The sequence below is a fragment of the Poeciliopsis prolifica genome, unplaced genomic scaffold, assembly GCF_027474105.1.
Source record: "Poeciliopsis prolifica strain line A6 unplaced genomic scaffold, Auburn_PproV2 SCAFFOLD264, whole genome shotgun sequence".
NCBI classification, from domain to species: domain Eukaryota; kingdom Metazoa; phylum Chordata; class Actinopteri; order Cyprinodontiformes; family Poeciliidae; genus Poeciliopsis; species Poeciliopsis prolifica.
Genome location: NW_026562639.1, coordinates 17,519 through 85,469, shown reverse-complemented (window position 1 = coordinate 85,469; position 67,951 = coordinate 17,519). Strand labels below are relative to the sequence as shown.

The 67,951-nt window shown below is 38.4% G+C and overlaps 1 protein-coding gene across 1 annotated transcript; it reads left to right on the top strand.

The window, feature by feature from the left end:
- Nucleotides 1-7,440: 7,440 nt before the first annotated feature.
- On the top strand, nt 7,441-49,998 carry LOC129357617 (neural cell adhesion molecule 2-like). The gene is given in 17 exon segments (XM_055026710.1): nt 7,441-7,631; nt 11,847-12,016; nt 17,822-17,967; nt 23,174-23,324; nt 25,715-25,739; nt 25,741-25,897; nt 26,085-26,181; nt 26,402-26,548; nt 26,551-26,574; nt 28,206-28,296; nt 28,298-28,323; nt 28,841-28,962; nt 30,761-30,910; nt 30,912-30,926; nt 36,774-36,783; nt 43,332-43,539; nt 47,919-49,998. Coding segments are annotated over 17 exon segments (1,845 nt in total). The 3' UTR covers nt 48,034-49,998.
- Nucleotides 49,999-67,951: the final 17,953 nt, after the last annotated feature.

The following is a 67,951-nucleotide window of genomic DNA, read 5'->3' as shown; positions in this document are numbered from 1 at the left end:
TCTTTTAATAAATTACAAAAATTACTGCTAGATATTAAAAGTTCCAGTTGTTGTGGATAAATGGACAAATATATTTACTCAACGGACATGTTAAGAACTTTGTACCGTTAAAATAAGCAAAAATTTGAAAGGGTTCAGCAAATAACTCCTTATTAATAAGTGAAATAATCTGCCAGATTAGCTTGTGCTTTTTCCATCAATATTAAGACATTTTTGTCTTAAAATACAGGAACTGACCAAAACTACTTGGTAACATTTTGCATTATTGCAGTGTTTGTAAAAAGTCTGTTCACCAAAAAGTTCAGATTAAAACTATAAATTTCTGCTGGTAACTTTCCAGATTTGGCTCTGCAGCCGCGGCTGTGCTGACAGGAATCAGTGTCCAGCCAAGACGCCTTTAAAGTGGCGGTCACACCTCAGCAGAGGTGAAGCCCAAAGAAACTCTGCTGCAACATCAGTTACCTTCTCCACCTTTCTTCCTCCTCCGTCCTCCGGCCAAAAAAGAAAAGAGAAACAGCATTCATGTCCCGTTTTTCTCCATCGGTTTGTGCCTGCCTGGCCTGGGCTGCATCCCCCGGCGCTGCAGCAGAGAACAATAAACAGTTTGCAGCTGATTGATAAAACATCAAGTCTGCTGCGCTCATTGACAAACTTGGGCCTCCCAGCGATCTCTTCTGTCTCTTTCTACTTGTGCTGTTTGACCGTTTCTCGCCTTTAAAGTTGATGAAGTTCCCAGGTGCAGAGATTTAAGGATAATTTAGCAACAGAAAAAACTTATTTTTACCTTTTTCTCTGAATACCCTATTTTTTTATGTCTTTCAACAATGAGGAAGTTCAGAATACATCATAAAAACGTGTAGAAAAACCATCAATATCATTTTAAATCGAAGACGTGTGTGATGTTGTAAGTAATTAATTTATCAAATACTTAAAAGGCAACAGCAACAATTAAAATCACATAATTTGTAGATATTTCAATTATTCTGCTTTGATACTTTTTAATGTGGCTTTCATGTTTAACAAAGTCTAAATATTCAGTATTAAAATCTACTTCCTGGTTTTAATGCAGCAGCGTTCTGATTACTTTTTTAAGATGATAAAATAAGACTTTATTGATCCTGAAAGAGGTGAAACTGTTTGTCCCAGCATAGCACACAATAAAAATGTAAAATAAGTGAATAATAAAGAAAGTTATAGTAAACTTACAACAATAAATTTGAGTAATTTTAATAATTGTAGGCGTTAAAGATAAACATGGATGAATTTCTCTGGCTCGTCCTCTAATCCTGGAAACGTTCTTCAGGTGATAGAAGGCCGACTTTGCAACTGTCTTTATGTGGCTCTGACGGTTCCAGCCGTCATAGCTGTGTGGTTATTCTAGATTGTTCCTCTTTAAGTCCAAAGATCATCTCTAAATGAAAGTGTGTTGCAAGGAAAGTGTTCTCTGATTAGCCATGTTTCTCTTTTGATGCAGCTTGTCTGCTTGCGCTGTGGCTCCTTTGACCAGTCATGCAGAACATCTGAGCGCAGAATTAGCTTACTGTATGCTCCCCCCGACATAAAGCCATAAATATTAATGAACCACTTCAGAAAAGTGTGTGTTTTTTCCAGCAAACATGCAGCGAATGAAACTCCTCTGACCCTGCGGAGCTGCTGGCCTCCAGTGGATCATCAAAGCGGGCCGCAGATGAGAGCGATGGCATATTGACTAAAAACGGGCCACCCACTGAATGGCTAATCAACCTGAGGGCAAAACAGCCCGGTGTTGAGAAGAATGCTGAACATGTCAGGGATTTATCTGAAATACGCCTCATGGAGGTGGAGAATGAAGAGTCTGATTTGGTGGAAAGTTGACATAAGAAGGTAATTTTGAAGTGTAATCCTGTTCTGAGTTCAGTTCAGACCTTTTTATGGACTCTAATGAAACAAGACGTGGCTCTGGTTTCCCCTCAGGCAGACAGGTTCTGTAACTCTGACACCAACTTTTATCAAACTCACTGTGACATTTTTATGAAACACAAAAACTGAACAAGTGGAAACAAAAAATATGATTTAGCTTTAAACATTTTTAAAACGTGTTTAGCGAAATAATCTACCAATGAAACTTGTACTTTTTCAACAATATTAAGATTTTATTGACTCATTTTTCTTGCTGTGAAGAATTTAGTTTTCTTTTATTTCCAGTCTGCTAAGATTTTGCACTAGAAACTGAACCAAAAATATTTGGTGATATTACCTCAAAATTAGGTTTTCATGCATTTGTTGTCGTTTTAACCAGATTATCCTATTTCCATTTCAAGAGGAAACATTTAACTTTAGGAAACTTTTTATTTTGTACAAACAAAAGCAGATTATAATTAATATTCTGAAATGTTTTGTTTGTTCTCAATAAAAACTGTAGACATTGGATTCGCAAACATGTTAAGCCTCTTCCAAGCCATCGATTATTTTAGTGGTAATATTTTCAGTCAAAACAGAAAAAGCTTTCCAATTTCCATGCAGCTTTCCTCCACATGTTCACCTGATTGTTGGCTCACTCACTCGCAAACCAGAGCCTGCAATTTTCCTTTCTTCTGCTGTCAGGGGAAACCACCGCTTGTGTCCTTCAATATTTCTTCTCTTACTTCTTCTTGACGAAAATCACAATACTTATTTATATCAATGAAATCTGGCTTGGTTCCAGCTCTAGTCCAGAAAGCAAAACCTTCAGCGGTTTTTCAGAAGATTTCACGACTTCTAGCCGATTAGCATGAAAAGGAAAAAATTCTGGAGCTTTTGAAATCAGTCCAAGCGATCTGTGACTTTTAAAGTAAGATTACAGTGTTTGTTCAAGTTTGTGGGAACGACTTTAAGCCTCATATTATCTCCACCAATCATATGAAGTTTGAAGGATATGACTAATACATGAAGAAATCGTGAAGCTTGCCAGATTCCTTTTGGATGCGTCCAGCCTGTTGCCGATTTGCTCTTTTGAAGTCTCTCTGCTTGGCAGCGTCTCATTAACGCGGCTGCTTCCGCCTGAGGACGACACTGGAGAACAGCTGCTGTTGAAATCAATGGTTTTGATCAGAGATTAGCTCATTTTCAACCTGGTGAAGCTTCATTCTGCTCTAATGTTTGGGTTCTTCCTGCTTTCTTACTATGAGATGGCTTCAGAATCAAAAAAAGAGATTATTTGATTTAAAAGCTGAATAGATCATTTTAAAAACATAAGAAAAGGGAATGGGTTCTTCACATTAGACTTGTCCTTTCAGAGTAAAAGGAAGCTACAGACTGCAGCTTTTACTTTGAAAGGATAACCTTGATTATTATGGGATGTTTATGACTCAATCTTGAGTAATATTTCTGGATTTTCTTCCCTCTGAATCAAAAACAAACTTATATAAACTTATATGAATTATACCAAAATCTACACCTACCTTTATATTTTGGTCCGTCTGATGATGTACTTATTTAATCACTTCCTGCTGGAAACATCAAAATAAAAGCACTTTGTTTTTTGTTTATTCTGAAACAATAATTTATTGATTTTGTTGTAACTTACACCCTGAATTTAAACATATTTACCATTTATAATTGAGAATAAAAGCTTTAAATGTGATTTAATATTGTGTCCTAATCATATGTAAATAATCAAGACTTTTAATCTCACTAAATATTTAGAGATTACTTGATTATTTCAATTTGTAAGTTACACAGAGTCACTCAAATTAGGAAAATTTAACAAATCTTTGCAGCTGTCAAACATTTTGGTGGAGGATTGATTATTGTTTTTCAGTCACATTATTAGTAATTATTTGAATTCTAATCAAAGTGCAAAGTTTTATTAGATTTTGTGGTTGTCGTTTAACTAAACTTTTAAAAACACTCAATCACTTCAGGTTAGACGGTTATAAAATACAGAACAAAATTAAATTTCCAGTGCAATTACATCCTATTTACCCTAATGTGTTGTAATGGGTTGCTGCGTACCGAGATGCATTATTTGGATAATAACAGCCGATTGCAGGCTTTGCATTGTGCCGAGTCCCTCACACTGTAATCAGATTTCATTATGCAGATTGTGTAGGAGGAGCTGCGGTTCGGGTTGACAGATATTCCCGTCCTGAAGCTGCAGGCTGAGCTTCACTCTCGGCTTTCAGAGGAAAGTTGTTGCTTCTGCCTTCTAGGAACAACGTTGGAGGAGGAGTTTGGTGACTTTTAGCTTTTGAGAAAATTAATAATAGGAAGAAATGTGTGTCTTTGTTTCTCAGGTTTGCTTGAAAACACATTAAAGCAACAATTTTGTCTTTTTTAATTACTTTTAGGCACATTGAGTTCTTTTAATTTAAGTCAACAACCTCACCTTTTAGAGTTGCCTCTGAAAAATAGATTAATTGTGGTCTAAATTATAACTGTTTGTTACTTCTATTGAACCTAATGATTCTTTTTATTTTATGATATTTTGTTGCTGAAATGTGTCGTGGTAATCAATTTGACTTTATGACGTTTTTGTTTGAATGCCAAAGTGGATTTTAATATTCCTTAAACGCGAGAAATAATTGAATTCTTTAAAAATTATGTGACTTTTTTGTTGTTGCTGGTGTTGGAGCCTTTTTAGTATTTGACAAATTATTTGCAAAATAATTCTAAATATATACAAATGGTCGAAAATCTTTTTTTTTTCTTTTTGTTGTGTTTAAGAGGAAAGGGCAGCTCTAAAAACCAGAAAATTAGCATTTATATGAGAATTTTGAATAAAGTCAACCAGATTATTCTCCTTTTTAATCCAGAAACTTCTCTGACGTTCTCTATTTAGTTTTTTTTTTTTTTGGTGCTAAATATGAAGCAATCGTAGCCATGACAGTTGCTTGCTCTGATGAAAAACTTGTGTTTTTGGTTGAATTGCTTCTTCCAGCTGTAGTTGTTCCAGCGTCGGCCATTTTTCTGCACATCATAATCATCCCCCTCCCAGCCGAGGCAAACTGGGGAGAGTAAACATGCAGAGCGCCACTGAGCTGCTCCAAACACACTTAATCACTTCTTGAGATTGGGAAGGTGTCAGCAGTGGGAGCAGAGGCGCAGCGTAAATATGTGCTGGAGAAATGGGTTGATTTGCTTCATTTACATTCAAGCGCCATGAAGTTGTCGTTCCGTTGTCAGCGCGACGGGGAATAAAGATGAGAGCGAGGTTGCTTTCGCCTTGGTCTCCTTCTGTTGGTTGATAAAATGACAGGCAGCAGTTGACTGGGTGACGGGACTCGCTGCGTGTTGCTGACAGCCCTCACCCAGCGCCGCTGATAAAGTCATCAGGGTCTCTGCTGTAACAATGCAGAGGCCCTGAGAGACACGCTGTATTTACAGTACGTGGCTCATGTAATAGGAATGTCGTTTGTACTCCCATAACATACACGGCACCGAAAGATAATTATTTCCTGCATATGTAGACACAGTGTGACGTCACGTCCCCTGCTTTCTGCTAGAGGGCAAAAAGATGCTTGCTAACAATGACTGGCATTGGTTTTAGCTGTTAAGTTATCAATAAAACACGTCATTTAAAAAAAAAAAGGAAGGCAGTGTTTGTAGTGCTATTCAACACTGCAATGACTAAACAACAAGTTTTAATTAAGAAAAAAAACACACCGCATAAGACGGACGGAAATAATTCAGTTATGCTAGCTTGACTATGACAACCGTAACATGTAGATGTGATGTGGAATTTAGTGTTTCGGTTTAGTTATAAATAAAAAAAGGCGACCTAAACACACCAACACAGTGGAGTTAGATCTGTTAGATTAGCTAATAGCATCAGTAGCTAATGTATCACTGATCTGCTAGATTAGCTAATAGCATTGGTAGCTAATGTATCACTGTTCTGTTAGATTAACTGATAGCATCAGTAGCTAATGTATTACTGATTTGTTGGATTAGCTAATAGCATCGGTAGCTAATGTATCACTGGTCTGTTAGATTAGCTAATAGCATCGGTAGCTAATGTATCACTGTTCTGTTAGATTAGCTAATAGCATCAGTAGCTAATGTATCACTGATCTGTTAGATTAGCTAATAGCATTGGTAGCTAATGTATCAATGTTCTGTTAGATTAACTAATAGCATCAGTAGCTAATGTATCACTGATCTGTTAGATTAGCTAATAGCATCGGTAGCTAATGTATCACTGATCTGTTGGATTAGCTAATAGCATCTTTAGCTAATGTATCACTGATCTGTTGGATTAGCTAATAGCATCTTTAGCTAATGTATCACTGATCTGTTGGATTAGCTAATAGCATCTTTAGCTAATGTATCACTGATCTGTTAGATTAGCTAATAGCATCAGTAGCTAATCTAACACAGCGATCACTTAATAATAATCTCAAAAATAAACATCAAGCCTCAAAAGATGAAACTATAATGGACTGAATGTTTTGTTCTTTGTGTGTTTTTTTTCCTTTGGTGTTAAATCCTGAGACATATTGTGGCGTTGTTGTAAGTTGCTATGGCAGTGACTTTGTTTGTAGCATAGCCGACACAAACAGCGAGAAAAACGAGGTTTTGAATTGTTCTTCAATAGTTTTTCTGTTATTTTCCCCCTGCACTGAATTAATAACTCCTACATCTGCAGGTTTAATTTAGTTAATGGGGTTGACTTTCAAGAAGTAATTATTAATGCCATCAATCTGGGAAGGATTAATAGGGCAATTAATCCTTCCCAATTTTCCCTGATAAAATGATGATAAAGTCATCATTTTACATTAAGAGAGATTATTAACAAGAGGAAAACTTTGAAGATTTCAAATGTATGCTTTCAAATTTACTGTACTTTCGATGTTGAGTCTCTTTTTCAAACTCAGTTTAACTTTCTCGATAGTCTAATTAAAAACACCTCTGGATTATTCTGTTTATTCCACTACAGTTCAAATAAACCATGTAGTTCCTGAGATGTAAGGAATTCCTCAAGGCTCTGTCTTTGGTCACAATAACCTTTAGTATTTATTCTGCCAATTGAGCCATTCTTTAGCAGAGAAATGTTCTTTCCATCTCTTTCTGAAGTTTCAAGATACAAATCACTCTCCCAAAGGTAAAAGTGAATTATTTTCTCTCTGTGCACCTTGGAAAGAAAACAGTGTTCCTGCTGCACGTGCTTCAAACCCCTAATGTGTATAGAGCCACAGAAATCAGCCTGACATGATCAGAGCTCAGGCCTTATGAGTCAGACAGGAAGCAAGGACTCTCCGTTTTCCTGATTCGTTTCCGTTTGAGTGGTTCAGCCAAGCAGAAACATCATCATTGTTTCACGTCCCGGTGTGTTTTCACCAAAGCTGGGTCAAAATGTCAACTGAAATCCCCGTGGGAATTACAAACATCCGTCGTGTTTCCAGGAAGTCCCAACAAATCGCTCACGATGCCAGCTTATTGTCTTATTGCTGTTATGTATTCAGAAGGTGTTTACACGTCTTCATGGAAACGGACATTTCTTTAGTTTCGTCCGTCACCTCGGCAGAAAGTGACTCCTTGTTTGTGTTTGTTTCAGTTCCTCCGTCGTTATCGGTCTTCCAGCAGTCCTTCAACGCCACAGCCGACTACCAGGAATCAGTCACCTTCACCTGCATCACTTCTGGATCTCCTGATCCTCTGGTCACATGGCACAGGTAATCCTCTTGATACATCAAAATCCATTCATTACCTTCAAAATACGCATTTTTGTGGTATTATAATTGTCTTAAGTTATCGCGATAATATTTTTCTTTTAAGAGAATTTTTAAGTAATGGTAAGAAACGATTCTGAACTTTAAATTCTAGTGAATATTTAGCGCTAAAACTGGAAGACATTTTAAATATCCAACATAAATAAACTAAACAACAAATAAGACGAATTATGAAGTTTCTGTAAACAAAATTGCCCTTCACAATAAAGCGAGTTGAGACCAAAACACCAGAATGAAAATTTTTATCATTCAGTTTTTAGTAGAAAAGAGAAAAATGCTAAATTATGGAAATGGAAATAATTGACTTTGTTTTATTTATTGCTTGTGGGTCATACATGATCCTTTATTTATATTTGTCTTCTTTATTTTTCATTTTCTGCTTGCAAAGGTTGAAATTAAATAAAATTTACCAACTAAATGTCAGTCAATACTTTTCATAGTCAGTAGTTTCATAAAACAACTGATAAATTAAAGATAATCCAATTCACCTTTCAATCAATCAAGTTTATTCATATTGAACATTTGATGTGTTGTTACACATCAAAATGTCAATTAATGTTTCATGTATGATGTTTGAAAAGCAACTCTAAACTTGCCTAAATTGAAAACAAACTCAGTGTTTCGGCTGTTTTGCAGTTTTCTTTAAGTGTTGTAGATTTCAGCGTCTCAGATGAGTCACTGAACAGAGCAAGTTTCAAAGTTTGTGAACGGAAAGCGTTCAGTTTCTGCTTTCACGCTTGTCTTTTACTCACACACTCCAGATTCACTTCTTGTATTTTCAGTTGCAGACAACAAAGATATCATGTCGCAGTTCCAATTAGGGATTCTGCAATCCGCCCTCACACATCACCTCCAACAGCTGCAGAAAAAGATCAAATGTCAAACAGCAGCGGCGCGAGAATTTGCACCAGACGTAGTTGACACTATCCACTCTTCTCTCCAACATCCAGCAATTAGCCTGCTCCCACTCAGCAGGCAATTGTGACAAGCTCTTTGCACCTGAGCATCTGTTGATGGCACTTTATGGGGATTCAATTGTAGGTCGTACTGTTTCCGTCTTTTTCTGCCTTTCGTCTAAACGGAGCACAGAGGCGGTGTTTTCTACCACTATTTTCATCGCTGCGAACTGTAAAGATGTCACAAATGGTTGTAACTGTGACTCGCTCCGCTGCGCCGCTGTTTCTCTGTGACTTGTTTCACACTCTGTACTGAATTGAACACAAATCCATGGAACTCAGGAAGAAAAATGAAACGTTCTTTAGAAACTCACGAAGACGTGTCAAACCTTTCATTGAACAAATTCACCTCTTTCCACATTAGCACCGACGCTTGTAATAATTTAAAAAGTAAAACGTCTCTTGTCAAAAGGACAACATTTAATCTTCTCTGGTAAAAATTGAGCGTCAATAATGTGACCTTTAACTATTTCTGTTCAGGATTCAGGTTTAAGAGTCAAACAAAAACACATTTCTTTATTTATTTACATTTATTTTAGTCCTCTGATACATCAATTAATCTTTCAAAATAATCCACTCCATTTAACAATTACGTAAGTCCATTTTTACAACCAGAACTATTTTCCTAACGCTGAGTTTTTTTCTCCATTTTTAATAAAATCTTGTGTCAGTGACTGTACTTCCGGGAGTATTCACTTTTAACTTTTTTCTAACTTTTAATATCTGTACAAACCTTTATTAACAGTTCATAGGTCTCAGAAAAGGTCAAAGACAACAACAAAAACAGAAATAGTGCAAGAATTCATATACTTGTCATTTTGACAACAGGACAAAAAGATTGTGGAGAAGATTAAATTTGCTTTTAAATGACTATAATTGCAAAGCGATGTTGTTTAACCAACTTAAAAGTAGCTGAGTTAGAAAAACAAAGCTGAATTTCTCCAGTTTGACAGAAAAATCGATGGTCAAAAAACACAAAAAGTTTGAATCTCTGGGTGAGACGCAGCCTGTCGACTCGGCACATCAACTCAAACTCACTTTTTCTTTAAATTCAGGGTTTGGATCAGTAAGATGTAGGTTTAGATTATCAGAGTAACGGGATAGTTGGTTATTTCAGAAAAATACATCCTGATTATCTTCTGTTTTATCCCCTCTCCTGCGTTTCTAACAAAAGGTGAGCGACTGACTAGAAAGTGGCATATTTTTTATATAAAACTGCTGTTTTCCATAATTTTCATAAATTTCCAGAAAACATATTCAAGAAACAGTAGCACAACTTCAACACATTTCTACTCAACTCAAGGGAAATAGTAGTAAATTACTGAAGTCAGAGTAAAGAAAGGATTTGGTTCTTCAATATTTAAAATTACATCATAAGATGGTCCAAATATAAAGTTGAGTTGGTATTTTAAAATGATAATTTTTGTAGTTTTTTAACCAAAAATTAAAAAAATCAGACAAAAGAAAAATAATAAAAAATTTATGACATGTTCACAAAAACAGCAGGTTTGTGTCTGGTGACTTTAGGTTATATAGCAGATAATTGATCTTTTGGTTTTATATTCTAGTCATAAAATCTGACTTGTTCACTTCTACTGAAGAAAAAACAATATTTGTGCTCGGTCCTGTGGATGTAATCACTCTGCGGCTCGTTTGACTGCCGCTAATCCAGGTACGACACATTCTGCTACGCATTAGCGTTCCAATAATCACATAAAAGCCATTTCAGTGGTAGATAATCAACAGGCCCACTGACTGGAACAGTGGAGTTGTGTTTCCAGCCAGGAGGTCGCTCACACACCTCACCAGCAGACAAAGAAAACGTCTTTGACGCCAACAATAAATCACAACCCAATTTAGTTTTTGCTTCTGATCTCAGGCCTTCCAGCGTATTCCAGCCTCACAGCTGCATTTCCTGTCAGAGTGAGGCCTCACCTCGTCCGCTGTGCATCTTCGGTAATAGACTACCTGTCAGCAGTCAGTCAGTGTAATGACATCCACTGCTGTGGCGCGTCCAGCGCTAACATGACGCCTCTCTTCATTTCCTCTCCACCTCGTAAAGTTATGATTACTTTGCTTTGGTGTTTCTCCGCCGACTTTAAATGAGGCTTTTCCTACAAGATGAGGGGGCTGGTTGTGTGTAGAGATGAACAGCTCTGTAAATATAGATTCAGCAACACAAGTTGTTGGCTTGTCCAGATGGAAATTCATATTTGTTTCAATGCATAGAGCTAGGCTAAAAAAATTAAGATTGCCCTCCTTTAACTTTTAAAAATCTAATGGTAGAAGGTTTTTATGCAGTTATTAAAATTTGAGCTTGAATCCTGCTATTTAAGAAACAACGATATAAAAAGTAACAGGGAGGGGAGAAAGGAAAGAAGCTCCTCCGAAAGCGACATTATCAGCCGTTTGTTCAATAAAAACTGAACACAAAATGTTCAGCAAAGACGTCGGAGCTACATCTGTGATTGCAGATGTTTTTCACCACGTAGTATTTTGGTCTCTAAATTTCATCTCTGTGCTACAGAGAGGCTTCTAGAGATATGTTGATGTGTTGAACTTGGAAGCGTTGGACGTGTTTTGTGTTTTTGACGTGTTTGGTGTGATTAAAAGTAAAAACAACAAATTGTGAATAAAACCGAAAAGGTCATAGCATCAGTTTGGCAGTGAGTCAGATATTTAAAACAGAAAAGAAATCAATTATTATCGACTGAGATGCAACACTTTTTATTGCAAAATCAAATAGTTTGTAGACATTTCGATTTTGATGCTTCAATGTCCAAAAGTTTTTTAGATCATTCACTCAGTGCCTCATTTGATGTTGTTTTGTCTAAATGTGCTGCAGAAATTTGACATTTTCCCCCCAATAAAATCCGACTCTTACCCCTGTGGATTACACGGCTGGTTAAACAGCCACAAATAAACAAGCGGGGGAGGCAGAAAACCTGCTTCTCACCATTGTGCTTCTGCTTGGAAGCCTTAATATAGACATGGATCAATTTAGCTGCTTGTTTTTTTCCCCCCTGATTAATTTTCCAACAGAGTCCAATGTGAAAAAGCATTAAGTCAGCACAGCTTTCAGTGCATCAGGAGCGATTTTAGCAAGTGCTGCAGTCCAGAGGTGATTGTCGACACATTTGAGAGGATATTTTTACTTTATGAAGTGTAGAAGGTCTGAAGGTGTTAGTTTCTGTTTGTGCAGGAAGGGGCAGCAGCTGGAGCCTTCAGAGAAGTACATTTTCAGCCAGCTGGAGGGCGGACGCAGCATGCTGACCATCCGAAACATCCGGCAGGCCGACGGAGGAACCTTCTCCTGCAAGGCCTCCAACAAGGCCGGCTTCCAGGAGAGAGAGCTTCTGCTCAAAGTGTTCGGTAAGAAAGTTAGAAACCAGTCAAAATCTTTGTCTTCAACATATTTATCACCAATTGAACTGAGATTTTATTAACCAGAAGAGTTGATTGGTTATCCAGAGTGTTAATGAAATAACAAGAACTGGTGTAAACCTTATATTTGTTGAATCTACATTAAGTGATTTAAAAAAGTATAGGAGTTTAAATCACAAACGGCTGCATTATTTATTAATCAACCTCACAGAATAGAGTAATTCTTCTTTTTCCTTTCTGCTGCATCTCCAGCAAATCCAGATGTAATAGCATTATCCATTACAGTGAGGAGTGTTTTATGTCCATCCATAAAGTTTTATGGTGAGGACGCTCACAATCTTCTTTTATCCTAAAACAGTTTTTCAAAACCGTCAGTCCAAACATGGCCGCCAGCCCACTCCACCACCAGCAGCTGCTGGAGAAAAATATCATTTATCGCTTCATATTTCGCTCAAATAAAAAAAAAATTCAATTCCTAATGTTATGAACCTGCTGGCTATTTGCTCTGATATTCCTCTCGTGGAAATATGTGGAGAAACGCTTGTTCGTCAAAATGCGCATTTAATGGGGAAAGCTAAGCAGCAGGGAGGAGCTCTCCTTTTGACTGCACTGTAGGGAAATGCTGCTGCAAGTTAGTTTTATTACTCCTGACAGCAAAGGCAGAGAGAAAACGGGTCATTTACTGTGAATTAGACGAGATATTTGCAGGTGATTGCGCCTTTTGTTGGCCATCAGAAAACCTGACACACCCTACACAGTTAAATTAGTTTTTGAGTTCTCCTCATTCTCATTCCATGTGTCGACGTTAGCGCTGCCGTCTGGGCCCAGAGTTTCTTCTGAAGCAGCCCTTGAGCTGTAAAGAGAGCGTTCTGTCAGTCTTCAGGGATTATTCCAGCTCGTCTTGCTTTCAGGCTCCAGAGTGAGTGTCTGTAAGAAACAAATCCACACAGTGAGGGAACATCGACATGCACAACACCTCTGGGTTAGAAACGCCAGCAGCGTGGCTTCAGGGACGTCTCAGCTCCCACCTCAACTTGGCCCATGCTGAAAATATTATGCATAAAAAAAAATTACATTAGCAACTTGTTAACTTTTTCTTCAGGCTGAGAAAATCACCTGCAGGTTTCGATTGTTTGACTGGGAATGTGATTTATTTCACAACCAACTGAAATAAGACAAGACTTTGTGTTTGATTTTTATTTTGCTAAAGCTACAGTTGTTGTTTTTCTCAACACCAACAGTCAGCCTAAAACTCAACATTTTACATGCTAACATATTAGCATGCTATCATGCGCAAAACATGTTACAAGATGAAGGAATGATTTTTTAATTTAGACTCAAAAGATTTGACTTCATTTTTCTGTTAGTGATGCACTTCTCTTCACACAGGTAGCTGTGATTCTTATATTTATGTCCACTGGACTCAATTAGGAGTAAAATACAGAAAGGAAGATGCACTACGGTTGAGTTTCAGGATGAATTACAAAGGATCTGAATATTAAATGCACCGCTAGGATTTATTTTCTTCCTCCAGCAGCAATCAGGAGAAATTCATCATAGCGGCTTGGGAGATTTATCTCTGCAGACAAAATCTGAGTGTTCTGCCACTTTTTCTCTTACGGTTTCGCCAGTGACGCGTGAAATACAATATCTGGTTTTCACATCACGACATTGTTCTCGCTTCTTTTTTTTCCTAATGAGTGGAAACATGACACACAATCCAAGGATCCGCATAAGAAAAAGAGCAAGGAAAGTAAACAGCATCGGTTTTCAGCGGTTTTAAATAAACCGAAAAATGTAGATGATGTAGCAGAACAGGCCCAGCGGTGGCTTTTATCATTAAAGCCTGGTAGCTATTAGCAGTGGATCCAGGAGGGAGAATCTGTGCTGACATTTGTTTTATGGATCTGCTCGGCTAAAACAACAAATAACACATTAGGCCAATCCGATGCAGCGAGTTGAACATTTTTGCTTCCTGACGCCTGTCTGTGGGTGGGATAAGAGCTTTATGTAACATCAAAACTTCCAACAGAGACGGCAAAAATAAAACTCATCTGAAAATAGGAGCTTTTTCCAGCTTTAATTGTGCAATTTTAAACACTCAAACTGTGTGTTTATGTTGCTTTCTTGTGACTTACATCACACATATGATAATGAAATGCTTGGCGTCTAACTGATATAATAAACTGTAATGATAGTGATAAAGAGAGTCGTGATCGAACGACGTTTTCAACACTTTTTTCTGCTTCATGTCAGAAGATGGAAGCAAAAACATGCAATGAAAGGAGAGCAGTTTGTTAATCGATCAAATTTAATGGCCGACTTCAACTGTTTCTGCTTTTTTTTCCATTTAATGCATTTTATGTTTCAGTAACAACCAGAGATTCAGACACACTGGCCTTTAAAAGGTTAAAATCTATTAAATACTGAAGATAAATGTTTTTGATTAAAGTAGAAAGAAAAATTTATATTTTTATCAAACAAAATTGAAATTATTTCAGTCAAGCTGAAGATTTTAGACTGTAGTGTTTATTTATTTTATTTGCATTGATGAATCTGAACAACACCTTCAGGATTTATCTAATCAGTCAAGTTCAATAATAAAACACTTTTGTTTTATTATAAAAAATTATTTATCTTAAAACAAAATCAAGTGAGATTTAAAAACATGAACGAATCTCTAGAAGAAAAAATTTTCTGTGGAAAAATTATGCATAAAAACAAAGAAAGTGAAGTTGGATAAGTTGAAGAGACGGAGACGAAAGATGTTGAAAAAATGGGAAAACGTCAGTTTAATGTCAAAAAACATAATTAAAATGCAAAATTACTAAGAAAGGCTGCTTAAATAGGGTGTAGTAACCTAAACTCTCCACATGAGGGCGATGCAGCAAAACAGAGGAACAAAAAGTGCAAAAACAAACAAAACAAATTCATATTTAGCACAAACAATTATCTACTAATGTCAAAAAAGTTTCGCCTTCATTCTTTGTAAAAGATCTAAAATGTCTTCCACAGATGCAGAAACTATTCATTCTGGTGTCTTTTGTTTGTTTAACTTTGTAATTTCCTGGTTTTTGTCATGGAAACACCTTAAACCAACTTGATTTGTTTGACTTTGTAACCAAAATTCTTTTCTATAATCCAGCAGAAACAACCAAAACTTTGAAGGTCGTTTAATTCTCGACCCTTCTCATCAAAATGCATCTCAGCTCTCCCTCATTTAGACCTGAAATATTGCAGATAATTCTTTATTAATAACTTTCCCAGCAGAGGGATCTTGATGAATGGGACGTTTTCAGTGTAATGTTTTCACAATGAGGGAAATCTGAGGCTGAAAATGAAGCGCTCCCTCTCTACATCGGCCATTCAGACCTTTCACTGTGTGTGTTTTGTGTGTTTCTCAGAGCTGTGAAAGTTTTAAAAGCTTTTAGAAAGTGTAATAGATGTGGCCAATCATCCTGAGTGCTCCACCCGTCTCCCTCTTAGCAGAAATCATCCCAGCAGCCATTTGGTCTCATTATGAACCTTAAACTGAGTCGGTCAATTGTTTAAGGTAATTTTGACTTGTTTTCTCCGTGATCTTTTGTCGTTGGATAAAAATAGCTCTAAATCAGGCTTGTGCTGTTATTTGAAAACGGATACTTGATGTTGAATGAGCTCCAAATTATTCTGATTTGGCTTTAAAGAGTGAAATTAAGGAAAATGTCCCAGTTGCCAAGCAGATCTAAAAAAATATGAATACTATGAAAAGTTCATAGAAATATATTTGCAGCCTTTAATTCTTCATGAAATATGATATTACACTTCTGAAAAGCATTGTAAATGACTAGGATTGTTGTAAACAAGTGTTTTTGTAATCGAGCATTCTATCAATTATTCTTGTGAGTAATCGGATAAAAAAATTATAAAATAAAATATTGGTAAATCTAACTTAACAGACAACAGCTCTATCATCATAATGTCCTCCACCAGCCATTTGTTGTGATGCAGATGGTGGTGCGTTTGTTTTCCGGTTCGTCTGTAAAGCTACACTTAATCATCTGCAGCGCAGACACCCGCCGCGCACTTCACCACTGTTCACTATGAACAGCAGGCAGCAGCTCCACACTTAAAAATTGGAAGTTATGCTGCTAACACTTAGCTTTCGTCACTGCACAACAGAAATAATCACAAAAAGGTGTGCTAAATAATAAAACATCATTTAATGAAGGATAAACATTCCACAAGAAATTTGATTAACTGAGAATTGAATTGTCCCAGGAATCTTTACAGCCCTATCAAAGATTAGCATTTACAATATAGTTCAAATGTTTCCAAAATTTCAGCGTTTTTAGGGACATATGGCTTCAGTTCTAGGAGAATTTTTGTTTTGTTTCTGTAAACTCAAACTTTTCCATCATTTCCATCCATTGAGAAATGCATCTTTTTGTTTTTGGAGAAGAAACTTTTTCTTTTGTTGGAAATAGAAACACTTCTCCACTGCCAGATGGCAGCAGCGTAAAAACGTAGTTTCTGTGCAGCTGTTTTAATCCTGCTGCAGGTTTTCTGTGTTTTCTCCTGCCAGTTTGAGATGTTTCTCTGTCGCTCAGTTTTCTAATTAAAAGTGTCCAACTTGGCTCTGGAGTTCACCTGTAAAACCATTGAGGGTTCAAACGCTAGATATGGCTGCATCTTTTCTAACTTACTTCCTTCAGTAACATTAGCAACATTAGCAACTCCTCCTCTAATTCTGTCTGGATTCTTCCTTTTTGAAGAATTTGAATTTTATTCCAATTCAGTAACAAACTTAGTTTTTAGGCATAATTCATGGAGGTTTTATAAATACAAATGTTTCATCTTTGCATGGCATTAAAGCCAATATTACATTATTTTAATTGCAATTATTTCTTAATAATTAAGTCCAAGTCATTCCACTTCCAGGTGATTTAATAAGAACTGATGGATCAATACTTTCTTCCTCCACCGTCTCAGGCTGGTATTTACCCACAAACCTGTTTCCGTCCATTGATCTGTTTACTGAAGGTGCTGAGAGGTAAAATAATACAGGTGTGTGTTGATGTGTGTTGATGTGTGTGTGTGTGTGTGTGTGACCCTCGTGTTTTGACAAGCTCTCCAAATCCCAGTGGTAGCTAGCATGCTAACAGGTGAAATCTCTGCCTCCTCGCGCCGCTAAAAGCCTTCAACTCACTGTTTCCTGTTCACTTCCTCGTTTCCTTTCGGATTTGATTCCACGCTACGTCTTCGCCGTCTGCTGAGGATTTACATGGAGAGAGTAATCCATGATTCATGTAGCGTGTGCTGCGCCCTTGACATGCATCAGGGCTTGCTTAGTGCACCTTATCAGGTGGAAGCGAGGAGGGACCGGCCCTCAGTGGCTTTGCAGCACTTATCTGCTTTTAGTGCATCAAAAGCAAATCACACGGTGTTGGAGAGGAGTCTTCCCAGACAAAAATCTATATTTATTCAAAGAAACGCAGAGGTTTGTGCCTCAAAACTTCACCAAAGTCGCTTTTCTGTTGCTGTTGAATCAATGCAAAAAGGGACAAGAGGCCAACCTACCCCACTACATCAAAGCTGTGAGGTGTGACTGCGGTGAACAAATGATCTTGGCCCATATCGTCAGAGCAAAGTCATGCATCAGCTCCGTGTCTAAACCCCACGGTATCGCCTTCGTCTACTCTACTTTACGAGTTGCAGCACATACTTGACAGTTTCACTCCTGCTTCCTCTGTCCTTCCTCTCTGCTCTTTCTTCTCTAATTTATTTCTCTCGTCCTCCGCGGCCGGCCCGCAGTCCAGCCCCACATCACCCAGCTGAAGAACGTGACAGCCGTGGAGGGCAGCGCCGCCATGATCTCCTGCGTGGCCGAGGGCGAGCCTCTGCCTGACATCTCCTGGAGGAGAGCCAGCGACGGGCAGACCTTCGTGGACGGAGACAAGGTAGACGCTGCCAGAAAGTCCATCTGGCTTCCTGTGTGTGTGTGTGTGTGTGTGTGTGTGTGTGTGTGTGTGTGTGTGTGTGTGTGTGTGTGTGTGTGTGTGTGTGTGTGTGTGTGCCGTTTGCTGCGTCACACACCAAGCGGTCGACTTTAAGTTGTGTAAAACAAATGGGGCGTAACTTAGAAGGGGTGAGGAGGAAGTTGGCCAATTTTCCACACTAGAAAAATTTTACGATCTTGCAATTTTTTAATTCAAATGTACCAAAACAAATATTCTACGTTGATGCTATTACATGGTTTCAGTTAACATTTTAAAAACTACAACCTTGTAAGTATAACTAAACATTAAATCCACCAAGCAAAGTGGGCGGAGCCAAGAGACACTAAGGGGCGTGGCCACTGAGGGGGGGTAAAATGGTGCAAACTTTCCAGACACTTCTATTGAATTTATCAAAAAAACAACTAATGGCAAGTTAGAAACTATTTCTTTTGCTTGGTTGGAGACTTTGAGTGCAAAAATGCTTTCTTTTTTACACAAAATAATGCAGAACTCAAGAAATTAACAGAAAATTTTAAAATTCACACAAACATGGAGAGAACTGTAAAAAACTATTTATCAGGTGTTTGTATCCATTTGCACTGATTCCTTCCTGATCGGTTTTATGGTTGGACATGATTTCAGAAAGTTTGATCTGATTTAACTTCATAAAATGTTAGATTTCTGGTCTCAGCTGTGCATTTATGTGGGTTTACGTTTGGTTGGAAAGTTGATTTTTTAATCCCATCTCCATGTTTTAGGTCATTTTGTGGCTTGCAGAGGTTATTCTGGGGTCAAACGGGTATAATTTAAGGAGCAGCAGACACGAATAGACGGCTGTCTTTCCATGCGTTTATAAATGTTAAAAGGCTCAAAGACATAACTTATGCGCGTTCACCCTGCGCTCATACCTGGCTGAGTTTATGGTCTCACAGGAAATCAGCTCGCACTTTTTATTTTGTTTCGCTCCAGGCTAAAAGAAGCACCAAGGACCTTGAAGTTCTCAAGGTAAATGCTTCGGGTTTCACTTTGTTTGGTGTTTTTCTTTCACCTAACAAGGCTTTGTGTGATGCACCCTCAAAAAGTCTGGCTCTGGATTTGACTCAAGTATTTATTTTTCACCAACGTACTGTCAGTGTTGGCATCGGACTGAGGTTTCCACAGAAGAACAATAAGAACCAAACAAAGGAGCCAGACGATCTTTTGCTGGGAAAAAGGTCACGGCGGAGATAAATGAACGTGTGCGTTGGCTCGAATCGCTCGGCTTGATAAATCACAGCCGAAAATGAGAGTAAGTGCTTCTCTCCCCCACTGCAAATGCAATTATGGAAATGCGCGGAGCAAACCAACACACCTAAACATGCGCAAAGACAAACATGAGTGGAGCGGCGCCCGGGCGTGATGGATGGCAGCAGTCATTTGGGTTTAAGGCAGAATGCTCCTCTCTCAATTTGCTCTCCAATCTGCATATCCAGGCTGCTCTCGCTCCTCCTGCTGAGGCGTCTTGCACCGAGAGGCTTAGTTTTACTCTCTACATAATGTTGCTTGCTTCGTCTCTTTCTTTCCCTGCTAACACCATGACCCTCGGAAAGAGAGCATAATGGGAGGCAGTTTGTAGGATTTAATTAGGTGCTGAAGGAGGATTTGAGTTGGTGTATTGTTTCATTACTTGGTGTTGTGAGGTAAAGCTTTTATTTATTCCTAACATCCCAGTATAAGGAGCTTCTGACGGCGATTAAAACTGAGTTTTGATGGACGTTTCTGCGAAGACTTGGGAGCTTTTCTGGGAATCACTGAGTCACTTTGTCCATAAATAATACGCCATAAATAGACAGTTATGCTGAAAAAGAGAGCGAGTGACTCAGACGCAGCCAGCAAGATGCTTTTTTTAAAATGCCACTGATTACCTTTAAGACTGTGAGTGAAATGTCCTGGTAGCATAGTTCGTTCTTTCACAATAAAACGTCCACATTCAGAGGTTTCTATGACTCTACTTGGCTAAAACGACGATGGCTTAAAGAGAAACGGGAAAGAAATATTAGCTTGGAAAAATGTAACTGAACATATTAATGATTACTCTGCAAAACTTTCCATTGAAAGCAAAAAAATTGACAGTAATAAATAAATGTTTGTTTTGTTTTGCTGCTGTTTTACATTTTCAATTCTCTTTCAATGGTTTCGTTTCTTTTTCTGCTGTGTTTGGCGCCACCTTTTGGATTGGAGGTCAGAAAGCAAGCAACAAAACTGGGATAAAACAAACTCCTCCAATGGACATATATGGTTGATGTAATTAATATTAGCTTAGATTAAATTAGGTTATTTTTTTAAAGCATCACGTTACTCATGAATCGTTTTAGAAAAATAGTAGAACAATTTTTTTAAGTTTCTTTCTATGAATGCTAGTCTAACAATGACTTGGTTTAGCTGTTAAGTTGTCAAAATGATGCGTTAAATCATAAATCTATGCATAATATATAAAGAAAAAGGGACACAGAGCTTTGCTACTAATTCAGTATTATGACAACTAGATACAAGGTCAGGAAATAGTTTTAGTTAAGAGGAAAAAACCGTGAGAGAGAGGGAAGTAGCTCAGTTATGCTAGCTTGACTTTGAAAACCTCAAACATGTAGACGTGTTTCAGTTCACTCACACATCAGCTCTGGCAGGTCATCAGTAGAGCAGGTGTTCAAATTAGCTAATCAACCACCCCATTGTTAGCTTAGCTGATAGCAGCGGTGGCTAAGCTACTACCGCTATCACTCATTAAATAAACATCAGGAGCTGTAACGGACCGAATGTTCTGTTCTTTGTGTGGAAAATGTTTGTGTGTATTTTGCCCTCTAGCATTGTGACATAAACGATAACATAGAGAGAGTTCATGGAACGATCCACTACAGTTTCATTAATGTTTTAACTAGTTCAATAAATAATACTTTTTTATTTTATATTTTTCTGAGGAACATTTTAGTTCTCGTCTATTTTTGGAGAATTGTTTTATTAAACGATCATCTTGTTGGCTTCTTTCTGGGTGCAGCTTCCTCCTTTTCTCTACAAGTAGTTGAACAAAATTGAGTGAAACTTTTGCTCCTTTATTATCTTCATCATAATAAAAGCGTAGCCTTGGAGGAGCAGTCGCAGATGCTACTGTTTGTTCTTCGATTTCCAGATAATTGAAATGTTTAGCCACCGACTGGCTTTGTTTCACTTTGAACCCGTCTCTCTGGCCTCCATTTCCTTGAAGCAGAAAAGCCATTATTAAATGTCATTTTGTTGCCTCGGTGAGGTCGAGGTGGCACAGGACTCATAAAAACCAGACGGACGCCGCAGACCTGATGCTCAGCCCCGCCACAGAGCGGCAGAGTCACACCGGCCTCACTGACATTTACCACTGACATTTTTAATAACTAAACCTAAAATAACACAGTAAAAGTCTACAAAGTCTATTTAAGAGTTTGTGTGCTTCATGCAAACGCGGACAGATATTGGTGCTTCCTGTTCCTGTTGCTACATGTGGCTCTCTGTTCACGTTTGGCCAGGTGACTGAGCTGCATATCAAGCAGGCCGAGCTTCAGGGCGCGGGTTTGTCTCCACACACAGGCCCTGTCAGTAGCCGAGTAATTTCCTGACTCAGAAGATTTCCTCTTCCTCTTTCTTTCTCTCTCTCTGCTGCCTCATCCTCAGCATCCTCATTCAGCGCCACTCGCCAGGCAAACAAGCGAAGTCGCAAAGCGACCAGAGCCGAGCCTTTAAGCGGCGCTCCACCTCGTTAGCTGAGAGCTTTGTGACGACAAAACGAAAGCCGTTCCAAACAGGATCAGGCCGGAGTCTGGAGCAGGAGAGGAGCGTTTGGGTCGGGGGCGACAGGGGCATCACAAAGAGACAACTGTGTGTTGATTTATGGGGATTCAGAGGGAGAGCGTGTGCAGGAATACAGCGGCCTCAATATGCAAATGTACACAAGGATGGGAATACAGATGGAGGCAAACAGTAACTGTGAAAGCTGCTGGCAGAGAGGAGAAATGTTTAAAAACTACAATTACAGACCAGATTTAGATAATCTGTGCAACATTTCTAGAAGACAAGAACCTCACTTTGAATTGGAGCTCAACAATATCACAAATAAAATAGAAATATGTGCAAAAGCATCCACACTGTACATATTCAAGTAACAACAGATAAATAGTTTTTGTTGCTTTTTTATAGATCCCTATAATAAAATCTTAACACCAATATTGTCTATTACTTATATTTTGCAATATTTGTCATTGTGTTCGATATTATCTGTTGAAGTAAAGTTAAAAAAAGAGAGAAAAAAAATCAAAACTTTATTTAAGTTTGAATACATTTTAAATATAAATACATTTTAAGTTTATTTTGCGTAAAAGAAGCAACAGTAGCATTTTATCTTACATTGAGTGCAGATAAAAAAGACACACACAGCTTTGGTTTGAGAAACTTAAAAGTAAAAAATATTAAGGTCTCTTTGTTTACCTAATACTCAGTCAGGCTGACAGCAACAGGTGAGGGAGGGGAAACCCTGCAAATTCACAATCTGATGTTGTTTATTTTGTAAAAAGGAAATAAACCCATTGATGTTTGTTAACAGACAAGTTTTCTAAAGCTTTTTAATCAGATGGGATAAGAGACAGGAAGACAATCATTTCTCTCTGATTAAAATTGAACCTACAAAATAAAAGCTCAGTGGGGGGTAGAGTTTGTTTTGGTTTCTGATTTGAGTCTTTAATCAATTTTCTCACCACACTATCCTTTATGTTGAACTTCCTGATGAATAAATGTACTTTTATCTGTTTCGTTTAACAGTTTCCATTATATGCCTCCTGGGGTCATGAGGTCATCTGATGGAAAGCGTCTAGCCTGGATGCTTCAGGGTGTTTTGGTCTCATTAGGAGGAACGGCCGCACTGATAGCCTTGTCTGCTGTAATTGACCCGTTGCTTCAAATTGTTGCCATCTGTCTTCATACGATGTAATGACCTTGTAACGTATCGGCGGTTTATTGGATTAGCCTCAACACGGTGTGACACCAGACTGCAGCCTGCGAAGGGGAAACACTGGGCTCATTCTCAGGGCTGGAAAATGAATATTCTTAGCTTTTCTCAGTACTTCCTGTCGCTTGGTGTATTCATAGGAGCTGTGTGTTTGTTTTCCAGAGTCGGGACGGGCGGTTCGAGGTCCGCGGCCGTCACGGTAAATCCGTGCTGACCATCAGCGGGGTGCGGCTCAGCGACCTCGGCCGCTTCGACTGCGAGGCTCAGAGCCGGATAGGAGGCCATCAGAAGAGCATGTTTCTGGACATTGAGTGTAAGTTCAATTCCAATTAACTGGAAACTTTAAGATTTTTAATGAGCTAGCTTCCTGTCTTAGCTAGCTGTGCTACAATGCTAACGCTAATGTTTACATAACAGTATTTTTTAGTATTTTGTAAAACTCTGTAGTAAAATGTATTATAAATAAGAAGTTTTGTTGTTGCCTTGAAGCTTTGATTAATTTTTTTGTATTTTTTACAAATTTGTTAAAATTATCAATATCTACTTTTTCTCTGAACTGCTGTTGCTATCGAAAGAAAGGCACCAATCCCAAACAAAAACAACCAATCAGAGCCAGGAGGCGGGGCACAGCGCTGTTAGTCACTCTTGTGTACGCGCTACTAAACATGCAAACAATGGAGAAACAGCATAGCGTAACAGGAAAATCAATTATGTCATGGGGTGCTATGCTAATTAACCTCAGCATTCATGGTGAACTATCAAAGAGAAAGCTGAGGACATGAGGATGATTGACAACACTAAGACCCGCCTCCAGCCTCTGATTGGTTGCTTTAATTAGAACTGGGAGAAGACAGAAGAGCTTGAATTATTGTCATCACATCCTGATAGTTTAACAAATATGTAAAATAAATATTTTTATCTATAAGTTTATACCGCAACTTAATATCTCTGCCACCACCAGGTGGAGCTGTGGCGCTGGCAGATCTCCTTTTCCATGATAAAACTATATTTTTATGAATTTCTCAGCCGTTTCATGTTTACAGAAAGACTTTTCTAGAAACTTCTTGCGGTTCTAGATTTAAAATTATTCATGCAGACAGATATTGGTGCATTTTGTCTTAAAAGAAATAAAAATTTGCTCCACCTCATTTTTAAATTTTGTCAAATTCACTGAGACTGATTTGTGTTTAAGTCTAGACTTTGTCTAGACCAAAACAAACCACTATTTAGTATGCTTTATTCTCTAACCTTCCCACACTCAATCGTCTGTATTTGATTTTTATTTAGATATAAGATTTTTTTCCAGACTTGAATTGTGTGAAATCTTTCATTATTTCCCAATAAAACAAACTGGCGTCAAATATTTACACTGTCAAGGTTATTGCAGAGGTGAAAAGTTGACAGTTTCCTGTGGAAACCAGCTGGTTGTCTTGTTAAAAAAGAGGAAATGATTACCAGCAGCTCCTCCCTGCAGTCGAGTGATAATTAATGAAAAGACCGGATTCCTCCTGCTGACGGCTTCCTCTCCTCGTCGTGTCGTGTTTGGGGTTATTTGGGGCAGCCTGCCTCTCCCCTGCTTAATGAGCTCTGCAGCAAAGATCTTCATCTCGGCTTTGGAGAGATTGGCTTCATTACGAGATGCTTTAACTATACCAGCACAGCAGATTGAGCCGTCAGATAAATTGACATTTTCGGAAAAGAAATCCCTTGAAAGTTGGTGAGGGGAGAAACACACACATGTTCATCCCCCGTCTGGATGGGGGAAGTTGCTGCTGTTCTACTGTAAACATGTTTCAGACGGAGAGTCTAACGAACTCATTTACTAAGTCACAGTGAGGCGATGGCACGTCCTCGGCTGTGACAGGGAGCCGCGCATCAATCTCTCTAATGGCGTCCTGCAAGGGAGCATAAAACAAGCATAATGTGTCTGAGTGAGCCGGGCAGCCGGGGCAGGAAACGTCCGAGTCGCAACAACAACGCCGCCGCCGCAGTCTTTCATTATCGGCCTCTGTTTGCATCCTTCATTCGCCCGCTTGAGGCCGACTCAGACGTTTCTCTCCAGTGGGATTAAATCCAAAGCATTTTCTTCTTCCTGTGCAGAATGCGCGGGTTAAGACGCCTTTGATCATCCATCCCAGCTCCACCTTTGATTTCAGTGTTTAATTAGCTGCCATGAACGCTCAACACACCAGCAGTTTACCGCTTTTCTCTTTCGCTTAAAGCGGCACAGTGTAACTTTATAAAAAATATGTTTTTTACGTATTTGGTAAAAGTGTCACCGTGTTGTCACAATTTACTGTGAGACAGATAAACACTGAAAAGATTGATCTCCTTCACCTCTTCTTTCACCTGTTATTGCCTTCTGAACAACCAATCAGAGCCAGGAGGCGGGGCTTAGCGCTGTCAATCATCCTTGTGCTCACTTACTGTTACAGGAAAACTGTTTGTCCTCCAATCATCACTGAACAAGCTAACTATGCTGAGCATTCACAACAGGTTAGGCTAGCTCTAGCATAGACTAGTGCCACACAGAGAATGATTGACAGCACTAAGACCCGCCTCCTGGCTGTGATTGGTTGCTACAAGGCAGGAGAGCAACATTTTTCACAGATTATCTCTCGTATCAAACTGAGCTTCAACAAAGAAGTGAAGAAATATTTTTTCTTAAAGTTACAAACAGCAGCTTTAACTTTTTTTTCTCAGATATTCCTAAATTCCTGACCAACCACCATCTATTACTCGTGGGAGGGGAACCCGGTGAACATCAGCTGCGACGTGATGTCCAACCCGCCCGCCACCATGCTGTGGAGGAGGGAACGCTTCACCATCTCAGAGGGAACGCCGCACATGCAGATCTACGGCACTGACGGGAGGTCGGTGCTGGAGGTACGGAGGCTGCGAGGGGTCAATCCTCATCTCCTGCATTTATTTCTACATTTGACTTCACAAAATATGTCACACGACATCGTTTGAAGCTGATTTTAAATCTGAACTTTGACTAGACCACTCCAAAATGTTATTTTTAGCCATTCAGAGGTGGAGTTGCTCTAAATGTTCTGCTTGCTTTTTTCAGGTGACTCCGATGTCGGACCGAGACTTTGGCCGGTATAACTGCACGGCCCGGAACAACATCGGAGTCCGGTACCAGGAGTTCATCCTGGCCCAGGCAGGTGAGAGAAAGAAAGAAAGACATTTTTTATAAATTTATACATCTATGTTTAATATTTTCTTTCCTGGTGTGAGTCTATTTCCTGTCACTTTGCTGCTGTTGCTGAAAATTCAATACATTTCTTTTCCTTCTTTCCTTTCCTCCCATATCAGATGTTATTTTTCTTTCTTCCCTCTGTTGTTTCTAAACCCAGTTTCTGGTGCTTCCTTGTTTTCTCGCAGACGTCCCCTCCAACCCGTACTCCGTCCGTCTGTCGGCCGTTTCCCAGCGGCTGGCCACCGTCACCTTCATGAAGCCGGACTCTCACGGCGGCGTTCCCATCAGCTTCTACCTGGTCCAGTACAAAGAGCTGGGCTCCATAGACTGGAGGGTGTGAAGTCGCACAGCGTGCAGAGTGAGTTTCTTCCTGTACCATAAGAGGCCAAAGGTGCGGCTCAGGGGCCATTTGTAGGCCTCGTGATAATTAAATACGGCCTTAATGAAGAACGAGAAAACATGTACATTTTTTGTTTTTCTTTGGATGTTTTAAATTAAAAAGGAATATCTTCTTAAATAGAAATGCTAGCTTACTGCTTTTGGAGACTCATTATATGCTGTTACTGTGGGCCCACAGCATGACAGACCCTCCTTCGTACCTCAAAGTGGTTACCGGCTGGAATTTGTTACAGCGTTAGTCTAAAAAAAAAAAACAGAAAAGGTTTTTTTCTCAATCATTTCAGCCATTTTTGAAATATATGTTGCATTGTTTTTCCATTTTGAAGAGAAATATCCGACTGTCTATAGTCATGTTTACATCCCTGAAGGAAACTGATCCGTTTGCTCTCACAGAGTCAAAACACCTGATTGACTTCATCCTCACCTGTCAGAGAGAGAAACTGTAAACCGACATTCAAGATGAACCTGTAATGTCCTTGTTGACGCCTCAACATCGGCCCAGTTCAGACATAATTACACGATCGGTCACAGGATCCTTCAAAGCTTTGGCCCTGGGATGTTGTCGGCCCCTGACGACGCTCCAAACACCTGGCGGCGCTCCGCTTTCAGGACCGGTCCGGCCTGAACGCGCTCCCTTTCTCTTCCTGTGCTTTACGACTCCAAATTGATTTGTGAACCTTGTCGGGAAGTGCAGCGCGCTGACGGACGGGTGGATGGAAAATGAAAGCCAGGGGATGAATGGCCGGCTGATAAGCAGCTCCAACAAACCTGAAGGGCTTATCGCTAATATCCCTCATTTCAGAGTCAATTACAGTTTCAGATTTACTGAGGAAAAAACCAACCAGGATGTTGAAATGAAGGGAAAAATTCACAATTACAAATGAATCTAATTTGGATTATTTCAACAGAATTTGATCTAAAACGCAGAAAAGTGAGCAAAGCTAATTACATAATGCTAAGTGTCTCCATATTTAATCACTGACTTCAGCGCTGAAGTTCCCCTCAGTAAAACTGCAGCATAATGAGGCCTGGACTCGTTTCAGCGCCGGCGATGGAACCAGAACGCTGATGCAAAATCTAAACGTTTGTTTTCCTCTCCAGGACTGAAAAAGCACCTAAATAGCAGCAGAGGATTTAATTTGTTCACACTCACAAAAACAACAACTTTCACGCTCCTTCTGCTGGCTGATAGAATGAAATCTGTAAGATTTAAATAGGAATTTAATCCAGATTAAATTGGATTAAACCAGGCTGGAGGTGTTCAACCTTTGTAACGTTAAGGACAAAAAGGGCACAAGAGGTGCAAATTCACAAAATCATACAAAGTATTTCTTTCAAGTTTTTAGGACAAATATCTCATTACACTTGAAATCAGACAAAATTTATTTACAAGTAGCTTTACAATAAGATGAAGGAGTTTGTTTTAAGTAAATGATTTTATAACCAGTAGCAGTTTACACAAAAAACTACCGATTTCTAATAAAAAATCCAAACCTCTTTATATTTCTGCGTTTCCTTAGAAGCCTCCTGTTTTTTTGGGGGGTTTTTCTGCAAACGGATAAAGTGAGCTGTGGTTTTGTCTCTCTGCAGCCACCGTAGTTCTGACCGGCCTGGAGCCCAACACGACGTACGAGGTGCGAGTCGCAGCCGTGAACGGGAAAGGTCAGGGAGAGTTCAGCCACGGAGACCTTCCAGACTTTACCTATCCGTAAGTCGGTAACCTCTGACCTCCAAACTGAGAGCATGTTGACTTTAACCAATCATAGCGACGCCTGCCTCTCACTTTAACGGCTTTCTAACAGGGAGTTAATTTTGAGTCGTCGACACCCTCAGCAGATCAGGCTTTCAGCTAAAACAGCCAAATTCAGCAGGAATATGGAAACGTTTTGGTTCTGATTTAATACAAATACTGGATGTGTGACAGAAATGCATTACATGCCTCCAGAATCTATTCAGAGCATCAGCAACTCTGCAGAATGAGGCCTATTTGCCACATTACACAACCAGGGTGTATTTATATTGGAGAGGGCCTCAACCTCCGACTTCCACAGATATGAATTTAGATTATCAGAACCTGGAATGGATTCTGTCAGATTCTCCTCGTCTGCAGGGAATTTCACCGTAAGCGTTTTATTTATCCACCAACCGTCTGGGAGAACAGCGCCGCCGCTGCTGAGGCGCAATAGAAGAGCAAAATGATGAAGATGTGGCGCTGTCTTCCTCAGGAGAACCGAGTCCGCCGGCGGTCCACGGCCAGAGGGGCGTGGGGAAGGCCTACAGGCTGGGGCTGGTCAAGCAGGACGACGGCGGGATGCCCATCGTGGAATATATCGTCAAATACAAAACAGTGAGACAAAAACCTTTTACAAATTTATTCCAAAATCCTGCTGGGTTTTTTGAGAAGGGGGAAATAATCTACTGCAACTTTTGTCATTTGTTGTTATGTTGTTATTGGTATTGGTATGTATTTTATGGAGTGTTTTTAATTAATCTTTGAATATTAATTATGGTTCAGATTTTTTCATTTTCTATTATTTCAAATTGAAATTCAAAAATACTTAAGGTCATAAAAACAGTCATCATTTCTGAAACAAACAATAAACATTACAATTTATTAGTTGGGAGAGGAAATTAAAATGTTTTTTACTAGAATCCAGTGAGTGAAAGAAACAAAGTTTGCTCCGTTTCTGTCAGGATAAATAACTTTGTGTTGCTCTTTTACCCCGGGTTTACGTTTTGAATTATTATTCATGAGCGGCTCTGATTACGGAGCAGCTCCGTTTAGCAGACAGAATAAATGTTTCACATTTATCACTCCTGTTTTTGACGTGGAGCACAAAGAGAGCGAAACACAACAGGCGCGGTTTGGAAATCAAGCGTTCATTAAATTTACATGAGGCCATTCAGTTTGCACAAGGCGTGCTCTTACATTTTCTAAAAAGTAACTGGCGCTGATGGAGTTTTTTTATATTTGACATAATAATCCCTTGCACATTATGCGAAGCTGGATTGATTTGCTGCTGGGTTGAGTTGGTTCCTTAAATGAATAATGTTCTGCTGGCAGATCTCTGCTTTTCACATCTTGTTTCGCTTACAAACCGTCTCTCTGGATTTGCTCGACTATTTTAATGGTGGTTCAGGTTAAATGTAGGACGTGAGGATTAAAGAGGCCACAAAATAAAGCTGTGGTGTTTTTCATAGAATGGAGGAACACCAAAATAATCCATTAATGTGGAATATAAAGAAAAAGAAAGATGAGTTTCAACAATTTTTACAAATAAAAATCTAAAATAAAAACTCCTGAGACCTAAATATTATTTATTCCTCTTTTTTTTTCTTTTTTTTGATTCCACGCGTTCTCTCAGCCTCTAGAATAGAGTCCCTGTGACCTGACCAAGATGGCCGCCATCTCAAAGCAGCGTTTTATTAAAAAGAGGAAAGCAAACCTAATGAAGTCAAGTAATTAAAGACAACTCATAAAACAGAGTGTCTTCAGTCAGAGGCATCTTTAGAGGTGCTGTAACACAAACTGGTACAGGAGATCCTTTAATTTATTTTTGGGAATTATAAAAAAATGTCAGTTTGAATAATCACATGTGATTTTAAATGTATTATTTAATAAGTTCATATTTTAGCAACATATTTCAGTATTTTCTGTGCTAAGATTATTTGTTTTTATTGTCTAAACTGTATTTATTTATGAATTTACTCTTTGTGTTTGTGTCACTTTTTAAACAGGCAGCTCAAGGGCAGAAGCTTGAAATGATTCTTAGAAAAATAAGAAAAAATACAAAAGTCTGTGAAGTATTCAGGTTCATAATTTGTGTAAAAGAAAGGGATTTAAATATAGATAAAAAGAAATGAAGTACAGTAAATATTCTCCTAACCCTGCGACAGAAAATAAATATTCCAGGATATTTAATTGTAAAAAATATTTAAACTGTTTTTTTTCCTTCCACTTCACAATCAGCGCTGCTGGCTTCCTGCAATAAGCTTGATTTGGTGGGATGGGTTGCCAGGTTGGAACACAAGCGCATTTGGCCAGAGGAGTGAAGGGAGACTGGATTAAAACCCGACCTCTTGTTTATCAAGCTAACAGGCTTTGACCCTGGTTTTTAATTTATTTTTCGATCCCTTTCCTGCAGGATAAAGAGGAACAGTGGATGACCAAGCTGGTTCCAGGAGCTAACGACTTTGCGATGCTGCAGCCGCTGCAGTGGAACACGAGATATGAAGTGGAAATCACAGCCCGCAACGTCAAGGGCCTATCAGAGCCCACCTTCTATCAGTTCTTCCATGCCACAGAAGCCCGCCACAGTAAACAGCAGAAAAAACAATAAACATGGGGCCCCACTTCACCTTTCTCTTTCTGAAAACACTGAAAGAGCTTCTGTGAAATGTTGCTTTTCTTGTGCTGGTAAAGAAAAGAAACAAAACGAACAAAAGAAAAAGAAACATATCTGAGGACTGAAAGCAAGTCTGACAACGCAGCAGAAATGTGACCAGAAAAACCAAATATTTCAGAGTACTTTTCAATAATTTCAAGTGCAAATATCTCAGTCCACCAGTACACAGTTACAAGTAACTTTTCAGCAAGAGATCAGATACTAGTTAACTTAACAGGTTATCAAAATACGTGTTTGATCTTCATCTTTCTACTTTTAAAATATTCTCCAAAATCCACTTCACAGAATAGCTTCACAGATCATAATATAGCAGCAAAGTCGTCTCATTAACGACCATTTTAATGACCTAATATGATGAATTTTTCCATATTAGTGAAATTTCTATATTTGTTTCTGAACTGGAGGTGAAACCTCATTTTGAAAAGTCCAGTTTTCTTCTTTTTGTGCTTAAAATCATCATTTTTAGCTTTAAGCTTCCTAAAAAGAGACGACCAGAGAGTTATAAGCAGCAGTTTTTTCTTCTTCTTACTTTCCCCTTGATAAATTACTCATTTTGTCTTTATCTGCCATTAAAATCCAGCCAAAGTTGTGTTTCAGTTCTGTTTCTGCCTTTTTCCTGGTCTATTTGTGCCGGTTTGGATGCAGCCAGTGTTTGCCTCTGTTGTTACTGCGGCGGCTAAACGGCCCGCCGGCGTGTGGCTCGCTTTTCCGCCAGGAAACAAGAGCTGGGCAGGCGGGTCACTTCGATTGGCTGTCCTCTCTTGTTAGCGAACAGCAGGGAATCGAAGCAGAGAGCCTGGAAAAACAAACATTTCCAACATGGTGTAGTCCAACTGGGGTTTAACATTAAGACATCATTCTTCATATTTCCAGCCAAAATCAGTTTATGTTTTATGGAAAAGCGCTGCGGACTCGTCGTTTCCTGCTCCTTCAAATCAGGTTAGACGCTGAAGAACTCTTCAGAATCAATCAGCGATAGATGTGAAACATCCGCCACTTCCATTTGAGGTCCAATCTGCTGCCTTGTTTTTATCATCCGCCATGCTGCATAAAGACCCGACTGCAGACCTAATGAAACAAACTGAGTCCACATATATGTGCCCTCTCTATTCAATTCTCCTCCTATGTATTATGCATTTATTGTGTATTGAATTGCTTCTTTTCTCACTTCTTCCTCTGTACTATTTCAGTTATAACTGGTCGTGTACTTTTCTTTCGTTTTCTGCTTGTGGAGAAAAATGTGCTGATTGCGAAGCAGCTCTTGATTCCCTTTTCAATTTACTCCTTTTTATTTCAGGTTTCTTTTCCCACCTGATGCAACCGAGTCAATTTGGAGTCAGTAGAAAAGATTTAAAAACAACAGATTTTAAAGCAGAAGTATCCAAGCTTATTACTGAAAAGTTGAGTGGAAGGAAGAAGTGTGGATGAAAATGTTTTATTTAATTGACAGAACAAAGGTTCAGAGAGAAGAGAGCAAAATTGTCCGCCATCTTTTATTAGGAAAACACAAATTTTCTCTTTTTCACGTCATTTCATGCAAAATTGACTCAACTTGGAAAATATATTAAATTTTTGATTTTATTCTAGGTACATCTTTATGCCATTTTGGATGTTTTGCATTTTTCAAGAAAATATAGCAATGCTAACACATAGAGGATCATAATCCCAGAAAACATTCATATCTTGGTGCCTGTCACTATATGATTTTCTAATCTCGAAGCAAATCAAAAGTCTTTTTTGAGCAGCCATCTCTAACTTTAGCTGCATTTAGTGTGAATCAAAGACAGAAGTGATAGAAACATGCAGTGTTAAGTATGGTGTTGGATCTGTGATGCTGTGGGCCTGAAACTGGGTCAAGAGACACTGATTATTGTTTTTTTTTTTCTTATAAATAAATACACAGAAGCATTCATTTCAATCCATTTAGCTTTAAAACTGATCTCAAATGGGAAAAACGGAGAAACCAGAACAAACTGGTCACTTTCACCTCTTCCCTCCAGCTTTAAAAAAAAAATCTAAATCTGAAATAAAACCACTTACATCCAGCTGGAGCCAGCAGAAAATGAAGTAGTTTGATGTTTTCTTGATTCCCCTGCAGCCGGACCGGTCTGCCGCTGCCCAGCTTTCTTGTGGCTGTTGCATTTATTTCCTGGCTTTATTTTTATTCATTTATTTATTTTTTGCTTCATGCGTCATAAAGAGGCTTTGATTGAAACAGCTGTGATGGATTTTCTTTGTAATAATCTCATCAAAGCACTTGGGGGGGGGAGAATGATCTTGACAGGCTTTTCTCCTCTTTTCCAAGCTTGAGCAAAACTTTTTATTTATTTTTTTATTGTTGGTATTTCAGGAAGTAATCCCAGTGAATCAAAACTACAGTCAGAGCTTCCTATTTTAATATTTTAAACTCATATTTTTATTTAGTCGGAGAGGCTTTAACTCCCAGTATGATGTCAATCTATTTCACTTTGTGTATTTATTATAGCAGAAAAAATGCTCAAACATTTGCCCAACTATTATCAGTTATCCAGTTTTTATTATTATTATTATTGTATAAAAATGCATCATGGGAAATTTCACTCCTGTCCTTGCGGGAAGCAGGTTTTACTTCTGTTTAATCTGATGAAACACTCTTTTAATAGATGGTAATTTGTGAGAATAACTTGCTAGATATTGAAAGTTCGAGTTGTTATGAAGAAATGTTTTTGTTTTTTTTGCTCACTGGACATTTGAAGAACTTCATACAGTTGAAATAAGCAAAAATATCCATATGTGCTGTTTGCTAATGTGAATAATTTTAAACCGCAGCATCATTCATTTGAAAGAATACCAACATGAACTTATATGTCCCAGAGAGAATCTGTTTCAGTTCTGAAGAAAAAGCATTTCTTTTCCGATTAACAACCAACGCCAAGATAAAAAGCTCCATCTGCGGCTTAACGTGCCTCTAAGCCAGTTCCCCGATTATCAGGCATGTAAATCAAACCGTCTTGAGGGATTCATGCAAACGCAACGACGGGGATTTAACTGTAAACAGAACTGTAATCAAAGACTTCTGTTTGTTTGCTTTGTGTAAAATATGCCGCAGTCAACATAATAATGCCTGTAATGTACTCACTGGTGTACCAGTATGATATAAGATCCCAGCTGATGTGACTTATTTATTCATAGAGCAGATAATCCCACAGCGATCAGAGGATTGGGTTTCTGAGCGCAGCGACAAAGAGACGATATCAATGTCATCCTGAAAAGCAGAGAAATGAGCCAAACACCAAGTTTGATATGCAATAGTACCGACTATCACCACAACAAGCAGCTCCAATACGCACAAGGAGAGTCAGTTTACAGCCATTAAGGAGTTTTGAACTGTCTGGAGATTAGGATGCATAACGTCACAAGGTGGAAATGCTCCCTGATTACATTTAGGCTGAGATCGCTGCTGGTTCCCAGCAAATATGGAATAAATCCTCTGCAGCTTCATGTTCTGATGAACAGGCAACTCAACATGCGCCGTTTCCTGCTCAGCTTCCTCAATTTAAGTGGCGGGACAGCTGGTCTGTCGGGACGCCTCAATCAGAGGAAAACCCACCTCACCAGATGCCAGTGGCTTCGTGTTTATGGACGTCTCACCTTCCTGTGGTGCAGACTGACCTTCAAAAAGTCAACTTCCTGAATCTACACAGAGATCAAAATCAAGTTTACTTTGGAAGCAACAAGCAAAGTAGCAAAAATGTAATGAATGACGAAAAAAACCAACATAAAAATAGAAGCTGTAAGCAAAAAACAGCAGCCTGGAAAAGGAGTCCATTACAATAATTGAGCTGAGATGTGATAAAGCAAGGATTACTGTCTCTAGACTGCTGTGAGATAAACACATTTAATCTTTGCTAAACGCCTCAACTGGTAAAACAAGACTTCACACTGAGTTCACTTAGCTGCTCATTTTCAGGAGAGGCTCTATTTTTACTCCTGGATCATTGGTGTTTTTTACATGGTGCCAAAGATTAACCCTTAATATTTAGAGTTCTGTTAAATGATGCATTCAGATTACAGGAAAATGTGATTTTTAATTTAGTTTTTGCTCATATTTCACTTTTTCCTGGATAGCTAAATGTCCAATTTCTTCATTTCCGTATGTGATAGTAAATCGTGTTTCCTCAATCGGACCCGTCATGTCGCATTTTATCCAACTTTTACGTCATAAATCTGCACCAGAAGAAGCTCGACTCTGTAAATCTGGATGTAAACAATGGCTGAAGCTGTTCAGATGTTGATGCTCTTGTGTTAAACAAGAGTTAGCATTGATCAGCCTGCACAGACCACACAACTCAGAAACAGTAGGGTTGTCCCTCCAAACTGGACGAACACACCCAGAATTTAAAGCTTTTGGGGGTTTCGTGCCCCTGGTAAGGCGCAGATTTTCTCCTAGTTCCCTTACATCCTGGAGGATTGGACTAGGCCATTTCAAATGTGTCTCCATTCCCTTTTGGGTGCATTAGCTCTTTTTCCAAAAAGCCACTTTTGTTGAGGAGTTGAATTTTGTCATTTCCTTCAAGCTTTTCTCATGCAATATTTAAAAATTGTGCATCAACCAATCAAAACACAGCAGATCTGTGGAAATCTTCCTGAAGTTTAAAAGCACCAATTCTTACAATCGAGGTGAACTAACTTTGATGTGGCCCCTTCAAATCAACTGAATACTGTGTACACATCGTGACACAGTGTGTTCGCAGTACGTCCGTCTCTTCATCAGCGTCTCGTCAGCAGAGAGCAGAAAAGAATCAAACCCGACTGTGGGAGGAAGATACCAAAAGAAAAGGGCTGGCGGTTAATTTAGCCATGATTATCTCTTTTTTTTCCATCCAATGGATTCATTACCTGATGGATTTTACAACTCTATGCTTGAGTTTCCAAAGATTTTATGAGGTTTTAAATTAGCCATAGCTATGATTGTTAATTTAATATTTGAGTATTAAAAGTTAAAATACGCAAGGAGGGAATAATGAAAAGAAACCAAGCGAAGACCTTTCATTTTTCACCATAACATACACTCACTGGCCACTTTATTGGACAACCCTCTGTGGTACCGGGTGGGAAACCCATTCAAACTGCTTTCATTCTTCAGCAAAGAGTTTCTTGGAGATTTTGACATTATTGAGAAAATGGCGTCAAAACGTTGCCTGACGATTAAATGTACAGGATCAACTCATGTTCAAGAAACCTGCCCAGCAACCCGACCCACTAACATTTCTCTTATATTTCTGTTTTTCTGGCTGTTTTAAGATCAGATTTTAGCTACGAAGATCAAGGTCTTGATTCTTCTCGGACAGATAGCAGCGATTACTAAAAGTGGACCAAATCTTTTCCTTTGAGGTAGATTGTTAAAAATGCCGTATGCTTGTGCGTTCGCAGCAATTTCCCATGCTTTTTCGTTATTTCTTCGCCGGCTCTTGAGTGCACTCGAGTTTCGTCCGGGATCGAATGCTTCCTCCGAGGAAATTGACAAAAGAGACGACTCATCCCTCTCCTTCGAGCCGAGCTGAGTTTAATTATTAAGTTTCGCTTTCTGAGGCCCTCCTCAAAGAAAGTTTCCCCTCAGGCCTCCTCGTCACATATCAGACGAGCCATGCAAATGAATCCTCACACCCATCCCTTAACGATCATGTTTATCCCCACTAATGTCACAATCAATGAGCTCTGCTCTGGTCATTATTAATTGAGTCAGTTCCTCGCAGGTCCAATCTATAGACAGTCAATCACAGGTCAGGCCTAACGAGATGTTATTGTCAGAGATGTATATGAATGTCTTCAGGTGCCACCCATACTCTTGGATGTCTGCTTGTTGAATAATGCTGCTAATAGGCCTATAGATCAACAGGTAATCAGAGGAAGCCAGGAAAGGGGTTAATAGAGCAGAGAAATAGGAATTAATGGCTGCTGCGCTCCCACTCTGGGGAAGTTTGAGAAAACGCCAAACGATTTCCTGCCCAAAGACTTTGCCTTGACGTGATAACACAAAACAGTCATCCATCCAATTGATCTTTGTTGCTTTAATGTCTAAATTTGCAAAGTAAATCACTGTGAAAAGTAGAACATCCCATTAAGTATACAGCTCTAAAAAATAAAAGACCTGATTTTACTTCTTGTAGTTATATGTTAAATGAGCATTGTTCTTTTATTCTATGAACTGCTGGGAACATGTCTCTGAAATTCCAAGCAAAATTTTAGTATTTATTTGCAGAAAAATAACGGCAACGATGCAATGCTGTCAGACTTCAAATAATGCAAAAAAAGAGAAAAACAAGTTCATATTCATTTGGAAACAAAAACAAGAGTTTAGAAATCAGTATCTGATGGAATAATCAGGAGGTTCAGAGCAGCGGGAGAAAAGTTAAATACACTAAAATTAACAAGTTTCAGGTGTGAATGTTTGAGTTTTATTTCAATAGTTACCCGTGAAACTTTACTTCAAATTATAAGCAAAAATGATATTTCTATAATATTACAAAGAAGAGGAATGTTTTTCTGGAGCAGTTTATGTAACTACCAAACATTAAAGTCAATTAATTTTCTCTTTTTTTCATTCTGATGCAATTTTTAAGTCTATTAGTGTTTACCAAAATGTACACAACGCATAACCGAACCACAGCAACAGGAAGTCAACATATGTAACAATGACAACTGGGAACAAAGAACAAAAATGTTTAAAATATGATGATAAAATAAAGTGAAAAAGGTTAAACTGTCATGATGGAAAAGAGGTTTTTCAGCAATATTAGCAGAATAGAAAGAAATTACAGAGAAGACAGCAATAATGATGGTTATTATTGCTCTGTCATGATTTCAAGTAAAGTACAGATGACAGAAGACAAGCTAAATTACATTGTGAACTGAAATTGAAAATTGACAGCCAAATAAATTTGACAGCAGCGGAAAATGTTCCATTCATGTCTTTGAAATCAACAAATAGTCGTCAGGCGGCATTAGTTTACCAGATTGAGTTTCTTTCATTGCCGCTTTGAGTCTGAAATGTAGATGTGATTAAAAACGTCATGCAGGGAAGCATTCAGGCCGTTTCTAGCCGACTGACCTCCGGCCAGAGAGCATGAAATAAGAAACGGTGCTGCAGCGCGGTCGCCACAGACGCAACAGAGTGGAGACAACCACTTCCCCTGTTGGGAGATTTAAATAGAAACATGTTCGACATAACTGAGCGGCACTGCTGAGGAAAATAAGTTATGAGGCAAGAGCTATAATGTTTTCTGTTTTTTATATATCGACACATTATTTTTACAGTTTTGGCCCTCATATTGTAGAGATTTATGACACACAGATTGATTTAATTTAGGTGTTTATTTTAAAGGATCCATAATTAGTAGTGGCAACATAAGTGAGAAATATTTATTTTAGATGTAAAAACAATAAAGTAATAGGTTGTTTAGTTTTTGTTTACTCTATAACAGAGTTTCTAGCGCTGTTCTCTGATGTTCTTCCCGGCGTTTTGTGCTGCAGCAGCAACACGGTTTAGGCGCTTTGTGGATAAAAACTTTCACCACGGCATTTATTTTTAGCTTGCTAAGGTAACAATCACCTGTTAGAGCCTTGGTTATTTTTGCTCGTACAAATGACTCAAAGTCTTCTGGAGAGAAATGTTGAGAGCGCAAATGTAGGTCCTTCCGACTCGCATCTTTTTTTTTCTTGTTGTTTTTTAAATTACAGCCAATAGTGACACAGAATGGCATAATCTAAAATCACACCAGTCAAACACAATATGATAAACAACTGGTCAGGTAAAGTGAGCCTTCCTGTGTTTCTGTAGATTCCAGTACAGAAAGGACCGTTATGCATCACTATCTCATCGGTGAAAATGTAACAAAAGATATACATTTTCTGAAGTAATTATGAGTTTTGTCGTTTCGCAGAAAACTATTTTTTAGTTCATTGAAAAATTGCAACATAGTTAGTTTCTAAAATTTGGCTAAATGACAAAACTTAACAAGAACATTTTCAGAGATTTTTTTAGGTTTATTTTTTAGGTTAAATCTGCAGCAGACTGACGATGACTGAGTGAAGCGTTTGCTCAGTGTTTCTTTTGGAAAATCTGCAGCTTCCGCAGCCAAATTAGCTCAAATCAACCTTCAAAAGGGTAAAACAGAAAACAGCCGCCTGTGGCAATGAAAAAAGAAATTGATCTGGACTTGAAGTTGCAAATCCCACGTTGCTGTGCTTTGCGGAAAAGCAAAGAGTTTTAATTAGAGCTCCCTTTGCCACCAGGTTCAGTGTCTTTGTGCCTGGGATCGCTGCCAGGCTCTGCTGTCTGACGCTTCGGCTGCGAGTCGAGAACAAAGCCACAGACATGAGAGTCATCTGGGTTCAGGTTCCCACTGTGGGTGCAGAAGCAATCAGGTTCTGAACCGAGGAACAAGACATGCACCGGGTCAACTACTAGCTGTTTTTAATTGCTCACAATTGTGTTCATTTCATAACCATTTTGAATATTATTCAACATTCGTATTTCACATTTATTTTTGCTCCCATTTGGCTTAAAAAAAAACAATAGTGGGCAATAAGTCAAAGCTTTTTGGTGTCTGGAAAATGGGCTGTTTTAAAAATGTCACAAATCAGCAGGCACTGCCCGTTACCTAGCAACCCCAGTGGAGCTCCGCCCGTTACCTAGCAACCCCAGTGGAGCTCCGCCCATTCCCTAGCAACACAATCGTTTTCTCAGTTGTGTTTTGCTGTTGACTTTCAGCCAGAAAACACTTCCTACGTTTTTGCTGGTTGTGCATGAGGCTCCACTTCTGCTTTTCAGAGACGTATAGTTGTATAATTACTCATCAGTTTGCAGACATTTTCATGTGCAAATGTAAACATTGAATTGGGGGCGTGGCCAGCAGCAGCTTATTTGGATTTAAAGTGACAGCTCATTTGACGGAAGCTCAAAATAGACAGAAATCTCCTGATCTAATAATGATCTTGTTTTAAAACAGATATAATGATCATGTTTTGTTCGCTGTAGATCTGTCCTGACTTTATAGGTCACCTCGAACAATGTTTTCTCAATTATGGGTCATTATTTGTTGCTTTTCTTTTTTTCTGCATATTTTATAGATTGATTTGAAATGTTCTTCTCATATTCCACTGATTTTTGAACGATTCATTTTGTTGTTTGTGATTATTTTAGGTCTCTTATTGATCCAACATCTTATTGCAGAATTTTATACCTTTTTTTTTTTTTTTTTCTCTTTTTCTTAGTTCCTGTTGTTTCCTTCCAGCTCCAAATGTCAACAGTACCCTGGTATCCTGACATTGTCCCGTAGGAACGCTCCTGTTTCACTTAAAGCCTCTCTGCCTGTGTTTGAGTTCAGATGCAATGTTCAGGGTTAATTAATTTGAACTTCCTCTGCTGGTTGCATATTAAAACCTGTCTGGAAGAGCTTTCTCCTGGGTTACTGTGGCCTCTGCTGCACATATTTTTGACCTCTGTAATTCTTGTTTTGTGCGTTAATAACGGCTATAAAGCTGTTTTGTGGACCTTGAAATTGTTTACAGTGAGCCCTCTGGGTTTTGCTTTCAGTTGGACGGCGTCCAAATTATATATGGCCTCCTCCTGTCTTGTTGAGGGGTGAAACCCCACATTCATCCTCTCTTTGAATATGTTCTCAATTTTGCTCTCACCAACAACTTTATCACGATTTCAGGCAACTAGTGGAACGTTCTGGACCTTGACCCTTTGCTCATTGGATTATTTTGCTAATTCTCCTTGTTTGACTAACAAACATTTTAGCTGGAGAAAATGTTTCTCCAGCCAATCAATTTTAGTTGTATTTGTATAAAATTAAATGTACAGTGGACCCTCAGTGTTATAACTGTAACCAAATATTCATTAACATGCATTAATAAACGCAGTGGAAGTTGTTTTAGCGTTAGCAGAGATGCTAATAACAACCAAGCTGCATTTTATTTATAAAGCTTTAGGAAAAAAATCTCTGAAAACACAAATTTTCCCAAAATAAATGATAATTTTGAAAAACTCATGTTTTTCTGTAAAACAGGTAGTGTTTTTGTTTTTCAGCTGTATCAAAATAGATATATTTCGCATAATTTACATCATGAGTTACTACTGGCAGAAACAACAAAGAAGACGACAACAGGAAGTTGTAGGAAGATAATGTTACATATAATTTCTGTCAGTCTAACATGTTGGAATCCATCTTTTTTCTGTAAATTGGCCAACTAATTTCCCCCAAATGCCGCTGCGTACGTAGCCGTCTGAATAAGACGCCAAAGCCTCCTCTGATTGGCTGAATCATGATTATGAACTCATATAGCTGTTTACATTCACCGCTGTAATTACTTATTTGATGGAAACAAAACATATGGATATATTTGTAATGAAAACGCAGCTACTGAGTCGAATACTTTCCATAAAAAGAGAAAAGAGGAAGCATAAAGTTAACGACAGCAAGAATAGCAAACAGAGAGAGTATTAGTAGAAAATGGAGAGTAAAGCAGGCCACTGTCCTCCAGCAGCCAACAGAGAGAAGCTAAGCCTCTGACTGGAAGCTTTATCTGAACAGGTAGGTTGAGTCTATCTGCAATCACTGATTACTCCCAGCCTCGCTGACCTCCAGCCGTCCTCACTGCTTCTTTTCACTTTGCTCAACCCCAGGATCACTTAAGGCCCCGGCTCTATTCATTCCTGCCCCACGGGAGCCGCGCTGCACTGTCCACCCTGATGTATTTGTTTTATTAATTCAATCCATCGCTGGCTTCCTCTGAGCCCGCCGTGTTTTTTCCCTGCGTGAAAAGTGGAGTTTCTGCCCCACATGAACCCGTTATTGGCTGCAAGCTGTGAAACGAGAGGCAACCGAATGATTCAGGCTGAAACATCAGCATGTTAATGATGCTCTGTGGAGCAGTGGGGTTGGGAAATATGCACTACATCTCCCCTGCAGAGATGCAGGCGGCCGCCACGTAAAGCTGAGTGAAGATGTGAGGCTGCAGGGCGCACAGCCCCGCAAACCTGTCGCTTGAAAAACCCAAAGGTTTTAAAACAAATCAAAACACCAAAATCACCAAAAACATTTCTGGATCGCCGCAGATCCTTTCCTTATGTATTCAAGTCTTTGAAACTTTAATCCTAAATAGCGGAAACTTTGTAAGGCAGAATTGATTTGTTTTGGAGGAGATTTTGTGGGATTCACGCTAATATTCAAGATTATTCCAGGCTCCAGTGAGAATCGCGGATTAGTTTGGAAACTCTCCAGCTCAGTTCGAAGGAATTCATTGACCTTCGAGTCATTCTGAGAAAGTTTCTACTTTCTTTTTTCCCTTTCTTACATTGCAGTTAACTCCATTTGTGTTAAATATATGGATGTATAGCGAGAGCTGCGACCTTCAGCCTCTGCTCTGCAGGAAGCCGACCAGCAGGATCGTCCTTCAGACTCCCTGCTGACTCCAACACATAACTTTAACCTCTCGGTTTTCCTTCTCCTAAGAAAAACACAGACGCTTGTAGCTTCATTTACTCTCAATATATCTGTAATAAAACCTCAAAATCCTTTTTAAACAAGAATAAAAATACTTTTATGTATTTTTAGCTGACTTCAACTACCAACATTTTTGTGCTTCGATCAGACAAACCATCACAGCATTTACAATTAAAATATCAAACTACTTTTATTTGTCTATTATTCTTCCTATTAAACACAATTGTTTGCTAAGCTAACTCTACATATTATTCACATGCAGTACTTCACAGACCACAGCTTGACAAAAGGTGTCCAAACTGTGGCACAGGGACTATTTGTGGCCCCTGGACTGATTCTGCGCGGCCCCCAGCTGCAACTGAAGCTGATTTAAATTTGGAAGGAAACACTGAAATTTTGAGATTAATGTGAGAAATTTTTCACAAAAAATATGGAAATGTTTGAGCTGCAAAAGTTTTAAATTTACGAGAAAAAAACTTATACATTTTGAGATTAATGTGAGAAATTTTCCAGAAAAAAGATGGAAATTTCTGAGTTTGAAAGGTTGAGAATTTGCTTGAAAAAAAATCTGACAACTTTTATATTAATGAGATTAGAATACGATTAGAATTTAGAACTTTTTGACTAAATTCTAAATTTCAAATGTCAAATTTTGGCAGAAATGATCTGACCCACAAAACATGTTGTAAAAATCTCCTTCAGGCTGTGGATCCACTTCGCCTGCTTGGTTCTATTGGATGGTGATGAAAACGGATGTTGCGTTTGTATCAGACTGAGTCAGCTAACAGGTGTGCGTGGCTGTGTGTTCCCTGCCTTAGCAGAATCCCTGTTCAGCGGCCTGGGGCTCGGCGCGGTGGTGGGCCTCGGCCTCGGAGCGCTGCTGCTGCTCCTGGTGCTGGTGGACGTCAGCTGCTTCTTCCTGCGCCACTGCGGCCTGCTCATGTGCATCACTCGCACGCTCTGCAGCAAGAAGACGGCGACCAGCGGCAAGGGCAAAGAGATGGAGGAGGGCAAGGCGGCCTACCTGTGAGTATCCCCCTCCTCCCTCAAATCTTGGATCAACTGTTTGGGTTTTTGATGTTTGCAAGTCGCCAGGTCCTTCATGCTTGGAACATCTGCTGTGGGTGTATCAACAACCTTAGAGACCTGAAGGGACGAATGAAAATCTGTAGAAACTGTTTCCTACTTTGGGCTGAAGAGAGAGAAAATCATCAACCCTCAGTTTAGTCAAATGTCACAAATTGCCTTTCATGTCACTCCTTTATTTGCTACGAATGAGCAAAGGAGACTTCTTTTTACCGTTTACTGTAGGTACACCTACAACAGCCGCCCAACCACCCTTTCAACCACAGTATGTCTCTGATTATGTCTTTCTGGCTAACGTCTGTGCTTCCATCCACTGTGCTGTGAGTCCTCTCCTCATCTGCATGCCCGTAGCGCTGGCTGTGGCGTTCCAGTCGCCTGTGTTGTTGCTGCATGAGCCGCTTCTGTGTTTCGCTTCTTCTCAGCGTAGAAGTTCACAGCTCGGGATAAAACGAGGCCTCGGTTCGCCTCCGCGGAGCCGCTTTTTGTTTTTCCATGCTGCCCGTGTGAAAGAGCAGGGAGGGGGCTTTGACTTTTGCTGAGTCACTAAGTGACTGGCTGCTCAGACTGCATGCAGAGTGTGAGTCTGTGTGGACAGCAGAGCCACGCAAAACACTCCATACTAGCAAACACTGCAGACAGATACAGAGCCACTGGAAATGCTGCTGTTTTTGTACCCATATTATGACAAAATGTTGACATTCTTGATCCTGTATTGTAGTATTTCTGCATAATCTGACAATCAGGCCGGATGGAGATTTAATCAGAAACAATCTTAATACTATCAATATGTAGCTTTGCTTCCTAAGCTGCAAATACTTTAAGCAAAAATCTTCATAGTGATATTTCCCAGAAAAACCAGAGAACCTTGTCGTGTGAATTAGATCATCCGTCTCGCTTTGACAGACAGATAGTTGTGATATTTTCCCTTTAATCCTGTGAAAGTTAAACTCCCACATGTTTTGCTTTGCTAGAAACCAACTGTTTCCTGAAGTAAAGAGCACAGCAGGAATAAAGTGGATCCCGTCTCCATCTGGTACTAAAAGAACATTGAAAAAATGGTGCTACCATTTTAAAACTGGGATATTTCTTTGCAGAAAACCTGTTAGATATCAAACTTTAATAAGATTCTGACAGTTTATTGTCTTAAGTTAAGTTGTATTTATGGAAGCAGCGCTAACGTGTTTCTCCACCATTAGCATATTTAGTACTGCATACATGAGAGTGATTGGCGGCGTTAAGACCTTAAAAATAACATGCTGCAGCTTTAAAACATTTAGAAAGTAAAGCGTAAAGAGTACAACTTCAACTTTTCTATTTCAAAGCTCCGAAATGCATTTCGTGTTGATTTACATCCAAGCAGGAGGAACCAGGATGTGAGGAAACTCCCCATCTGAGGTCCAATCTGGGTTTGCATGAAGCTAATGAGACATGAAATTGGCTCCACTCTGCAGCCACTCCAGCATCCACCAATCAGGCGAGGGGAAGCCCCCCGCAGCCCGCAGCAACACTTGGGCTTATTAGGTTCAGCAGGTCACTGTTTTACATTCACGATCCGGTTGGCTGGGAAACTCCCCCGCAGATCATGAAACCACGTCCCAGATGTAAAAATCAACCATTTGCTGCTTGTATAAATACAAATTTCTATTAATGAAGAGCTGGAATATCAAAGCTCGCCCCGCTGGTGAACTCTGAGTTCTTTAGCTGATCTAAAGAACTGGCCAGATATTAAACTGATTCATCAACCTGATTGTGTTTCCAGATGCTGTCGTGTTTCTAAAGCGAGCAGGGATTGATTTTCTCTAACGATGGATCAAATGGAAATGAATCCTCTAAATCTGAATGTCTGGAGTTAAAATTCAACAAATGTTCCTGATGCAGTTTATGTTTCAGATCTGGAGAATCTGAAAGTCTCCATCACTCTTCCTCTTGTTCTTTCCTTCCTTCACTCCTTCCATATTTCATCCTTTCTTCCTAACTTCCCTTCTTGTGTCCTTCTTTCCTCCTTTCATCTTGTCATGTCTTCCTTTTGTACTTTTCCTTGTTTTCTTGTTTTATTAACCTAATCGTGGCTTTACCTCCTTCTTCTACTTCTTTTTTTCTTCCTTTTTCTCTTTTTTGCTCTTGTCATTTTTCTATTCCTTCACTTTTTCTCTTTTCATTTTTCCTAGTTTTTATTCTTTCTTTCTTTGTTGTTTCTCTTATTCAACCTTTTTTCATTTTTATATCCTTCCCTTTTTTATTTCCTTTCTTCATTCTTTTATTCTCTTTCCTTCCAGCTTTTCTCTTTTTTCTTTTCTAATTTGTTCCTTCCTTTCTGTATTTTTTATCTCCTTCTTTCCTTCCTTGTGTTTTGGTCTTTCCTTGTGTCTTTCCTTCATATTTTCCATTTGTCCTTCCTCCATTTCTTTCTTCTATCCTTTCACTCGTTCTTCTATTCTTACGTTTTCCTTCCTTTTATTTATTTCTTTTTTTCATCTATCTTCTTTCCTTCATTTAGTGAAAAATGTGAAATCAAATCTTGCATAAACATAAAAACATTTATTAGTGAATTTTGGCCTGTTTTGTTCCCGTAGATCCTCTGTTGCTGTGGAAATGCTCATTTCTTTAGTTTCACAGCTGATTGAGCCTCATTTTCCGTCAGAAGCTTCAATTGACAGATGGATCTCGATCAAACTGTCCTGATTGATCACCAGGAGCGTCGTCAGAATAAAAAATAAAGTAAAGCTCAGCGACCTTTGAACTCAGCTGAAATGTGCAGCCTAGTTTAAAGATTCACTCAGGGACACAGGAAGTGATGTCAATGAAGGTAAATTGTGTTGATTTAAAATTGAATCTTTTTGGACTTAAAAATTTAACTTTAATGGTTGAAGTAAAAACAAAAGCACAGATTTTTTAAAATCTTTTCAGCCGTTTATGATCTTCTATAAATTCACATAAACCAAAATAAATTCAGACGTTCATATTCAGTTCATTAGGACTTCATAAAATGCTGTTTGATTTGTGATCGATTATCAATCATTATGCTCCTATCTGATTGCTCCATCTGTTTTGTGACGTTGTGAAGTAAAACATTCCCACATCATGATACTGCCACTCCCGTATGACTGGAAAAATGACGCCATGTTTTTCCAACATGGTGATTTTAGTTTCTACTTTAGTTTAGTCATTATAATTTTGCATGCCGGTACATAACACTCTTTTTCTGTTTTTTGGTTGTTAAAATAGAAATTCACATAAAAGCAAACAAAAGAAGCGACACAAAGTGTTTCATTCTTGTTCATTTTCTTCAAATATTCTAAATTATTTACAACAAATATTGTTTGACATTTTTTTCCCATTAATTTTTTATTTTTGTGAAATAAGTTTACCTTTAAATTGGCTGTAAGTCTTATGTTTTTTGTTCCATTTTTTAATATTTACCGTCCATTTTGTTTTCTGGCCGCTAAAAAAAGTTTCCATTTATGGACTAAATTTTAAACATAGTTTTTATTTCTTTTTTCATCTTTTCTTTCCTATATTCTTAACTTGTGTCTCATATTCTCTGGATTAAGTTACTTTTCCAGATTAAATTGATTCTTAAAATGTATTTTTTTGTGTTTGTATTTAAATGTAACTTTTTTGTTGTGACGCTTTATTTTTATTTTTTAAATAATTTTTATTAATCTATTGTTTTATGGTTTTTGTGAAGCACAAACTTCCTTATGTACTGTGTAGGCCTGTCACAATTAATCAATCAATTAATTAATCACATGATAAATTAAAACTCTTTTTATGATTTTTCTTTCTTCAGTTTGGTGTTTTTGTTTCAACCTTCTGTTTTTTGGGAGATAATTGATTTTAATTGTTTTGTTTATTTTGGATATTTAAAATATCTTCCAGTTTCAGTGTCAATTCAATGAATCTCTGAGAATGTGTTGAAAATGGTCTCAGAACGATAATAATACAATTTATCGCAATAATAATCTCTTAGAAAAACTTATTGTCACCTTTCCTTATTTCCTTCTTTTGTTTTTCTTTCCTATCTTGTGTCCTTATTCCCTTCATTCCATCCTTCCTTACTTGCATCCTATCGTTCAGACTCATTTTGAAGAAGCAGGAATATTTATAATCTTTGTTGTTTTTTCTGAAATAAAAAACAACATTCATGCATTTAAAGAACAATCTAAATTATTCATGGGCTTTAAATGAAAAACACTCTGTTTTCTGTGCACATTTAGTGTTTGTGCTCCATCCTGAATCCTTTAGTTTCTGGTTTTGAACGGTGAAAAGCTGTGAGCCTCACCTCTCCTCCTGTCGCCTCGCCACTTCTCTTCCTGCAGGAAGCTGCCGCTGAAGGAGGAAAATGGCAAAGAGTCTCTCAAGCCGGATACGATTGAAATCAAAGTACACAGCGACAACAGCATCCACATAAAGCCGGACGACAGCAAGGCTTAGAGATAAATATATATATAAAGTAACGGTAAAGAAGAACGGGGTCGGCTCCCCTCGCCACCAAAAGAACATTCGGATCACGAGACCAACGGCCTGGAAAAGTGAAAATAGTGGAGCAAAATACTATATCTGTTTATATTAATGCCCGAATGAAAGGCATGTGTAAATAAAATTAAAAGAGAGGAAACGGGAGGGAAACTTTTTGACACCCAGAATGCATTTTGTTCAGTAGGAGCCTCTTAAATGATTGTATTTTATTTTATTTTCTGTCTTTTCATTGAAACTCCTCAGACATTTCCTTTTCATTGTTTTCATGGCGGTTTGTGGAACGGCCGCCATCTTTGTTTTTAACTCCTGGTGTTTTCATGCTTTGGAGACGTAGAAACAAATCAAAAAATGTTTCTAAACACTAAAAAAAGTGTTTTTGATCTGAAAGTGACCCAAAGCGTGGACACACTTCATTTTGATCCCAAATCTGTCTTTTATTTTGAAAAGAAAGGAAACCTTTTTCTGTTTCGGACTCTCTCTGATGTCGTTGTGTGTTGTACATAGATGAAAAAAACCTGGATATTTTACAGAGCTTTTATGTAAATATATTAAAACAAGTCTTTTTTTCCACAGTGCAGAAGTCTTGGCCTTCGTTTCACTTCCTCTCCCCGTTGCGTTCAGGTTCTGGTGTAATATTCCTTTTTCCGCTCATTTGCTTCCCCTTGAGGGAAACCGAACCCCGAAGCGATTCCACGGCAGTAATTATGGCATTAATGTGCCTTTTCTTTCCTTTTTTCGCTCCCTTTCGTGCGGTTCGCTCCATGAAATCAGCTTCTGATTTGCTGCTTTTCGCGCCGGAGAGAGTGGACTGATCACGGTGATGCTGCGGCGGCCGGCTGCTCTGGACTCACTGATGTGGAACAGACAGAACATAAGAAAATAGAAAAAATGTTTGTATTGTCAGACTTTCTGTCCTAAAAGTTGATCTTCTATCTTTGTTTTCTTCCTTTTTCCTTATTTCCTGATTCCTTCAGTCCTCCACTCCCTTTACTTCCTTGTCTCCTAACTAACTTCCTTAATTGTTTTCTTCCTCATCTCCCTTCTTTTTACTTTTTCCCTCCATTTTTTATCCTAGCTCCCTTTTTCCTTCTTATCTTTCCTTATTTATTTGTCCTTCATTCGTTTCCTTCCTTGTCTGACTTGTGTCCTTACTCCCTCCCTTACTTGTTTCCTTTCTTTCCTTCCTGGACTGGGAATTCAGGGAAATTGAGTCTTTTTACTTGATAAAATGCAGGAACCTGGAAGTAAACAGAGATCTGGTTCTGTCGGTGTGTAACGCATCATTATCATATGTGTGTGTGTGTGAGTGTGTGTGCATACATGCGTGTGTGTGTGTGTGTGAACATTCAGGTTGCATGTATGTCTGTTGAATGTATCTGCACGTACTGTACCGTAAGTCCACGACCGTCGGCTCATCCTGGCTTCATGGATTCAGAGTTCAGTCCAGTGGAAATCCGGCTCGGTTTCAGTTCCAGGCGTTTTTCTGTTTCCGGACGGTGGGTGATCCCCTCCCCGCCTCTGAGCTTTTATCTCCAACCCGGGAAGCGCCGCAAAAAGAAAACAAGACTGAAACGAGTTCCTGCATATGTGAATTTGGTTCTGCTGCCTGTCGATGATCACTGTAAATACCGGCGCTCAGTGCCTGGAGGCTATACAGTTTGTACATGTTCTTTTTGTATTTGGATATGAATCTGAAGCCACTCTTGTTTCCTCGATCCTTTCGGTTCTGTCAGGGGTTAAAACAGACGTGTTTGAGCTCAGTGTACATTATGTGTCCTCCCTGTCCCCATGTCCTCTGGACTGTCCCCGCTGAATTGTGCAGGAAGTGGGAACTATCGATGTTTCTCTGTATGTACCTGTGGATCACTTGTGACTCGTATCATTTTGCCGCTGTAAATAAACATGTCCTGGTAGAAGAGAGTGGCGACTTGCCTTTTACCTTTTTGTTATGAAAAGTTCAGGTGTGTGGTGTCCAAAGTGCGGCAGGGGGGCCGTTTGAGGCCCTCTGAAGGATTTTGAGTGGACAGATGCTTTTTAACTAATTAGTGAAAATTTTCTTTACAGATAAATTTCCTTTTTAAGAAATTGTAGATTGCTACTATTTGTACTGCTACTATTCTTACCTGCAGGGTTTCCACCAGTGTATTTTAAGCCTGGCGGGCACCAGGCTAAGCATTGCTTATTTATTTGAGTTTTGTTTTTTGTTTTTTTGGTTAAAATTTATTTTTTAAGCCTTATAGTTGATGTTTAGGTATTACTTTTCCAGTCATTCAGTAACACATAGTTATCAAGTGATATTTTCACATTTCTTGTCAAATTTAAACATTTTTAACTCAAAAACACAACAAATCACTGGATGGATGACGGCAGTAGGGCCCAAACATCGGGCTTAGCAAGTTGGAGCTGGTGTTAATAAAAAGCATTCAACATTTTTTAAATTTTCAGTTATCAACGTCACGCAAACAGCAAAGTTGCTAAAACATACCGTGTAAAATATTAAAGGTAGACACTTTTTCACATTTTATGTCAATGTTTTTTTTTTTTTTTTACACAATTTTGATTTGAGTTTTCATAGGAACAATAGATGCATTTGTTATGCTCTTAACAGTAGAAATACAAGATTCTCTAACACAATTAAAGATTGTATGGATACCAATTATTAATTGATCCAAAAATTTGAAGAAAATAATTTTTTCCTTTGTATTGTTTTTGTCTCAAAGGTCCTGTGCTGGAAAATTTAGAAATAATTTCCTTAAAAATGCTTGAAAAGTTCTTGAATTTTTCTGTGGGACAAGTTATGAACCCTGCAGGTAAGTGACTTAATTAGAACTAAATAAATTAAGAAACAAAGTGTAATTTGTGGTTAATGATGCCTGATGTTCTTAACTTGAAAAGAAAATTATTTGGGAGCCTGGTTTGAAAATTTCAATTCAAACCTACTTTATTGATCCCAAAGGAAAATGAAATGTTGCTGTAACTCGTATTAATTCAAGATTAGTCATTGTTATTGTAGATGGCATTTTTAAAATGGAAAAGGAAGAAAACGATGACGTCAAGAGAAAAGTTATGAAGACTGTGCAGTTTAGATGCGTTAATCAAGGTAAGTCGGGTTTTCTGTGGCTCAAAATTACGTAAAATGCCACATTAATACACATGAGACAGGTTGATAAATACACCACTAAGTAATCGGGGTATTGTTTTAAAAAATTCACCATATGTTGGGCTGTTTTTGACTGGGTAACGATGTGTGGCAGAATGGTGCTCGAATGTCCTGCAGCAGCAAACGCACCATCTGGACAGCGGCACGTGCAGCCTGGAGTCTTCTGATGGGCGCCGCTTGGAGGAGAAAATGACCCGAAGAGGCCGCTGGAGTTTTTAATCGTTTTTAGCATTAAAAACTCCCACATTTCAGACAAAACAGTATAGGGCCATTTTGGGAAATTAAACACTTTTTTTAATGGAAGCTGAGGTGAAAACCTGCTGAGGGGGAGCAGAGGATTCCGCCAAGAAGAGGAAATCTCGGTAGAAAGTCAGGTAAGCTAACTTTGCTAACGGCTCTTTGCGCGTATGGCGCTGACGTCATATCCGCTTGAGTGAAATGCGGCTTCCTTGTTTACGTTTTGAGTTACTATGACAGCCAGAAAAGACAAAGTCGTATTTCAGAAGCAAATAAATAGCATGAACATTACTATCTAACGAATAAGTTTTTATGGAAGTAAGAAGATGGCGGCTTGTTCATCTTCCTGAGAGACCTGGAGGAAGTCTTCTCATCAAACTCTTGAATGTTATGATTACTGTTTTAATTTCCCTCTTAAAAACAAACAGCAGTGATGGACCACACAGAAACTCCTCTGAGGTCTCCAGATCACTCTTTAAGCCTTCAGGTGAAATTTCTCTGCTAATCTTTCCTTCTGCAGAGACTCTCCTGATACTCTAATCCCACCTGTTAGAGAAGTTTGGGAAGTCCAGGAGTAAATCCTTCTGACATTGTTGGAAGTTTACACACCGTGAAGAGCCTGCATGCTCTTTAGTCACTTCTCTCATGGCTAATTTCTGTAACTTTGCCCACAATAAAGAAGTGGAGCGTCTACTGACTTTGAGCCATGCAGACAAATCCAGGAGAGATTTCTTTTTGGCATAAACAAGCCTCCTCTTCTTTAATCTTCTTTATTTCACACTCGCCCAGCACATTTGTTGATTTGACAGGAGAGGAGAGGGAACAGGAAGGGAATGTGTGTGTGAGGAAGGCTGGAGGTATAAATCCCATTGAAGAATGGTGACGCGATAAATCTCTAAAGACAGGAAAGATTAAACATTTTGTCTTTGGCCAGGAGTTGTCAGTAAAAGAAGCTCTTCCTAAGCTCATTATCAGTTAAAATACCATATTTAGATTGTGTTTCTTCATTATTTCACATCCTGTACTGTTTTCAGCACTTAACTGATTTTAATAATTCACATAGCTAAATGTTCAGCTAATTCTGTAGTTTTATTTATGATCATTTTTGAGATATTTGATGCAAATTTTAACTCAATTGAAAATCTTCATAATTTCACAAACACTGTACTGTTTGGCAGCTTCCTGCTTCTGTCTACTTCAACTTAGAAACTCCACTGAGCTCTTCAATAAGTCACACAACATTAGGCTATCTTCAGATGATTTAGCTTTTTTGATATAGCTTACAGGTTTTCTATAATAATGGTTTAAGTTTTATGCAGATTTTCAATTTTATTCAGTTTTTCAATGTAATCCAATAACGGAATTCATTTAAGCTTTTTCAAGTTTGACTGCTTTTCCACAAACAAAATGCTGCTGTTTTTACATATTTCACTCCAGAGAAATAATTTATGCACCAAAATGTAGCCAAAGGTGTCTGTTTTCAGGAAATGTAAACATCATTGCCATAGGTCTTACAGTTTTCTTTCCAACATCTTCAGAGTGCAGATATGTCACAGCTCTTCCTGCGCTTCATGATAACTACAGAAATAAAAATAAAGTGGCTAAATTCAGGTTTGCGTTAGAAAATTAGCTAATTTTGTTTAATGAATGGTGGAAAAAATCAACAACAAGGTGATTTTGTTGTCCATGTCTGCCTTGTAGACGTTTGTTTTAGGTTGTCCAAAATAGGGTCCGGGGACCATTTGAGGCCCTAAAATGATTTTGTTCGGCCCCTGACTGTTAGGAATAAAAACTATAATGATGAGCAGGTACAAAAAAATGTAAACTATATCACAGACTTTTTAATTTATTTAGTTTACATGTTTTGCAAAAGTATCCTTAATCCTATTTTACTGGGATTTATGTGATTGTCCACTTTAAATGAGTATTATTAGTAAAGTTGAAAGTGAATGAAAAATTATTTAACATTTATTTTTACGTTTTATTCAGCCGTCTTGTTTCAGTGGATACTTATTGATATATTCTGTGTAATTTTGCTTTTTCTTTTTTCAAAACGTGGCAGGTTGTCTGTTCATGAAGCTGCACCACCAGGGTACAAAATTAGCATGTTGTTTTCAGCTTGTCTTTGTTAAACGTCATTTCGATGTTGTCTAAAATCTTCATTATCCAGAGAAACGTAGTGAACTTTTTTCAGTGACTCGTTTTAATCTGCAGACTGGGTCTGGTTTATGGTTTTCCCCTCACATTCTCTATAAAGGTCATATTTTAAGTCACTAAGTTGGCAGCAGCGTCTCTGAAGGCCTGAGATAAACCACTCACAGATGGTCAGTATTTACTAAATGGGTCTGGATTTAATCGTTGCTGTGAATTTTATTTAGGGGTATTGGAGTGAAGCAGCAGAATGCAAATGATAAAGTTTCAGGGTCATGAATACAATCTGGAAGGCGCCAAGTTAAATCTTGGATGCTCCTAAAGAAAAAACATACTTCTTTAGAACAAATCTACAAAATATAAAATTGCATCTTCCTGTGTGTGCAAGTTAGCAGTTCAATCACAGCAATAATCTGCTTTAATAAGTGTTGGTTAAGATTGTGGGTTCAATCTACTGCTTTTCTTCTCCAGGACTCTTGTCACATTCAGACTCATTTCCCTTTGGGATCATTTGGATCAAAACTATTTCCTTTTAAAATATAAAACTGCAAGAGAAAATCACTTTGGAAGTGTAGTTTATTTTCTATCAATTTTATTCTTTTGTAGATAACAAAGTCACCTTTTGGTCGTTTCATCTCTGCCTTCACTGCTTTCTTTGAGTGTTTTGTTTTGGTCTCAGAGTAAATAAGCCTCTCAAGCCTCTTTGTTGTTCTTCACTCATTTTGTGTCTCATTGAAGTCTGACTCTCTGCGGCCATTTTAACTGCCGTTAATAGTCTTGTGTTTAAACTCCTGGACCTGAGGCCTGTACTTCCAGTTAATAATCCTTCTTTGGCTAATTTCATCCACCTTACAGGACAAATGTGATCTGCATGACTGTCCACAGGAGGAAAACAAACCCACTGCTCCATTTCAGAGTAGTTTGAGATCAGTAGCCAATCCATCTGTTGTGTTCAAATGCGCTCTCTTTTCTCTCAGTATGTTGTTTGTTTCTAAAGTTACATGCTGCGAAAATTTCTATAAAGTCTTAAAAAATGCAAACATTTAGAAAACAAAAAATAAATATGCAATGTTTAGCCTGGTTGGGGCCAAGTTAAGCCTGATGACCCGCCAGGCTTATAAAAGCTTGATATCACTTTTCCACACACACCAGGTTGTTTTGGACAAATTTTCTTCTCTTAAATAAACACATTCACTCAGCTTGTCATTGCCTGATATGATGTGAAACATTTAAATAGGACAAAAAAGAAAATCTGCAACACTTTTTCTCAGGAGGGAAATGAAAAGACTCCTCCTTAATGGTTGTCTCAATAAACCAAGAAGACTAAAAGCTTTACTTATCTGGATGCTCAGGCAGTAAAGTGGTGTTTAGCATAAATATTACAGCGTATTTGACAAAGATGTGGTTTGTTTTGACATCAGAGTATTGGGAATTGCAAGAAGATTGTTTCAGTGCAGAGAAGATTTCCATCTGAACCGATTCCTCTAGTTCAGGAATATAATTTGGAGCTGCTCTGTAAGCTGTTGCATCGCAATATTTTATGAAACTAGAGCAGAATATGTCATATAACTTCCTGTTAAAGTCAATCTAATCTCCTTCACTGGAGCAAAGTTGCAAACATTTAGCCAAGTTTAGCATTTTAGTGTGGAAAGTAGCAAACTGAGTGAAAACTAGTCCTGGACAATATGGCTGACAAATGTATCACTTTATATCAGTTGTTTAGTTTTTTGTTTTACATTTCTCAAATATCTTCAAACTGGTGGTGTGAGCAGTATTATCCTCAATTATCTATTGATATCAATTATGTGTCTATTGTATATTATTGATCTATTGTCCAAAAAGAAATAGATTTTAAACGTGAAGCAATGAAACGGCTCAGTTTTCTCTTTCTCTTTGCCCCAAACTCCAAACTCTGGAGGGAACTGAGACACAATCCAGATGACAAATGGCAGCTTTACTCTTCCGCGCCGCTCAAGGACACACTGGGGGATTTTCCAAGGGAATAGGTCTAAATTACTCCGGCCTGTAACTCTTTGCGAGTGACGGAGAAACACACGAGTTGAGTTGCGTTCAGGCGAAGAGAAAGAGAGAGAAAGGCGTTTTGATATTCAGCGCAGGACGGCGATCTTGAAGTCACGAACACGAGTCACACTTTCTGAGTCGAGCTCTTTATTTTACAGCTCAAGGATGCAGGGGTCATAAATGAGTGTGTTCACAGATTTCTATCAGGATCATTGAAGAAAATGCTCTTAAAGTTGAACCATCTTCTGACAGTAAAAACTTTAAAAATTAAAAGTAGGGTGTGCTAAAACATGTTATGACTTCTTCAACATTTCCTTTATGGATGGACGGCATTACAGAAGTTTGAATTATTCTCATCTTTTCTGTTTTGTTTGTTTGCAATGGTTGAATTTTTGTTTTTTAAGATTTAACCTTTGGAAAAATCAGGATTTTTTTGCGCTCCTTGACTTTCCATTGTTTAGAGGAATGTCAGGGCGGCCATCTTTGACCAGCACGTTTGACAGAATTCAGAATTAATTATGCAATGACTTTGGACTGCTTTATATTAAACCCTTTTGCTTCTTCTTCATCCTTGCCTCACACACACTGATTTTTACAGAAAATATTAAATCTGTAATATCCCTACTCGAAGAGATATGATCAGTTATTGATTCATTGTGCGCTACTTTGCCATAAAACCCTGTAATTACATTGCATTTGCATAAACGACGGCTCTGGAGCAAAGCTATATGGCTTTTATCTACAACTGATGAAATTCACAGAATGGCTTCATGCATGAAATTGATCCAGGAGAGTCTAATAATGGCTGCTTGGAGTAGATTAGGTTTTTTTCCAGGTGAAGAAGAGTTTGCAGTGAGAAGTTGTGCTTTGTTTTATCAGCTAACGAGGCTCAATATAGCAGAAGGAGTCCAGAAAGCAGATGGTTCATTCAGCTGCTGTTAAAATGTCTTAACATTTAAGAGTTTTCCACATTTTGAAATGAGAATAATTACTATTAGTCTGGACAAATGAAGGATACTGGAACAAAACCAGTGCTTGGTGAATATTCCTACAGCTCCACCAGTTTCTCATTCATTTTGAAAAAAATCTTCCTTTTTATAGAAACCCTGTTATTCCACATTTTCTCCAAGTAATTTTGATGTATTTTTGTTCTTTGTAGAATGAGATTGATTCTTTGCAATGGCTTTGGTTAAACCAAGCAAAAAAACAAACAGCAGGAGTGTTTAAAAATAATCAAAGGTGTATAAAACATTATTTTTAGAGTTTAACTTTAGTCATGCTGCCTTTTATATTGTTTTGCATGGTTTTCTATGATTTAAATGTGTTTTTTTCCATTGAGTTTTACATAAATTACTAAAATCTTCAGAAGTTTCAAAGTGAAAAGTCTCAGAAATCCATTCAGGGCTTTTTAAAACAAATTAAATGTGAGGCTTAATTAAAAACTGCTATCATCTGCTAATTACTATTGCCATAGGATTAACATGACTGCTCATTAATAGCATGATTGAGGTAAATTGGATGTTAAAAAACTGATATTTTTGTTATTTTCAGGAGAAACGCTTGGAGGGAAGAAGTTAAAGCTCTCCATGCATTCTGGGTCTCAGAGGTACGACTCCTCACACCTCACGTTTCACAGATAATTAAGGTAATCGGGCTCTTCCGTGGAACATTTAAAGTAATTACCACCATCTTATTAGTTCATTTTGAACTTTCTGGCACCAGGTTCTTGTAGGGTTAGGGTAAGACTTCCAGGCACAAGCGGCAAATTAGCTGTGGAAATCCATGTTATCAAAAGCATGGATGACTAATGACTTCAGTGTTTCCTGGATTTCTCATTTAGCACAACCATCGGTGTAACATTTGTGGTTTTGAGAAAATACTGTGACAACTAGACGGATTGCACTGCTGCTGGATTTCTGGTTTTTCACCCCCACAAACTCTCTTCAAGTGATGTATTGTGATTGCTTTAAAAGGTAATTACCGTCATCATCACGTCCAATTTCCCCAATATTTTGGTTTATGACCTGCAAAATGGCTTTCCCATCAGTCTCAGTAAGACTCGTCTTTTTACAAGAGCAGCAGCTGAAATGACAGAAACTGACCTGAAATTAAAGTCAGCGCAGGCAGAAGCTCCTCCATACCTCCAAATAACAGTCAGCTTAATTCGCTAGACAAGTTTCAATAAGACCAGAAGTTTATTTATAAGAGGCGTAAACATTTCTGGCACAGTAATGCCATAAGTTTCTCCCATAAACTCAATTTTTTGCATCCAGATGTTTTTTAAGTAAAAATATTTCACAATATTATCCAGAAACCTTTTAATTTTCCTTTGTTTTCACAAACCAAAGCTGTCCAGGTTTCATTTGAAAAAATAAAAATCTTACTGGATTGTAGCCTTCACTTCTAATTGTCTACATCAGTTTTTAAAAACATTTTTAGATCTGTTTCTGTGAGATTACTAGCTATTGTCCCAATGTGTCCACAGATATGAATATATACAGTTTGTAGGCTTAAACTTATATTTAAGCCTATAGGTTTTTAATATTTGCAGCGCAGAACCTTGCGACAAAAATTTCCCTTAATAATAATGAAGTGTATAGCAGAGTAAATGTCAAACTATTTGCAAACCGCTTCCTTGAGTTGTGGTATTCTTCTCTATTAGGCTAATGCGCCAGAGTTGCTCCTCTTGGCTTTGTGCAAATTTATATTGGATTTTTATTAAAACTCAAACCGGCGGTAATAGATGTGCCTCTGGGGGTGGCTTTAAAAATCAATTTGCTAAACAGCACAAAATTACCCCATGATTGTCTCCTTGGACCGCATTACCCATAGAAGGTGATTCTCACTGGAATGTGCTCAAACTTTGCCTGAGTGACTGAGGCGGCCCCGCACTTCTGACTCCAGAGCCATGTGTTCGCTCATTATGGCAACGACCCAAACAAGCTGATTTCTGCGCTCGCCGCTGACAGGAAACTCAGGATTCAGATCCTGCCTGTCAAATGGCCCCGCGGCGTTTCCTGCTGCTAATGAAGTGAAATATTCTGGCATCTGAATCTGAAATAGAGCTGTATATTTGGACCCATGAATATGAATACAATCAGCTAGACTTGAGTCGTTAATGAGGCAGGGAGAGAAACCAGTAGACAGGATTAATTAATTAGAGAGTGACATTTATGGATAATAACCTTCTGGTGGAGATCACGATTAATGAATATGCAAGAGACTATCAAAGGGGAAGCATCCAGCTAAGATGAGATATCTGTATTCAAATCTACAATCGGGGTTCTGCCTTCACTGAATCGGCAGCTTATTGTGGTTTTCAACATTTTTCCTGTCAGACTTCAGGGTTGGAGGAGTATTTCTGGGTTGATTAATGGATTATATTTGTGGTACAGCTACAGAGCTGATGTTCTATGAAGTAAGTATCCTGCTGCTGGTTGTGTAGTTGACGAAGCTGGAGTGGTGTCAACAATGTCAGAAATCTGGGCTGTGGCCTTAGAGGAAGCTAGCATAGCATGTCGGTCTGGAGTTTGTGAAAATATACTTTGTTTTCCTCTCAGATTCTCAATTTGAGGCTCCTTAACCAGCTGTTAAAACCACTGATCGTGTCTCTCTGTCCATCCGTTCAACTTTCCCTCATTCCATCCATCCATTGGTCTATGCCTCACTCTAGCCATCAATTGGTCATTCCATCATTCTATTGATCCATTTGTCTTTCCATCATCCCATTGGTCCATTTGTCTTTCCATCATCCTATTGGTCCATTTGTCTTTCCATCATCCCATTGGTCCATTTATCTTTCCATCATCCCATTGGTCCATTTGTCTTCTTGTCTTCTGTCCATTGGTCTTGCCATTATGTCATCTGTAATTTGACTTTTCTTGTAGAAAAGACATAAGACATAATGTCATTTACCCTTGGATACAATCATTTTTCTTGTTTAAAGATTTAGGAATAGTCATTGTGGGTAGACATTGTTGCACCAGTAAATCTAGATTCATGTCTTCACAGTGGACTAATAAATGAGATGAATATAAAGATACTCAATTTTTAATTCTATTTTTACTCTATTCATTTTAAAATCATTAAAGCAGCTGCAGTTTCTCATTCATTTCTGACGGTGTTCAGGAGATAATTAACCGTCACAAAGAGGCAACACTATCAGTGCAGCAGATGGTAGATAAGACCATGAATACAGTCGTTAGGCCCTTTATTTTATTACATGTCAGACAATCATTTCACTTGTGGGTATCACTGAATTTTTGTACCTGAAAAATTAATTAGATTTCTCTATGTTAAGGCAATCTGCTGCAGTAATTGACAGGGTTATGTGATGGAGCAGTCCTGTGAGGGAGTGTTTGTCCTTCAGAAGGACGGCGTGTCACCATGATGGCCAGAGCCGACGTGAACCCACCGCTTTCAGGGTCCATATGAAGGAAACAATGATTGATCCTGATCCACTTATCTTTGTCTGCTTCTTTGCTGTATCAATCACCTGCATGGATTAACATGAAAGGATGTTCTGTTGGTTGAAGGGAGGAATATGCATCAACGCACATTGATTCAATGTGTTAAGACTAATAATAGGCTTTTCTTATGGTCAGTAATTCAAAACAAGCACATTTGCTACATACACACTATTAGCATATTTAAAATAAGACAGAACTAACTTACAACTAACTTTAAATCATCATATAAGAGCTTTTTTTCCCTAGTCAATAATTCCTTAATATTGACGAAGAACTAGTTTCACTGGCAGATTATGTCACTTATAGAAAAATGAAATGCATTTCTTTTTTTTTAAATAAGTTTAAGTGTCACTTTATTTGAGTAAATTATAAACATTACTTTACAGTTCACCAAAAAGAAATGAGTCTTATATGTTGATGAATTTACTAGTATATTTGTATTAGAAACTAGACCAAAAATTCTTTTGTTTTTGAAGTATAATTTCTCAGTATTTGATCATCTTAATGTCATTTTTGATCATTTCTGTGGGCTTTGGGAGAAGCTCCCGTCTCCTACTGATCTAGTTAACATTTCAACACATGCAAAAAGCAGATTAGCTTGTGTCATGTAGCAGTTGACGATTGTTTTGTTGCTTCTCACACCAATTTGCCCTTTATTATTAACCAATCCCGTCCTGGTTATCCGAGCCCGTGGAGCGAGACGTCTTGTCTATCATTAGCATATTAGTGTATTTCTGTGTGATTTGCCTTTGCGCTCCGTTTCATCCAAAGACTCTGTGCAAACGGCTCCAGCCTGCCAGCGTGGAAGACGGATGAACCCGCCGCCTTTTAGCGTGCACGGGGAAGGTGAAATGACATTTGAGAGCTGTGCAAAATGTGAGAGCGGTCTCCACTCATGTGCTGCTGTCAGGAGTGATCACTGTTATTTCAGCTGCCTGTCCAAAACAGGCTTCCGACGTCTTCCCTTCTCTCACTAGCGGAGATGGGATCCCTGAATTTGGCGCTCGCGCTCAGCAAATCAGATTAGAGAGGCTGTAATGGCAGGTTGTGTCAGAAAAAAGCACTATAGAGTATTAGGAGAGGACAAAGCAAACACAGCAGCCATTACGCTGTGCCACCCTTTCTTTCTACTCCTTCATCAAAACAACATGAAAGTGTATTATAGGATATCAGGCTGTCACCTTGGGAGGTGACGTGGAAATGGAATAGACTACTCAACAGACGACTAAATAACTTTAATTCGACCCCTGGACACAGTTACTTTAGATGCATTCTGCTTGAAAAGGATGTGTCCACTCCCTGAAAAGGTGACAGATGCTATTTAAGAATAATCACTGATGCTCTGCACCGACAGAATGGCTGTAAATGTTTATAATTTACATGAATCAGTACAGCTGGAGACCAGCCTCCCTCCCATATGTCTCTCAGCTTCACAAACGTACTTATCGTTTCCACTTTATGTTTAAGTCCTAATGAAATCTTGCAGTAGCATATTTAGATATTACACACCAATATGGTGACGAGTCAGCCTGTGCAAATGCACCACAAAAGCAGATTTGCTTTTATTTTTAGCTCTTTGGAGGGAACATTTTGGGTTAAACTTGGCCTGATTTAGTCAAGTTTGAAGTTTAAAGTGACAAACTGAACTACAAAGTGGAACATCTGTCACTTTTTTTTTTACGTTTTTATCCCTAAATGTGTTTTAAATATGCAAATATGTGATTTGAAAATAGAAACAGACATTATGCCGTTTAAGGAACCAATGCATTGGATCAAAACAATTTTCAGGACTTAAACCAGAAGAAATATCTACTATATGTATCTATAACAGAAATCCAGGAATATCTCAATCATCTTCCTGTTTATCAGCCGAGGATCTTCTGATGATTTGAGGGATGTTTCCTGCACAGCAGCTTCCAGGCTTGTAAATGTTCAGCGCATCATAAAATCTAAAATATCCCCAATGTGGCCTCTTTCTGAACTCAAATGAGTGGAAACATGTTTTAGGCTGCAAATACCTCTACTGTTAAATGGGTGTGAAATAATGAGACCATGAAAAATCACTCAGAAACTTTCACATATATTAATCTGGCATTTAATCCGACAGTTCAGCTCAAAAACAAATTTGTTTGAAGGACAAAATGACCTGTAAGTGGAAATGTAAACACATTTTATTGTCGTCTGTATTCAGAAATACTTTCTTCAGTGATGGTTTTACTCATGATTTCAGATTTATAGATGCACTCTAAAGACAGAAAAGCTCACCAAAAAAAGACAAGAGATGTAACAGTCAGAAATTATTCACATTCTTATAAATAATAATATATAATGATAGTTTTATTTCTGTTTTCTTTGGTTGCCATGTTTTATTTTCCAATATGTTTGCTAAATTAAGTTTGAGAGGGTGAAATTATACCAACTTATTTCTTAGAAATGGTGTCAAAACAACAATATTATTGTTTATCGTGATAATTACCGGGATCTTTTATTGTTCAGCAAAATTAAATATTGTGACAGAACGAGACATAAATCTACTCCACCTGGTAATGAGCATTTGTTTCCTCTCCTTTCTCACTTCCTTCTTTTCTTGTTTCCTCCCTTCCTTTCTTGTTTCTTTCCTTTCCTGTCCTCCTTCCCTTCCTGTCGTTTCCTCAATTCCGGACTTGTTTCCTATCTTTTTTCTTTATTGTTTCCTTTCTTTCCCATTTCCTTTTTTTCTGTTGTCTCCCTTCCTTCCTTTCTTGTTTCCTCCCTTTCTTCCTTTCTCCTTGCTTTCCTTCCCTTCATGTTTCCTCCTTTATTCTTCCTTCCTTTGTCGTAATGCTCATGTGTTTCATGTGTTTGTTCCTTGTTGTTCTAAATTCCTCTTAAACTAATTTCTTCTCTGTCATTTGAAGTTTGAATGAGTTTTATTTGTAGAGTTACACCAGCTCTTCTGATTTTCCTGTGTTGAGTTTTAAAGCTGATGCTTGGCGTGATCTGATGCTTCACCTGAGTCCATTTGTTCGACTCCACTTCCTGAGTGTGAACAAGTCACTGAATCTGCTGAAACATCTGCTTCAGTTGGCGGAGGTCAACACACGCTAGCGTCCCGTCGCAGACTCTGTCCTCTTCGCCTCATTTCCCGTCCCGATCTCGGCGCTCGCTGCTCCTGGGCTGCGCCGCCTCGCCGCCCCGGGGTCACTGGGGTCACGGTTAATGTGACAAAGCCAGATGCTCGCTGCCGTCGCCAGCTGTGATCGGATGTAAGGGGGTCGCCCAGGGCAAGCGGGCGCTATCCTCTACGCAGACGATTGAGCTGAACCGTGCGGCTGGTGTTGAAGCTGCCAGTGTGGGAAGATCAGGCGTTGATTTTATTGCCATAGAAACGGGCGTCCATGTTTGACGAGGGAACAAAACTGGGGAGAGTTTTATGTGCAGTAACTCGTTACATTTACTCACATTTATTGGAGTATTTTTTTACTCTGCTGTACTTTTTACTTTTACTCAAGTAATTTTATGAAAATTTCAATTTAACTTCATATTTTGTTCCTTCTGATTGTTACATAGAACTTTATAGGAAATAGTTTTTCACTTCACTTTCTTGAATAATTTATTGGGCGGCTACTTTTTACTGTGATTACATAATTTACGCTGCTGCGATGATGATGATGATGATGATTTCTCAAAATAAAGTAGTAACACATTGTAGAAAGAAAGGCATATTTCAAATAAATGAAGAACTATTTCAAAACATTTGCTGCATTTAAATCAAAATTAATACCTGCATCAAAGTCTGACCAAAATTTAGGAATTTTAATCTCTGGATGTTTAAGTACTTAGTCTGAATAAATAAATTAATCCTACGACAAATGAAAACAAACTCAATCTTTTGGATTTGTATAGTTTATTGTCTTTATTTCCTTTTTCTACCAAAAACTGGACAATTTAAGACTTTAATGTTTCAATTTAAGACTTTAATGGTCCCAACAAGCCCTTAAAAAAACATACTTCACTTTATCTGTTATTTAGTTTATTTCTTTTTTAAAATGTTTTCCAGTTCCAGTGTTAAATATTCTTAAGAATTGTAGGTTTTGAAAATGCAATCTTGAATTATTATTCCATAATATTGCTTGAATTTAATGGCAACAATATAGTCTATTGAAATAAGCCTGGGATAATTTATCGTCCAGCAAGTGTTGTTATTGTGACATTGTACATCAACAGCTTGTGAAAATTTGTATGAATCTTTCATTGGTATTTTGGCTGCTTGTAACTCAGAAAACTAAGAAAATAACATTTCTATAGTACAAAATGCCAAACATCTGTCAATAAAATCCAGTAAAATTATTTTTCTCAGTTCTTATTTTCTGCTTAAAATTTTCCTTAAACATTAAGGGGAAAGCAGGCAGCAGTGATGCGTTTTATGGGAGACAGATGCATCTTTAAATCTGTGTTTTCGCTTGAACTGTTTGATAGCACCTGGACAGATAAACCTCTGCAACTTATCTTAGAGCCGCCCACACAAACCAGCACAGCTGCACAGTTACTGGCTGAGATTGTCTGTAAAACAACCTTCCTTCCCAGTAACTGCAGCTCTATTTTTCCCTCTTGGACCGTCGCTCATACGTGAACGGGATCATTTCAAATGACACTGGTGGGCATTGAAATTACTCTAAAATATAAAATGGAATCTTTCCAAAGCAGCAGGAGGCCGGTGGCCTTTAAAGTGATTTTATTCCCGTCTTTAGAAATGCTACCTGCAGGAAGCGGCGCCCTGTGGTGAAGGAGCGCTGCAGTGCAGTGTGAGTGTTTGCCATATGTCATTAACCTCAGTCAGACCTCAGCGGATACATTTGCTGCACTTGAACTGCCTGAATCATTGGACCTATTCATCTAAATCATGACCTCCAATTACAATTAAGCACAATTACTGTGGATAATTCAATTGGGTCATCAGACGTGTAGTTCTGTTGCTGGACCTCTTGATGCCTCCCATCATAAAACAGAAATGATCATTTTGAGATCGTTTTCAACCAATAAAGTCATAATAATGCATGTTATGAATGATATTATTACTGGACCTGGAAAACATTTTAAATATCCAAAATAAAAGGTGAATTTTTAGAACCCAAACCGTAGATAAAATGGATTAGGAAGTATCTGTAAGCCAAATTTCAAAAAATATTAATCAGGCTATGGAATTTCAATTGGGTGATTTTAAGGTTTGGAAATGTACAAAGTATATTTCTGTAATTAAGTTTGAAAAAAATGTTTTTTCCTGCTATCTGAATATAATTCAGATTAAATGTTTTTTATTTTTGGTTTTAGAATCACCAAAAATGTTTCTATTTGCTTAAATGGCAAAAAAACTTAGCAAGAAAATTTAAAAATTATATTTTTGTAACTTTTTTTGACCAGAGAGACATGTGAAAATATGAGATATCTAAATAGCAGCAAATACTAAAACCTGGAAATTAATTTGGATTGGTGTCTTCATTGATATCAATTATTGGCTTGGACATTGCCTATTAGCCGCTAATGCTAACGATGCTCCAGCAGGCGGCCATTACTGAGTCACTGAGTCATGTCCATAAACCCAGACTGTCCCAGTGAGCAGGAATCTGTCACAAAATGGTCAAAATGCTCTTATTTCTTACCTGATTTCTACAAAATATACCTTAAACTAAAGCTGAGAAAGTTGCTGATGTTTTTATATGTAAAATATATAAATTTCTCCCTGGATATAAATTGATAAACAGTTTGGTTTCAGTCAAGATGCAAGAGGGGACGAAGCAAATTTCTCTTTTATGCTGGTCAATAATTCAATATTGCATAATTACCGCTGTTAAAATTCAACAAATCATGACCGCTGTACGTTCTGAAATATTTCATGCTATTTGATGATAGTAGTTATGAATATTGTTCTTCAGGGGTTCGCTCTACCATGACAACAGAGACACCCAGAATGCCCTGCGCTGTTTGATTAACCGCATCAGAGTTTCAACCAAACTGAGGCTTTCAGGCGGATCAGATTTGGCTTTTTTAGAGTTTCACTGCTCATCCTCAAGAGAACCGGAGTTTGATTAAAACGCACATTCAAAGCACGGTAGCAGAAGTATGATGGTTTCTTTGGACTGGTATTTGTTCTTGTATGTCTCTAAGAATCCAAGAAATGTTTTGTATTCCCTCTAAACGCAGGAAAACATCGAGTGTTTGCAGTAGTAAAGTGCAGATCGATTCTTTGGGAGTTTTTTAAACCACAGAAATTGTTAGGATGAATGACTAATCCTAAAACGGAGCGGGATCGGCCTCCCTCTCTTCCTCGCTCTGGAGATGTGAATGAACATTTAACAGATGTATTCTTCACACGCTGCTCTCCAGAGAGCTCATTATTCACTCACACCCTGTAAGACAGAAGGTCAACAACCAGTTTTGGAATATGAAACTGCCTGTTTGGAAAATTTTACACTCATATCCATGTTGCTGCTTTTTACCAGGAAAGAAAATCTCATGTGGCAACAAAAAAAAAATAGTTATTGCATATTTAATTTAAAGGATTCCTGAATAAATTAGTTAATTAAATAAGGAACACTTAAATGTATGAATAAGCAAACAGCCTTGGACACTTCAACCTCATTTCCTTTCCTCAAGAGATCAGGACAAAACAAGCACTGAATACATGACTGGAGGTTACTCCTTTCTCGATTCACCAATTGAATTGGCAGATTTGCCTCTTTTTTCCACTACTGAGGGAGCGTCTCTTGTTCAGGCTCCAGTCGAAGTGCACTCGTGTTTTCCCTTCCAGTGCAGGCACTTCTGCATCTCTGATCGCGCTCCATCGCTTTGCAAATGAGCCAAATATGCAACAAGAAATCATCTGCGCTGTTGTACCAACAAAGTCAGCCAGAGCGCCCCGATGGCAGGCAATTTACCCCCCATCAGGGATCAGCAGGGGCATTTAGGTCTTAGGATGCCGGGATTTGAAGCCAAGACAAACAGTGTGGTTCCCAGAGGCCCCCCCTAGTGATCCGCAACATGAACGATGTGATTCTTTTGAACAGCTCAATGTCACAAACGAGTCTCAGTTGGTTTGTTTTTAGAACGTTGTTTGCTTATAACCCTCTGCTACATCAGCAGTTATTGTTATTTTTATTTAATTAAAAATTATTCAATTAAATTCATTTTAAAAAACAGAAAATTATAGTTGATAGAAATTGGTGGATTATTTTTATATCTAGTGGCGCAGAAGAGGATTTTTATTTCTGCTCAAGTTTATTTTTCTCTTATTGTGCTTCTAAATTACAAATCGAGTAAAGAACAAAATATTCTTTTTTGATTGTTTCACATCATTGGAATACGAATCTGTAAATAACTCAAAACGCAGAGTAAACGTGTTCATGGTTTTCACATTTACTAATCAGTGCCACCTTTCTCATCAGAATGAGCAAAGAAGTCGACAATAATTAAGAGACTAATATTATTATTTCCGGTTGTGTCATTGTGAGGACATTTCTAGTTAGGAGGTTTGTGAGTGTTTGATAAAAAGGCTTTTCTTGTGTTTGTTGTTGGTTTGGGTCGTAGCCTTTCTGTCTTATTAGAGAAATGGACGACGCCATTCCACTGCTGCTAATCTCACTGGGTCAGACGGGCCGGCAGGAGGATCCTCCATTTCCTCTCCATTTCCTCTCCGTTTCCTCCTCCAGCCACAAAGTGCTGGCAAAGCTCACTGACCTTCTAGAGTCCATTTCACTGTTATCAACAAACGCTGCAGAAAACGCCGTCTGTTTTTATTATCATCCCATTATTATTTCAACAAAGAAAACAACCAAAAAAGCACTTTTAAATTGATTTC